At 37.1% G+C, this 69,262-nt stretch overlaps 2 protein-coding genes across 2 annotated transcripts in view; one reads left to right on the top strand and one right to left on the bottom strand.

The window, feature by feature from the left end:
* Nucleotides 1-1,138, top strand: part of LOC101895689 (uncharacterized) — a 7,369-nt gene extending 6,231 nt beyond the window's left edge. The window contains exons 2-3 of the mRNA XM_005191394.4: nt 64-285; nt 359-1,138. Coding sequence (XP_005191451.1) covers nt 64-285; nt 359-990 — 854 coding nt within the window. The 3' untranslated portion in view covers nt 991-1,138. The remainder of the gene's footprint in view (nt 1-63; nt 286-358) is intronic.
* Nucleotides 1,139-38,308: 37,170 nt separating this feature from the next.
* LOC101897710 (polycomb group protein Psc) lies at nt 38,309-52,811 on the bottom strand. The gene is made up of 5 exons (XM_011297541.3): nt 51,420-52,811; nt 46,676-47,361; nt 44,144-44,234; nt 42,750-42,953; nt 38,309-42,635 (listed from the first exon to the last, which is right to left on the bottom strand). The coding sequence occupies exons 2-5, from the start codon at nt 47,292-47,294 to the stop codon at nt 38,873-38,875; spliced, it is 4,677 nt and encodes a 1,558-aa protein (XP_011295843.1). The 5' UTR covers nt 47,295-47,361; nt 51,420-52,811; the 3' UTR covers nt 38,309-38,872.
* Nucleotides 52,812-69,262: the final 16,451 nt, after the last annotated feature.

Here is a 69,262-nt window from a genome sequence, read left to right as displayed (position 1 = left end):
ACATACACACACTTTTATTGTTACAAAAACATCTCTTCAATTGAAAACACTTACACGTTACAGATCACACCTGGGTATCGACAAACGTCTATGAGGATTTGCCTCCATTTGCCATCCATGCCGGCAATGATTCGGATGGTGATGACATCTATGTTGGACGTGCCTACCACAATGGCGATATGTTGCCATGCAAAGTGATTCCCAACAAGAAGCAAGCCTATGTCGCCTGGGGCGGTGAGGAGCACAACAAACATGACATTGAGATCCTGACAGGTCATCATTATGGTGAGTTCAAAAAAAAAAGATAAATGTCAAAAGACATATTAATTACCATTCAATTTTCTTTGCACCATTGCAGTCTGGATCCCCGCCAGCTTTGGTTCGGTACCACCACATGCCTTGCGTGTTGGCAGCACTAGTGATGGTGAGCCCTTGTATGTGGGACGTGGCCATCATGCCGGCAGTTTGACTCCCGGTAAAGTCCATCCCTCCCACGGCTGTTTGTACATTCCCTATGGTGGCGCCGAGGTCAAATTGGAACACTACGAAGTGTTGGTACAACCTGAGACGTGGATTTCCTCCTCGGGCTATTCCGTTGTGCCTGGTACCGTACATGGTGGTACCGATTGCGATGGCCAGGACATCTATATTGGACGTGCCTACCACAACGGTGATCTGTTGCCCGCCAAAGTCATTCCCGGCAAGAGCTGTGCCTATGTCGCCTATGGCGGTGGCGAACATGTGAAGCAAGACTATGAATTGTTGGTCGGCTACGGCTATGGTTGGGTACCCGACTCCAATGGCAGTGTTCCACCCGGTGCCGTGGTCTGTGGCCGCACTTCCGACGGTGAGCCTTTGTACATTGGACGCGGTCATTGGAGCGGCAGTTTGACACCTGGCAAAATTCATCCTTCCCATGGCTGTTTGTACATTCCGTTCGGTGGTCAAGAGGTGCGCCTCGACAACTACGAAGTTTTGGTCAGATCTTAAGACAAGTTATCAGTACGTGCTTGGTGTTTCATTTTTTTCTTTTCATTGTTAAATGCATTCATTTTTTTATAATAATTGTTATTTTTATCTATTGCTGATTATTTATGTTCTAGTAAGAAAAAAATAAAATAAAAATTAATTGTTTTAATTGTTGGCTTTTGGAGAATTATGTTTTTGTAGTTGTTATTTTAAGGTTTAAGATTGTTAGATTTTTTGTCAATTGCAAAAAAAAAATCCATTTCAAAAAAAAGGCCTCTAAAATTCCTGTGGCAGATAATCCATCTATACCAAAGTGTATAGGATCCGCAAAATAGTCGTCGTGTTAAAACCAATTTGTCAATATCTCCTCTTCAATTTTGGTGAACAAATATTCGCTCAATGTGACCCGATAACGTAACGCCCATTTCTTGCTATTTTTCAAAATTGGCCCCGTTATGCCTCTGGACCAAAATCCGTACCAAACAGTGACTCGTATTGGGTGCTGATTTTCACTTCAGGCAATGTTACATACTTCCAATTTTCAAAGATGCGATCATTCGATTCTGGTATCTCTACAAAGGTTAAACAGTTACAAATTGAAGTCTTCGATTGTGTTCAAAATTGATATATCATCAAAATATGACAAAAAATAAAAAAAAAATATTTAATTTTTATTGGCATATTTTTACGCGATTTTCTTAGATTTTATCCTTTTCTGGCAAGAGACCATTTCTAATTTGTGAGAATTGTCAATATCCGTCCAGCCGTTCTTGAGTTATATATAGTAGCATCCCCCTCAAGGAGTATAGTAGCATCCCCCTCCTATATCAAGGAGACTGTACAGATTTTGCTATATATGCGATATCTTGGATATGAGCATCAATGTAACGGTCAGAAGTGACATTTTCGTGCATTTGTGATTTCGCGAGGGTAAAAAATATTCGTGGTTTGGTGGAAATTTTCATATTTTTTACTTAAAAGTTGTAGTCTATTTTACCCGCTAAATATTGTCCGATTACCGAACAAAATGGTAGGCTTCTGACCGGCCCCATGCTGAATTCCGCGTCGATTGGTAGGGGTAGGGGTCTGCGGTAATTTGGCCCATTCCCGGCGAAGCGCTACGGATGAATAGTTACCTGATTATTAATATACCTATCTACGAAATAATTAAATAGGCGCATAGCCATTTCGGAAAATATGTCAAAGAATATGCCTATAATATCTTTCCCAAAGAGATTTACATTTTGATTTCCCTAATATCCTTAATTTTCGAAATGAGTTGTACCTAATAATTAGTCCTAATTACTACTTTACCTTCACTATTAAGACAATTTAGTTTTATTTTTTTTTTTTCTCCAATTATCTAATTCTCCCAATCATGACTAAATTTTCCATAAATTCTAATGTTTTTTTTTCTTGTATTTCTGCCTGACCATTTACGAACATCTCTAGAACATTCAATTGTCGGTTCGTTCTATTTTCCCAGTTTGCTTTCAGCAATTTCGCTTTGTTTTCTGTTTCGTTATGAATTTTACTTCGCCTCAACTGACTTTCTCCTTCACCATTTTTGTATTTCTTTGCTTTTGCCTCTCACTGGCAATTACATTTTATTACGCTCTTTTTCTCATGTATATTTTTGTTTTCTCTTTGCAGCTCTTTAAAATGGCAGAGAGCAAGGCTATAACTCCACCCCTTGCTCTCAGCCGCTCTCAAAAACAACGGCGAATTCAGCAAGTCATTTGTGCTGAATAACCAACATCAGCGAATCAGAATTGAGTAGAGCCGAAGTGTGTTCGGGTTTTTCGTGATAAACATCCAACCAAACGCGTGTTTTGTTGTTAGAGTTATGTTTTTTTTTCGTTCTCCAAGAACAGAAGAGTAGCTGGGATGTGTGTGTGATGCCTGTCTGTGCGTGTGTGAGCAAGAGAGAATATCGACATTGATTTGTGGTCAACAAATGAATGGATGATGATTGCCTTGGATTTGACGGCGTGGAGAAAGAGGTAAGCCAATAAATCATTTAATTGCGTCTCGAAATGAATGCATATTTTTTGTTTGGCTATGCGGAATTCTATTTCTTTGTTTGATAGTTTTTGCTTTATAAGTTGATATGAAATGCAAATGATACGATTAATAGATTAACAGTTTAATAGAGTTGTATAAAATAATTTATATTTTCAGTTAAACATTAGCATTTTACAACACATTTAAAAGCTTTATTACCTCTCTATTTTACGATGTGTTGAAACATCAGTTTTTATAGCTACGCAGATAGGTACATAAATACTATATTTATTCGAAGATGGTTGTAATGTTTGTGGCTTCTTCATTTGACTTTCGCCGACGGCAATTTGACTTGTCGCATTTTTTGTTCATTTAATACCCTGAAAACCTACTTTTGAGCCACATGGCCTTAAAAAATGAAGGCTTCTTTTTAAATGCAATTTTTTGAAGTTCATTAAAATTTCTTTTGTAAAATGGACTTTATTCTTATTCTGAAGCTAATCAAACTGGAAAATTTTGTTTTACTTTGTGATACCATCAAGGTGAGATAAAAAAGATGCAAAAAATTCAAACGCCATAGTTTTTAATTTTTTCTTTTAATTTTATTGAATGCAAACAAAAAAATGCCGGAAATAGCATCAAATTTTAGAATAAGTTTAGGTTTGTTCGAATTGGTCACCCTTTGGCACGATTTATGTCCTTCAAACGGCCAATGAAACCGTCACACGCAGCCCGAATGTTGCTCTACGGTACTTTGGCCCATTCCCGGCGAAGCGCTTGCTTGAGTTGATTGACACTTTGGTATTTTTTAGTACCAACCTTGCTTTCCAAAATACTCCAGACACAATAGTCCAACGGATTGGAATCAGGAAACTTTGGTGGCCATTGTGCGCTGGAAATGAAGCGAGGAACCTCATTTTGTAAACATTCTTGGGTGGCGCGTGCTGATTGCGATGGTGCTGAGTCCTGTTGGAATGTCCAAGGTCTGCGTCCAAAATTTTTGCGTGCCCAAGGCTTTAATACACCCTCCAGAATATTTTCGCGATAAAATTCGGCATTTACTCTGTCGATTAATACAAGCGGAGAGCGACCATCGGATGTTATGGCTGCCCAAACCATCACCATGGCCGGCGCTTGAGTTCTAGTGGCTAACAGAAGGTGCACCTTTTCAGCTGACCTCTTTGGCAAGTAAACACGATCATTTTGTTTGTTTAAAAACTGCTGGACAACGAATGTTTTCTCGTCGGAGAAACCCAAATTCGGCAGTTCACGAATTTCGGCCAAGCGAAGCAACTCTTTAGCTCTTTTGAATCTATTTTCTTGCTGCTGCGGTGTAAGTTCTTTCACTTTCTGGAATTTCAAAGGCTTTACCCCGAGCTCATTGTTCAATATTTGCCGAATGGAATATTGCGATATGTTCAGCTCAAGAGCCATTTTTCGGTCACTGCGACGCGGATTTCGATCAAGTCACTTCCTCGAACCATTTCTGCTGATGTTGCTGTTTTCTTCCGTGCACTTCCTTGACGTCGGGCTACGCTACCAGTATCACGGTAACCAGCGATGGTACGAGACAGAAAGGATTTATTCACATTTAAATGCTGGAGTGCTCTAACGATAGCCACTTGCGGTATTCCAGCCAAATATAAAGAAATCACACTATCACGCTTGAATTCCATGACGAATAACTTTTTTTCTGAAAAACTCCCACCAAAATGCTGTTGTACGCTTGTAAACAATATAATGAGCTGTCACTGGAATAATTTTAACAGCTGGCGGACGAGTGGCTTAGAAATGACAGCAGTCTGAAGTTGGTTGCAGATTTTTCATCCCACCCTGTTAATGGACCCATTATGGGGTATAAGTGGTCTTTACAAAATGGTGCCAAATGTGCCGAAATATTGCAGTTCCCAAGACATTAATGAAATTGACATTTTCTCCACTAAATATGTATTTAACCTTTATAGCTTTTTACGTAGACAGGCTTTGGCCAGAGCTTGTGATTTTGTCCTCTATGGATTATTACAAAAAAAAAAAAACCGGACAAAAACCCCATAATTGCAATGGCGATTATGTTCGGCGACCCCTATTCTTCATGGCGCCTTCCTTACCATTTCTAGAAATAACATTTAGAGAAATTAGAAAATTTCTAAAAAAATATAATTAGAAATGTTGGAAAAAATCTAAAGGGAGAGTCCCCGGAAAAAAATGGTAGCTGGCTATTTACAGAGCGTTGGCAGTGTTCCGAAATGTGTCTGTTTGTGTATGCGACTTGTTAGAGCCACAACTCTACAAGTTTTGCGTTGTAGATAAATATTTCATTTTTCCGACGGCAATTGTATTTTCTTCAATACTCATGTTAAACCGCCGTCGTCGTATTCACATACATTAATGAGTGTGTACGATGTTGTGGGCGTTAATTAAATATATTTCCCCAGCCATGATAACTTGTTTGGAGTTGGTCATTTTGAATGTATACCGAAATTGTACCTATATCTAAGAAAAAGTCCGAAGTAGAAAAAAAGACACCCAATTTAAATAAAAGAGGGCGATCAAGATTCTCTATTGAGGGAAAATAAAGAAATTAAAATGGGTTTAAAATATTTACAACACAGTTGTGTGGAAATATTGGAATAATCAAATGAATCAAGAAAATATGTAGGCAATTGAATTGGATATTTCGTTTTAATTCGGCATGAATGATCCTGCATATTTTTACTCCATCACCAAGTGATGAACACCCAACCACCCTTTTTTCAAGAAATGTATTTCTTAAATCATCAAGGGTGTTTTGTCTGAAAGAAACACGAATAAAAAAGACATCAAATGGTCTATGAAGGCGATGTCTGCCTGCATTATTTTGAGAATGAGGTAATTTGTTGAATGCCATTAATGCTCTAAATAGTTTGAACGAAAATCAAAATGAGAAAAATAATAAAACTAGTTTATATAGGTGCCTTGGCATATTTAGTGGTGAATCATAAAGATTTCATAGCGTCGGTATCATGCTTTAGTGTCTCACATGCCACTTGCCTCTTGCCAAAAAAGAAAGCACCACATTTCAAAGTTGGCATCTCAAATCTGAATTTTTAACAATAATGCATTAACTATCCCCGAAAAAATCGGAAAAAATTCCACAAGTTTTGACACAATCTGAAATAAATTCTACTATATGTCCTAAAAGACGTCAAAAGTCTGAATCTAAAGCGCCGGGAAGATATACATACATTAAAAACATATTTAAGGATTAAACCCGTACCTTATGTGACTTTATGCAAAAATCTCCTACAAAGCATCATTTTAGAAGCATGACTTCAAAGACAATATTATCCCTCATCAAATTCTACTAGGAGTCACCAGTGTTTCCACTGGGTATTAAAAAAATATATGCATCAATGTTCAAACATTTTTGATCAACTTTTTCTAGGCATTTTTGGAGTTGACGCCTCAAAGTAATAAGTAACAGAATGTGTCAAAAGAAGAAATATTCCACTCAAAATTTCACTATAAATGTCGGAATAAATTATATGTCTAGATACAATAGTTTTTTAAGAAAATTTCGATCGAAATTTGTGTACCACATGGGAAAATTATGTGTTTGTCTTCTTTGCTGTTATTTTAACACATTTCCAATCCAAGTCCCAAAATCTCCCTTTATACTTAATTTTTTCGGAAAAGTGTCAAAGGCAAAACTACTCTAGATCAAATTTCATTGTGAGTCTTGGAGCAAAAGAAATTTGTATATTCAATATATGCCATGAAAAATCCCATTAATTTTTGTAAAAAAACTTTGTTTATTTCTGAAAAATTTAGCACTTTTTTCAAATTCGCTGCAAATTTTCTTATAATTTCAATACCCAAGCGTATTTGATAGTACTCGTTTTTAGATCAAACCCCTTAAGGGGTTTTGGGATCTTGGGCCGAAAGTTGTTAAGGCCGTTTAATCACGCACAAAGGGACCCTTACAGTGTAAGATGAAAAACCTGCAACCAACTTCAGTCTGCTACCATATCTAAGCCACTCGTCCGACAGCTGTTAAAATTACTCCAGTGACTGCTCATTATATTGCTTACAAGCGTACAAAAGCATTTTGGTGAGAATTTTCCAGAACAAAAGTTATTCGTGATGGAAGCGTGATAGTGTGATTTCTTTATATTTGACTGGAAAACCTCAAGTGGCCATCGTAAGAGCACTCCAGCATTTGCAAGTGAATAAATCTTTTGTGTCTCGTACCATCGCTCGTTACCGTGATACTGGTAGCGTAGCCCGACTTCATGGAAGTGAACGGAAGAAAACAGCAACATCAGCAGAAATGGTTCGAAATGTAAAGAAGCGACTTGATCGAAACCCACGTCGCAGTGGCCGAAAAATGGCTCATGACCTGAACATATCGCAACATTCCATTCGGCAAATATTGAAAAATGAGCTCGGGGTAAAGCCATTGAAATTAAAAAAAGGACAAGAACTTACACCGTAACAGAAAGAAAATATACTCAAAAGAGCTAAAGAGTTGCATCCCTTGGCCGAAAGTGGTGAATTGCCGAATTTGGTTTTCTCAGATGAGGAAACATTCGTTGTCGAGCTGTTTGTAAACAAACAAAATGATCGTGTTTACTTGCCAAAGAGGTCAGCTGAAAATGTGCACCTTCTGTTGGCCACCAGAACTCAAGCGCCGGCCGTGGTGATGGTGTGGGCCGCCATAAAAGGCGATGATCGCTCTCCGCTCGTATTAATCGACCGTGGCATCAGAATAAATGTCGAATATTATCGCGAAAATATCCTGGAGGGTGTATTAAAGCCTTGGACACGCAATTTTGGCCGCAGACCTTGGATATTCCAACAGAACTCAGAACCATCGCACTCAGCACGCGCCGCCCAAGAATGGTTACAAAATGAGGTTCCCCGCTACATTTCCAGCGCACAATGGTCACTAAAATCTCCGGATACTAATCCGTTGGACTATTGTGTCTGGAGTATTTTGGAAAGCAGTGTTGGCACTAAAAAGATACCAAAGTGTCGATCACATCAAGCAAGCGCTTCGACGGGAATGGGCCAAAATACCGCAGAGCAACATTCGGGCAGCGTGTGACGATTTCATTGGCCGTTTGAAGGCCTTAATTCGTGTCAATGGAGACCAATTCGAACAAATCTAAACGTATTCTAAAATTTGATACTATTTCCGATATTTTTTGCTTTCATTCAATAAAATTAAAAAAATGTAAAAATTATGGCGTTTGACTTTGTTGCACTTTTTATACCCTCAACATCCAGAGCTATAATTTTTCTAACTTTGTCATTCTGTTTGTAATTCCTCGAAATGCTCATGTCAGACCCAACAAAGTTTACATATTCTTGATCAACGTAAAATTTAAAGTCGATTTAGCGATGTCCGTTTGTCTGTCCGTCCGTCTGTTCTTAAATGAGCCATGTAGGTCCACGTTTTCATATAGCCCCCATATAACGGTATCTCCCGATATTCGGTATTTTGGTGAATTTAGCGACAATATGCATCGGAATTGTTTGAAATTCGGTATTTAAAGTTCGTAATGGATAGTACAGTCTATGACAGAAGAATGTCCGTGCAGGTCCACTCCTTCGTATAGCCCCCATATAGCGGTATCTCCCGATATTCGGTATTTTGATGATTTTACGTACAATACTCACCGAAATTGTTTGAGATGTCGTATTTGAAGTTCGTAACGGATGCTACAGCATGTGACAGTAAATTATTTATGCAGGTCTAGGTCTTCGTATATCTCCGATATAACGGTACCTCCCTATATATGGGTTTTCGATGATTTTAGCTACAGTATTCACCGTTTTTTCAAGTTGCGAATTTGAATATTGTAGTGGCTTATGACAAAAATGCCTATGTAGGTCTATGTCGTATTGACCCCAATATAACGGTTATATTCGGTATTTTTGAAATTTTAACTGAATTTTTAAAGATTTTTTTTTTTTCGAAAATTTTCAAATTCGTTGTAAATGGTGGAGGGTATTCAAAGTTCGGCCCGGTCGAACTTACTGCTTTTTAATTTTTTTTATCTCAACCTGTATATGTTAAAAAACCCAGCTAGGTGTAAATATCCTAAAGAAATTTGGCCGGAGAACCTAAAGCCTTTCGGGGTTTTGATTTACAAACTGAATACTATCTACTCTAATGGCTTGGCTTTGCCCAGAGAAATTTTATAAAAAATTTACATTCGTTACAAGGAGGTTCGATGAAAATTTTTATTTTACCTTCGGGACCAGTCAATTGGTCGCCTAGATTGTGCGATTTAACGCATTTAGACTGTTTTTTGTGGGGTTATGCAGGAGCTCATGTCTATACAGACGAGCCAACTTCAATTGACGCATTGGCGGTGTCTGACGAATAAATACTTCAAGAGTTTCTGAAGCATTTATTCGTCAGATACCGGTCGAAATTTTGGGAAAGAGTGTTCCGAAATTGGGCTAAGCAGATGGACCAGTTGAGGCACGGTCACGGTCAAAATTTGTATAAAATAATCATCAAACATTAAATTCTATGGACCATACTCAACCAATTCAATTAAAAATGTCATTAATATTTTCTGAATTTTATGTTTTTTTTTTTTTAAGTTTTCCTATAGCTCCCTGTAATCCTTTATGGATATACTTTATTTGTTTGAATACCTAAGACATTGCATTCGCCTAATGAATTGAATTCATTTTTCTTACGGCCACATTCCGCTTCGACCATTTAAAATGCAAATTTGCCATTGTTTAATTCATTATTTCCCTGTGAATCCATGATATCGAAAACGAAAAAAAAGACAAAAGAGAGTGACGTGTTAAAAAAACACACATCAAATTCGACTCAATAACGCAAAGTACCACCCATTTATTCGTTTGTTTGTGTGAATCAATTCGTGTGTGTATGGTTTTTGGGCTAAATAAGCTCAGACAATGGAAACGAATGAAATGAGAAAAATACAGGCCGATATAAATAATCCTTTGTATGTGTGTGACCTCAAGGTTGTCGATTTGTCTCCACATTCGTTTTATATCCCCTAGCACACACATAAATACATACGTCGTACATATTTGCCTGCGACGAGAGTACATGCCAATGCCGATGATGATGATAACAAATTTTATGCTCTCTGCTCAAAATCCATTTGTCTACGACAATAAAGCTGTCGTTGCCATATTTGTATGACACACTCCTCATCAGTCCTTCATTTCGAATAAATATCGCCCAGCAGCTAACTACCAACAATGAATGCAAATCATTGATTTGCATAAGAAATTTGCAATTTGTTGTATTCATTTTTTTTGTATATCATTATTCATTCATTCGACGTCTTGGCGTTGGATTCTACTCAAACTAACAGCTCTCGAAGTGCCAATCGGGCAATTTACAAAACCACCCTGCCTGTACCCAGGCGATTCGATAATCAAAAATAACAAAAAACACCAAAGCAACACAAAACGAAACGAAAACAACAGCCAGCATTTATTTATGGATCTCAAATTACTTGCTCCCATGCCATTTGTGCACCAACACACCGACAGACATTGCCCTGTTTTATATACTTACGATTGGTTCTTTGTCTAGAAATGCTTGTGTTCTTCGAGTACATACATACATTTATTTCACTCTATTCATCCGCATTCATACCCGATTTGTGTGACTGTATTTGTCTGGCATTTATTAAACATTTCCATCGCCTACGTATTTTCGTCGTAACCGTGTTCGAGTTTTAACCTCCACTGTTGGGTTACAGTGAATGATGTGTGTGAGAGAATTCCTTTTTGGATTTCATTGCTTTGGCGTTTTTTTCTTTTGAATTCCCTCCGTTGCCCGGCAGTTTACAGCAAAATCATCCCCCTCTTCAAAAAATGCTTGCAACGAGTATTCATTGTATTCAATTCGTTTTCAGTGATGTTATTTAAGTGGTTTTTAAAACATTCAGTGATTTTGTGATCCATAAAGTGAGTGTGGCCGTTATATGTGAGCCATACCAAAAAGGGTACCTTTATAGAGAACTTTATATTACAACGAGTCTAAAATGCCAAATTTGCAAAAAATTAGTGGGTAAATGAGACTAGGATTTTCCAAATACCAAATATGGTGTACCGTTATATGTGCGCTATATGAAAATATGGACCTATGCAATGTATCGCCACAGGATATAGAACCCATTATGACCTACAAATACCAAATTTTAGACTGACCTCTTTAGCAAGATCATTTCATTTGTTTACAAACTGCTGGACAACGCATGTTTTCTCATCGGAGGAAACCAAATTCGGCAGTTCACCACTTTCGGCCAAGCGAAGCAACTCTTAAGCCCTTTTGAGTCTATATTCTTTCTGTTGCGGTGTAAGTTCTTGCACTTTTTGGAATTTCAATGGCTTTACCCCGAGCTCATTTTTCAATATTAGCGGAATGGAATATTACGATGTGTTCAACTCACGATCCATTTTTCGTCCACTGTGACGCGGGTTTCGATGAAGTCGCTTATTTACTTTTCGAACCATTTCTGCTGATGTTGGTGGTTTCTTCCGTCCACTTCCTTGACGTCGGGCTACGCTACCAGTATCACGGTAACGAGCGATGGTACGAGACACAGAATATTTATTGATATTTAAATGCTGGAGTGCTCTTACGATAGCCACTTGTGGTTTTCCAGCCAAATATAACGAAATCACACTATCACGCTTGAATTCCATCACGAATATTTTATTCTGCAAAATTCTCGCCAAAATGCTTTGGTGCGTATGTAAACAATATAATGAGCTGTCACTGGAATAATTTGAACAGCTGTCGGACGAGTGGCTTAGATCGTATCGTATATCCCCCATATAACAGTAGCTCCCGCTATTCGTTATTTTGATGATTGTAGCCAAGTTTGTCGATGTAATTATCTGGAAATTCACGCAAGGAGTTCCTTCTGAGTTCTTTACCCTCTTGTCTATATAGATCCACGATATCGAATTGTCCCCATACAACGATACTCCCTGATATTCGCTATTTTGATGGTTTCAGCGACATTTTTAACGGAATTATTTCAAATTTTCGTATTTAAATATCTTCATGGGTACTACAACTTAGGACAGAGAATTGTCTATGCACAGGGCCACGTCTTCGTATAGCCACATATATACTGAAACTTGAAACAATTCTGGTAAATATTGTCGCTGGAGTCATCAAAATACCGAATATCGGGAGGTATCGTTATGAGGGGTCTATACGAAGACGTTGACCTGTATAGACAGTTCTCTTCCAAGGACTAAATAACTCAAAAGGAACTGCATGTGTGGATTTTCAGACAATTCCATTAAAAATTTTGGCTACAAATACTGAATATCGCAGATACCGTTATATGGGGGACTTACGATATTGTGACCGATATTGCCCATGTTCGAACTTGACCTGCCTGCAGACAAAAATTGATCTGTGCAAAGTTTTGGTTTCCTTTCTTAATTCGTTTCGACTCTAACGTGATTACAACAGTCGTATAGACGGGCGGACAGGCCTAAATCGTCTTAGAATTTTACGCTGATCAGGAATATAAATACTTTGCTATATATAACATTAGTATTTCGATGAGTTACAAACGAATTCAATATACACTCCAAACTTTGTATGTTGGAGGTTATAAAAAGCTTTTGCTATTTATTTACATTTAGAACCCCGTCTCACAAAGTCATATCTTACAAATCGCACCCAATTTGTTTACACCAAGCCTCCAACTTAAAGACCACAGAACTTTAACTACCTGCTGTTTTAATTCACAAGATTAAAAATATATCCCTTGAAGGGGTTGAAATAATAATTTTAATTTCCAGTGCCAAAAAAAAATTAAATTGTATACTGAACAGGAATATATTTACTTTATAGGGTCTTAAGTGATAAAAATGATTTAAAAGTAACACTTTAGTACTATTTTGTTGAATTTAAATAGAAATCCCTTCATAATTAGATAAAAAAGTGTAGTACTGAGTGTGATTGCACTCCAAACTACGATTCCATTCATACGTGTAAACTTTTCATACAAAATCGTCAAATTCTGTTTAAAAATCGCTGCGTTAGCATGCTTTTGGGCGACATACTTTCGTAACCGAACTCTTCTCTGCATTGGAAATTCAAGCAACAACAATATGCACTCAAGCACGAACACAAAAGTAAAATTATATATCTTCTCAACAAATTTGTTGTGGTTGTTGTATATATACCCAACGGGGAGGGAATGGGTGAGAGGATAAGAGTTTTTACATTCGAATATGGGACACTGCATTTGGAATTTAAGTTTGTTTGTGAATATTCGGGTATGGATTTGAAGGTTGGATAAGAGTGGGTTTTAATAGGAGAAGGTATGCATGCATGAGTCCACATAGCAACCATGTGGCTAAATTCTTTTAGGCGCTATTTTTAAACCTGCATTTAATGAATGTGACTTATAACCTGGGTAGGGTCGAAAATTCTGTCTTCAAACAAAAGAAATGACGTATGATTGAATTTTAAACGAATTAAACTTGAAAATTGTTCCAATTGTTGTTATTAACTTTGTTATTACTTAAAACAAGTGAAAAATCTGTAAGATCGACCGGGCCGAACTTTGAATAACCTCCACCATTTGGAACGAATTTGGCAATTTACAAAAAGATAAAATCCATTAAAAATTCTGTTAAAATCTTAAAGAGAACGAATGTAGCCGTCATATCAGGGTCTACGCGGTGACTTGGCGACAATATTAAAATGCGAAACTCGAAAAAAAAAATAGTTAAATAATGTCGCTAAAATCGCCAAAATACCAAAAATAGGGAGGTACCATTATATGGGGGCTATAGGAAGACGTGGGCTTCTACAGACAATTTTCTGTCATAGGCTGTAGTATCCATTACGAACTTCAAATGCCAAATTTGAAACAATTCCGGTGAATAATGTCGCTAAAATCATGAAAATACCGAATATCTAGGGGTTTCGTTACATGGGGCTAGACGAAGGCATGGACCTGCACCAACAATTTTCTGTCATAGGCTGTAGTATCCATTACGAACAACAAATACCAAATTTGAAACGATTCCGGTGAGTAATGTCGGTAAAATCGTCAAAATAGCGAAAATAGGGAGGCGCCGTTAAATGGGGGCTATACGAAGACGTGGACCTTTACAGACAATTTTCTATCATAGGCTGTAGTATCCGTTACGAACTTCAAATACCAAATTTGAATCAATTCAAAATCATCAAAATACCGAATATAGGGATGTACGGTTATATGAGAGCTATACGAAGACGTGGACCTGCACACACAATTTGGTGTCTTAGGCTGTAGTATCCGTTACGAACTACAATTACCAAATTTGAAACAATTCCGGTGAATAATGTCGTTAAAATCATCAAAATACCGAATATAGGGAGGTACGGTTATATGAGGGCTATACGAAGACGTGAGCCTGCACTGACAATTTTGCGTCTTAGGCTGTAGTATCCGTTACGATTCTACAAGTACCAAATTTGAAACAATTCCAGGGAATAATGTCGCTAAAATCGTCAAAATACCGAATATCGGATGGTACCTTTATATGGGGGCTATACGAAGGCGTGTACCTGCACACACAATTTTCTGTCTTAGGCTGTAGTATCCATTACGAACTTCAAGTGCCAAATTTGAAACAATTCCGGTGAGTAATGTCGGTAAAATCGTCAAAATAGCGAAAATAGGGAGGTGACGTTAAATGTGAGCTATACGAAGACGTGGACCTTTACAAACAATTTTCTATCATAGGCTGTAGTATCCATTACGAACTTCAAATACCAAATTTGAAACAATTCCGGTGAATAATGTCGCTAAAATTGTCAAAATACCGAATATCGGAAGTTACCTTTATATGGGGGCTATACGAAGGCGTGTACCTGCACGTATAATTTCCTGTCATAGGCTGTAGTATCCATTACGAACTTTAAATACCAAATTTGAGTCAATTCCGGTAAATAATGTCGCTAAAATAATCAAAATACCGAATATCGGCAGGTACAGTTACACAGGGGCTATACGAAGACGTGGACCTGCACAGACAATTTCTGTTATAGGCTGTAGTATCCATTAAGAACTTCAAATACCGAATTTGAAACAATTCCGGGAAATAATGTCGGTAAAATAATCAAAATACCGAATATAGGGAGGTACAGTTTCATGGGGGCTATGCGAAGACGTGGACCTGCGTAGACAGTTTTCTGTCTTAGGCTGTAGTATTCATTACGAACTTTAAATACTAAATTTGAAACAATTCCAGTAAATAATGTGGCTTAAATCACCAAAATACCGAATATCGGGAGGTGCCGTTACATGGGGGCTATACGAAGACGTAGACCTTTACAGACAATTTTCTGTCATAGGCTGTAGTATCCATTACGAATTTCAGGTACAAAATTTAAAACAATTTCCGTGAATAATGTCGCTAAAATCTTCAAAATAACGAAAATAGGAAGGTCCCATTATATGGGGGCTATACCAAAACGTTGACCTACATGGCCCATTTTCAATACCAAAAGTCCTGCAGACATAACATACATTTGAGTACCATTTGAGTACTTACTTCATTTCGTTCGAAAGCTAGGGTGATTTCCACAGATGGATAGACGGACAGACATCGCTAAATCGACATAGAATTTTATGTTGATCAATAATGGGGTGTAAAATGTATATTTCGAGGTATTACAAACGGAATGACAAACTTAATATATCCATGGTGGAGGTTGTATACCCTATACCTATTTTTAACTCTAGTGTCTATTTCCATATGGAAACACCCATATCTGTATCTGTTTCCATTATGCCGGTAAGCATAACAAATTCTTCTATATGGGCACATTCATACTCACTCAGCCAACACCGCTGCACATGTTCTGTGAGCCACAAAGTTAGAAAGAGATAGAGAAAGAATCTCGAGAATTATTTTCAGTAAAACAGCCATAAAGAGTACGGAGGGTAAATAATTGTTGTGGATGACTGAATGGCAGGCTGACTGACTGACAGACTGGCATGAAAACAACAACAGCCAATGTTGTTTTACGAACAACGATGTGAAGGAGAATACCAGAAAAAATGGATAATAACAGATGAACATTAAAACACAACAAACAAAAAGCGTGAAAAACTAACAAAGGAGAAGGGGGGGGGCTCTTACAACACATGTGCTTCAAAATTGGGAAGTAAAAGGGGGGAAGGCGAGGCTTTGGTTCTGTAGAATCAACGACAGATAGGTAGTGGTCTTCCTGAGAAAGGTCCATTAAAGACATCTGACGTAGCTGCCATCAGTCACAGGACAATAACTGTCCCATTGTATTCAGTTTGCAATTTTTCTTGCGTCTGAATCTGCAACATGGCACTCCGGGGTTCCAACATTCGCATTGTCAAACACAACAAACATCCATCGTTGAATGCCCATCATTTATGTCGACATACATATTTTATGCTCTAACAAGATACTTGAGCAGAGCAAGCAGATCATCTACATGCCCGTCGACGACTTACCCCTCACAATCGTTGTTGTGTTCACATAACCCCAACTATGTGAGTGTATGTCGTTTATACATAACATCTCTGCAGTCGACTGTGCTCTTATGTACTACCTATGTATGTGTGTGCTATGCTATGTACAGCTAGCTATCAGTAGCAGCAACACCAGACCTCAACATCAGGTATGAAATGTGCTACCGAAACCCAAGCATCCATCCATCCAACCATCCATCCACTTTGGGTATCAACGACAGCAGCAACATCCCATCCAAAAGCAGTCAACCATCTCTGCTGTCCTCAATGAAGCTCTTGTGAGCTGTGAGCTCTTCTATACGCTTTGGCATGAATATTTTGCTTTAAAAGCGTTTTTACGAAAAGCAACAAGGCAAGCAATTTAAATGATTTTGAAAGTGGAATGAATGGATGATGTAGGGAGGGGAGGAGAGCAAGAAAGGCAGGCCAAGGGATGAGCGAACGAGCGGTGAAAGGGTGGGGACTACCGCATTGAATATTCACTCTTCTTGAGTGGTTTCAAAGACCGTTTTGATTTCAGAGCCATTGTCTTGGAATTTGAATGAAAAGTTGCTGATCTAAATTGCAGTTGTTGTTGTTGTCGTCGTCTTCTGCTTTTGGTTTTATTTGGTGTAATGTCATTTGTCAGCACTATTCAAGTCTTTATAACGTTTTTTTTTTTAAACAAAAGATTTTGATATTCATCATTATTTTTTTAAAAATTTAGTGCCTATCATAAAGTTGATAATTCTCAAAATTCAATTTCGTTGCACCTAACTTATGTTTTGTGTGATTTAATATTTCGCATATACCTAATTAAAAACCGAAATTAATATTTGGTCAAAATTTCCAAGAGATGTTAACTATTTGTTCTGCCGAACATAAATGCTCTTGAAGAAAAAGATTTAAAAACAGGGAAAAACAGATTTCAAAACAAGTAAGCAAAGACTATAGTCGTGCGGGACCGACTATGTGATACCCTACAACACTATAATATATTATAACCTCCTTAGGTCCAAACACATTTTAGTCGTTTATTTGAAATAATGCCATAATGTCCTGCACAAATGTTACCTTTGGTTTTTTTACAGGGATTTTTTTCCTTATAATTACATCCTATGTCCTGCTGATAAGTATTCAAAACAATTTCACACAAAAGTTGGGATCCATTTCACCCACCAAATTTAATTCAAGCGCCTTCCATTTTTTTTAATTTTCTTAAATGAAAGCAAAAAATGTCGGATATAAGATCAAATTTTAGAATAAGTTTAGATTTGTTCGAATTGGTCACCTTTGGCACGAATTATGGCCTTCAAACGACCAATGAAACCGTCACACGCTGACCGAATGTTGCTCTGCGATATTTTGGTCCATTCCCGGCGAAGCGCTTGCTTGAGGTGATCGACACTTTGGTATTTTTTACTTTTTTTTTTTTTTTACTCCAGACCAGACAAAATAGTCTAATGGATTGGTATCCGGAGATGTTGGTGGCCATTGTGAGCTGGAAATGAAGCGAGGAAGCTCATTTTGTAATCATTCTTGGTTGGCGCGTGCTAAGTGCGATGCTGCTGAGTCCTGTTGGAATGTCCAAGGTCTGCAGTCAAAATGTTTGCGTGCCCGAGGCTTTAATACACCCTACAGAATATTTTCGCTATAATATTCGGCATTTATTCTGATGTCACAGTCGATTAATACGAGCGGAGAGCGACCATCGGCTGTTATGGCAGCCCACACTACACACCATCACCATGGCCGGCGCTTGAATTCTTGAGTTCTGTCCAACCGAAGGTCCACATTTTCAGCTGACCTCTTTGGGATGTAAACACGATCATTTTGTTTGTTTACAAACTGCTGAACTACTAATGTCTTCCCATCGGAGAAAACCAAATTCGGCAGTTCACCACTTTCGGCCAAGCGAAGCAACTCTTTAGCTCTTTTGAGTCTATTCTCCTTCTGTTGCGGTGTAAGTTGTTACACTTTTTGGAATTTCAATGGCTTTACACACCGAGCTCATTTTTCAATATTTGCCGAATGGAATATTGCAATATGTTCAGCTCACGAGCCATTTTTCGGCCACTGCGATGCGGGTTTCGATCAAGTCGTTTCTTTACTTTTCGAACCATTTCTGCTGATGTTGTTGTTTTCTTCCGTCCACTTCCTTGACGTCGCTACTGGCTACGCTACCAGTATCACGATAACGAGCGATGGTACGAGACACAAAAGATTTATTTACATTTAAATGCTGTAGTGCTCTAAGGATAGCCACTTGTGGTTTTCTAGCCATATATAAAGAAATCCCACTATCACGCTTGAATTCCATGACGAATAACTTTATTTCTGGAAAATTCTCACCCAAATGCTTTTTTACGCTTGTAAATAATGTAATGAGCTGTCACTGGAATAATATTAACAGCTTTCGGACGAGTGGCTTAGGAATGACAGCAGCCTGTATTTTGCTATATACGCGATATCTTGGAAATGAGCATCAATGTAACGGTCAGAAGTGACATTTTCGTGCATTTGTGATGCCGCCAGGGTAAAAAATATTCGCGGTATGGTGGAAATTTTCATATTTTTTACATAAAAGTTGTGGTCTATTTTGTCTGCTAAATATTGTCCGATTACCGGACAGCCTATATAGCCTCATGCTAAATTCCGCATCGATTGGTCTATAATTGCAAGCTGTAGAGCAACTGAAAAATCAGGACATTTTTCTGTTTTTGGTACATTTCAACCCCTAAATATTGTGCGATCATCTCCAAAAACAATAGGCTTCTATTCTGACCCTAACCCCACATACATTTTCAATTTCGTGAGAATCGGGCCATAATTGCGACCTGTAGAGTGATTACAAATTAACATGGGCAGGCGGAAGGGAGGACATATATAGCTAAATCGACTTAGCTCGGCGAGATAGGAAAATCCGTATGTACTTTCCTATGAGGGAAACACGTTATTAATCTTGGGAGGGACCAGGAAAAATATACCTTAAAACGGACCATTTGTGGTTAGATGTGTATGGCCCATACCACCTTCATACTTGGTCTATTCTAATATAGTATAGTTGGAGACAATCGAGGAATCATATCAAGTTACCAAACAATAAACAACCTCCCTAAAAAACAATACCAATATCTGTACATCCTATGGTCCAATAAGTAGGTACAACAGCTTCGTTAAACTACAGAAATACAGTCCTGAGGCAATGCCCACTTCCTTTCAGAATTGTTCAAAATTTCATGCAATAACTTCTTTTCATTAATTTCATATTTTTCGTCATATTTTAAATTGGCTTAGAACAAGTTAAAAGTTATCAGACAGTTTTGACGACAGATGTATACGTTCAGCCTATGTTCCATTATTAAATATATCTTGAATTTTGTTATGATTATTCAAATTGGGTAGTAGGATCCGAAGGAATGGGCCAATATTGTCCACATCGTATCGGACCAAAATAAATAACATATAAATATTGCGACATGCAGGTTTGGACTATATCGACTACTTCCTCCACTTTATATGAGATATGGGATCATTTTTAGAAAATGTTAAAATGTGAGACCGAAGTGTTCAATTTTCACCCCTCATCGAATAGAAATAAAAATATTGGTATTGGCAAAATTGCATGAAAATCGAACATTTATATCTAATTTTATGGGAAATCTATCCATAATCATCTTAGATTTCAGGTTGAAAGAAAAATATGGCTGTATTGGATAAAGAATCGCTGGATTCTTTCGCAAATTATGACAGATAAAAATATTTAAAATTTTGACCATTTGTGGGTGAAGTACCAGAAGGGGTTCGCAGATAACACAACAGATTTTGTGTTAGCAAATATGTTTGTGTGGGTGTTTTGAACAAAGCGAAATAAGCCTCCATTTCTTCTTCCATTTCTTCTTCCATATTTATAACAGATCTTGTGTTAATGGAAATATCGAGATGTGCCAAGTCTGTATGGAAGCGGATGTTAATTTCGCGTTGTATGATGAAGCTCATATCCAAAATTTTGATACTTTCTGAGGGAGGTACTTCATGGAGTGGACCGATATATCCCATCTTCGGACCAGGCCTTATTTTAATAAAAAATATTGTGATGTGTGTAATTTGAATACAATCGGATTCTTACATCACATTTTATAAGAATTATAATATTAAAAATTTTCACCGTTTGTGGGGGCGGTACTTGGACGGTACACCCTCTCTAGCCATATGATTGAGGTATAAAAATAGAAAATTACTTCGCAAAGTATCCTAAATAGAGGGAGCAAGTTCCCCTACTCCCACATTTTTTTGCATTTTTTTCGTACTAAGATTCCTTGGAATCCTTTGACTTGAGTTGTTTAGTGTCTTCAGCATTAATACAGACAAAAACACGAGGATTTTTGGTAGCTAATTTGAACCCCCAATCGAGTATTCAAAAGGGTCGTTTTGGTCCATTTTACAAAGTATGGTTAAAAACTCCGTTTAAACGGAATCGAAACAAGTCAAAATATTCTACAAAATTATTTGTCGTAAAATTCTAAAATAGGTCCTAGACGACGTCAAGGGTCTAAATCTTACCTAAGCGCCAGAAATTCATATATATTAATGAAACATTTTAGGGTTAAAGCCATACTTTATATGACAGAAAGAAAATAGACTTAAAAGTGATAAAGAGTTGCTTCGCTTGGCCAAAGGTGATGAACTGTCGAATTTGGTTTTCTCCGATGAGGAAACATTCGTGGTCAAGCAGTTTGTAAAAAACAAAATTATCGCATTTACTTGGCAAAAAGGTCAGCTGAAAATGTGCACCTTCGGTTGGCCACCAGAACTCAAGCGCCGGCCATGGTGATGTTACAAAATGAGGTTCCTCCCTTCATTTCCAGCGCACAATGGCCACCAAAATCTCCGCATACCAATCCGTTGAACTATTGTGTTTGGAGTATTTTTAAAAGCAAGGTTGGCACTAAAAAATACCAAAGTGTCGATCACCTCAAGCAAGCGCTTCGCTGGGAATGAACCAAAATACCGCAGAGCAACATTCGGTCAGCGTGTGATGGTTTCATTGGCCGTTTCAAGGCCACAATTGACCAATTCAAACAAATCTAAACTTATAAAATTTAATGCTATTTCCGACATTTTTTGCTTTCATTGAATAAAATTTAAAAAAAATGTCAAAATTATGGCGTTTGACTTTGTTGCAGTTTTTTTATCTCACCCTGTATTTATTAGTCTGTGGTCTTATGTCCATTCCATTGCTGACGACGGCTGATATGACTCAATAGTACCAGTTTAAGTTTGATGCCCCATCTGGTGCCAAAACATTTTGCGACATCTATCGTTTTTTTCTGATCTGTTCAATTTTCTTATTAGAAAGATTCCTCCATTTTCCGTAAAAATCAATAACGTCATTATTTAGATCATTTGGGAGTTGATATTGTGACATTTTGTACATTCAAAGGACTTTTTCCTTTTCAAATACCTCAACTTCTCAGCCAGTATGATTGCGAACTTCGACGACTTCTTATAGTGTGGCTTCCATACATTTCAAACTCTATTTTGGTGAGAAAAATTAAAGCTATACCTAGTTACGAAAACAACAACAACAACAATCAAAAACCCTAACCTTAGGGACCCTCGCCCATAAAAAGGGTGAAGGTCGAAATTAAGAAAATTAATATCAAACAAATCTTTAACGTTCTTGACTTTTACTTGTGTTAGCTTCCGCGGAGGTTTCTGTGAGAAAACCACCACCGTTTAACCATCGCTGTTGACCTGTTTATGAGGAGCACAGCAGTTCGACAACCACGGTGGCAGACCGCCCTAATCATACCTTTATGATTATTAATAAAAAAAGAAAGCAAATGACTTTTGTTAACAACGACATAAAGAGAAACAAAAAACCATCAGCAACAAAAACAACGGCATCAGAAAACTTTTCATGTTTCAAAATAATTCCCAACTAACGATGAACGAACATCGGGACGCACAACACAACAACCAACCAACCGCACACTCTAATTAAGGGTGTTACTTCGATGTCGTCGTCGTCGTGGCAGTCATTCGTCCAGCGCAGCTAGAAGACCGCTTGCTTCCGTTTACAGCCAAGTCGTTATTCTTTGATGTAATAAAGGAATGTAATTAAAGAAGCTTGCCAAGGGTACTTGTCGATTTGTTTGACTGCTCTCGCTACGCTTGTTCGGACAGGGTTGTATTTGGCTGGAATCAACCCTGGTTTGACGAAGATGATTACGCACGATTTCGTTTAGTTTTTCTGTTGTTAGGTCTCATAAAATATGCATTAAATTTCGTTGATTGATGATATAAAGAAGGTTCTTAGATTGGGATGTGGTATAAAGTGTTGGAAAAATACAGCAAAAGGAGATTTATTAAAAAAAGACCACACGTCAACAGGACAAGTGGTTGGGCAGGTTTTAATTAAGTACCGAAAGTAATGATCAATTAGCAGTGTGTAGTTTTCCGATATTATTAAACAACTTTACAAGTTATGCTTCTGGAAGTTCCCCAAACAATTCCATATCAAAGACCCAGTGGCTAAGTTTTTACTTCAAATTAGATAAAATCGTAATTTTATAGTGAATCCATGATATAAATCTCACGTACAAAATTATTTAAAAACATTTATTCATGATTTTTTTTTTAGTTTTTACATGTCATCAGGGTGATATACAAAAAGCCGTAACAAAGTCAAACGCCATAACTTTTACATTTTTTTTTAAATTTTATTGAACGAAAGCAAAAAATATCGGAAATAGCATCAAATTTTGGAATAACTTTAGATTTGTTCGAATTGGTCACCTTTGGCACGCATTATGGCCTTCAAACGGCCAATGAAACCGTCACACGCTGTCCGAATGTTGCTCTTGCTTTCCAAAATACTCCAGACACAATAGTCCAACGGATTGGTATCCGGAGATTTTGGTGGCCATTGTGCGCTGGAAATAAAGCGAGGAACCTCATTTTGCAAACATTCTTGGGTGGCGTGTGCTGAGTGCGATGGCTTTGAGTCCTGTTGGAATGTCCAAGGTCTGCGTCCAAAATGTTTGCTTGCCAAAGGCTTTAATACAACCTCCAGAATATTTTCGCGATAATATTTGGCATTTATTCTGATGCCACGGTCGATTAATACGAGCGGAGAGCGACCATTGGCTGTTATGGCGGCCCACACCGTCATCATGGCCGGCGCTTGAGTTCTGGTGGCCAACCGAAGGTGCAAATTTTCAGCTAACCTCTGTAGCAAGTAAACACGATCATTTTGTTTGTTTAAAAAGTGCTGGACAACAAATGTTTTCTCATCAGAGAAAACCAAATTCGGCAGTTCTCCACTTTCGGCTAAGCGAAGAAACTATTTAGCTCTTTTGAGTCTATTTTCTTCCTGTTGCGGTGTAAGTTCTTGCACTTTTGGAATTTCAATGGCTTTACCCCGAGCTCATTTTTCAATATTTGGCGAATGGAATATTGCGATATGTTTAGCTCACGAGCAATTTTTCGGTCACTGCGACGCAGATTTCGATCAAGTCGCTTCCTTACTTTTCGAACCATTTCGGCTGATGTTGCTGTTTTCTTCTCTTCCACGTCCACTTCCTTGATGTTGGGCTACGCTACCAGTATCACGGTAACGAGCAATGGTACGAGACATAAAAGAAATTTTACATTTAAATGCAGGAGTGCTCTAACGATAGCCACTTGTGGTATTCCAGCCAAATATAAAAATCGCACTATCACGCTTGAATTCCATCGCGAATAACTTCTTTTCTGGAAAATTCTCACCAAAATGTTTTTTTACGCTTCTTAACAATATAATGAGCTGTCACGGGAATAATTTCAACAGCTGTCGGACTAGTGGCTTAGAAATGGCTGCAGTCTGAAGTTGTTTGCAGTTTTTTCATCTCACTCTGTATATAGAAACTGTAGGAAAAAGTTGTTCCCAAATGTTATTAAATGTAGGGAAATATATTTTAAAATATTAAGGCCCATTTGTTTGGTGAGGTCTATATAAAAACTTAAAAAAGTTTCGACTATGAACCCGTCACTCTTTGGGGATTTTTGGGGACTATAAACCGAGTACTATCAAATCTGGATTTGTCGAAAATAAAAAGAATTTTTATAAGTCCGAATTGATGATATTTTTTATGGTACATATTAGGTATACCAATTTATTTTGTTCAGAGACTCACAATTTAATTTGATATAGGATATTTCTTCCTTTGACACTTTCTCCAAAAAATAGAGTATTAAAAAATAGAGATTAAGGAGGTATTACAGCCAGATATAGAGTTTGTTCTGAGGCCTATAGTTAAATCTGATGTAGAATATTTCCTCTTTTGACACTTCTTAAAGAACGTTTCATCAAAAAGGCCGAGGAAAAAAATTAGAATTTATTTGAGTGATTTTGGCAACATTGAGGCAAATATTTCCTTGGTATTTAATGGAAATAGGGATATCTTTTCTTTGGTGACCTCTAGTGAAATTTGGTGTGGAACATTTCCTGCTTTAGCACTTTTAGTCTAAAACAATGTTTCATGTTACTTTAAGACAGTAACTTGAAAAAATCAAGTTCTGATGTATTCTGAGACCTTTTGTAGTACTTTTTTTACAAATAATTGTCTGTAATATTTGACTGGTTCCGATCCTGTTTAAAAGGAGTTTTATAACCCTTTTTTAAGAAATGACCAAAAAAGACCACTTTGGTGAGTCACTTCGCCGTTAAAATTTTGGACCAGCATAACCTTCGTACTGCTATCAGCAGTATTGCTATATAAGAGGGCCGTGCCTCCTTTCATGTCCTCCCAATTTTGTTACAATTTGCTTGCATAGTTTTTAAATGGTTCTGATGGTGTATGTTGCAAAATTTTCGATAACTGAGAGCCTTCGTGCCTGTTTTTTCTGGCGTAAGGAATGTAAGGATTTCAAGAAATTTCAATTCGAAAAAGTTGGAAAAGGAAGCGAAAGTGTTCACTCTATGTAGGCTACTTGATATATAAACTTTCACAATGCGAGTCTTCTATTCGTTGTTCTACTTTTATCTGGGTTATATTTTGTGTTGCTCAGTAAAATTTGAATATTCCTTTGAAAAGGAAAATTTATGTTGATTTATGTTCCTGCACATTTTATATTATTTACAAATTAAAACAAAATATTTCTTAATATTTCATAACGTCGAAAATTACTCTTCGTGAAATTAATCTTCCCTGCCAATTTTCCTTGTTTCCCTGATAGTAAAAAAAAACAGAAAATTCGAACTATCTAAAGAAATAATCAATCCTTCCGATTTAATTGAAACCTGTAAATATTTTCCTCTGCATTTCAAAATTTTCCTTACATTTCATTCTCTTTCTATTTCATTTCGATATTCCTTTTTCGTTTAAATGAATTCTAAATTTCCAATGACAAGCTAAAAGTATGAGAGTATTTCCTGTCCTATCACATCTTAAACTGTAAAATTTATATACTCACACATGTATGTAGGTATAACGCTGCTTCCATTTATACATATGTATATTGAGACGGACTCATCTACATGTACATATATTCTCCCTGCCTATGCGAATAAATAAAAACCTCATAACCGCCACCTACATTGACAAGTATTTAAATATTCTGGGTTTGCTTACACATAACTACAGCATACAGTAGACCGCAACTGTATTATGGAGGTTTCATATATATGAAGGGGTATATTTTTTATGTTTCAAGTTAAAATTTACTCAGTATAGATTCCTTTGGGGAATGATAAATTGGTTCCTCCCTCATGCGAAAATAGAAAGAAAGATACAATAGACACTCGCAACATAACCATAAGCATCTAACCATATAACAGCTGATCGAATCAACAACAAACACACGCATTTGTTTAAAGAGTGAGAGTTTTACATGGATTTTCCTCTTCGATCTTTTCTTGAGGATGGGAACCGAATCGCTCGAAATAGAGCAAGAGAAAGAAATCGAGTGGAAAAAATATTTAGTTTCGTGCTTTGTGTGTGCGTAACAGCAAACGGTTTTTAATGTTGCTGTAAACTGCATTTTCGCCCTAATTCCACCTAAACCGAAAGATATAGTTTTGCTCGTTTTGTTTTTTTTGTACTCCCAGGAGTCCTCTTGCTCGAATTCGAGTGAGTTTCATTGTTTACTCGAATTCGAGCGAGTTTTTCGGTGATCAGGTAAAAAGACAATACAGATTGATACGAAAAAACTGCAACGAGCTTCAGACTGCTGTCATTTCTAAACCACTCCTCCAACTTATGTTCAAATTATTCCAGTTACAGCACATTATATTGTTTACAAGCGTACAAAAGAATTTTGGTGAAAGTGTGATTTCTTTGGCTGGAAAACCACAAGTAGCTATCGTTAGAGCACTCCAGCATTTAAATGTGAACAAATCTGTGTCGTAGCCCGACGTTAAGGAAGTGGAAAACTCCAACATCAGCAGAAATGGTTCGAAAAGTAAAGAAGCGACCTGATCGAAACCCGCGTCGCAGTGGCCGAAAAATGGCTCGTGAGCTGAACATGTCGCAATATTCCATTCAGCAAAAATATTGAAAAATGAGCTTACACCGCAACAAAAAGAAAATAGACTCAAAAGAGCTAAACAGTTGCTTCGCTTGGCCGAAGGTGGTGAACTGCCAAATTTGGTTTTCTCATATGAGAAAACATTCGTTGCCCAGCAGTTTGTAAATAAACAAAATGATCGGGTTTACTTGCCAAAGAGGTCAGCTGAAAATGTGGACTTTCGTTTGGCCACCAGAACTCAAGCGCCGGCCATGGTGATGGTGAGGGCCGCCATAACAGCAGATGATCGCTCTCCGCTCGTATTAATCGACCGTGGCATCAGAATAAATGCTGAATATTATCGCGCAAATATTCTGGTGGGTGTATTAAAGCCTTGGACACACAAACATTTTGGCCGCAGACCTTGGACATTTCAACAGGAATGGTTACAAAATAAGGTTCCTTGCTTCATTTCCAGCGCATAATGACCCCCAAAATCTCCGGATACCAATCCGTTGGACTATTGTGTCCGGAATATTTTGGAAAGCAAGGTTGGCACTAAAAAATACCAAAGTGTCGATCACCTCAAGCAAGCGCTTCGCCGTGAGTGGGCCCAAAATACCGCAGAGTAACATTCGGACAGCATGTGACTGTTTCATTGGCCGTTTGAAGGTCATAATTCGTGTTAAATGTGACCAATTCGAACAAATCTAAACTTATTCTAAAATTTGATGCTTTTCCGACATTTTTTGCGTTCATTCAATAAAATTTAGGAACAAGTAAAAAATCAGTAAGTTCTGCCGGGCCGAACTATGAATACCCTCCGAATTACAAAATTTTCGAACAAATAAATTCCTTTAAAAATTCTGTTAAAATCTTAAAAATACCGAATATCGGAAGGTGCCGAAATATGGGGGGATATACAATATTGTGAACCAATATAGACAAATCTACGTCTGGGGGTAAAGTACCCACAAAGAACTCCGACAATTCCATTGAAAAATGTGTCGAAAGTCATCAAAATACCGAATATCGAATAGAAACTATTTCGTCTAAATCTTCAATGGTCCGAGTTTGACCTTTTCATGACCCTTGGTCATATTTCTGCTAGATCAAAATATAGTTGTAAGTAATTTCTTTAAAAAAATATATTAACCAAAGTGTGTTTTAATGTTTGGCATGCTACTGTCGTTCAGTTGTCAAACCCTTAGACAACCATAAAGAGACACACACTTTTTTGTGGCATTCATTTGTCCCTTGTCAACTTGGCATACCCTGCCAAAACCCTTCCCAACGAACGAGAACAAATCAAGAAACCCGTACAAGGGAGATATGCCACAAGTTGACTGGTTCTGTTGCATGGATATTGATTGACTGGCGGACGGACGGACGGGCAGACAGACGAACATTGGTTGCCTTGGATGGCTGCTAAGCTGTTTACTGTCCCGAGATGAGTGTGCGTGTGTGTGTGTAGCATTGAGTTCCCAGTAAACAATTTTTTCCGACTGCTCTGATTTTAGATTTTTTTCCGAAATTTCTGACGTTTTTTTCAGAAATTTCTGATAGAAAATGGTCCGATTTTCTAAACGTTTTTTTTTAGAATTTCTGCACATTTTCCTGTGTTTTTAAGCGAAAAAAACTCGAAAAATGTACAAACGGAGAGAGTAGATTGTCTATTGCTCTGGCATATTCTCTCCCACATGTAAACGGATGGTGGTGGTTTGACACATTCTCTCCCATAGTAGTTGTTGTTGTGATCATTCATTTCAAGATCTCAACAACAACAAAGCGCAAAGCAAAAATGGTATTTGTTATTGTTATTGTGAACTGTTAGATTTTCCGTTGTAAAAATGTGCGTTTTGTTGTTGTTGTGAATCAGCCTCTTTCTCTTTCGTTCCCAAAAAAATATGATGGAAAAAAATTGCAAAAACAACTACATACCGGTTTTCTGTGTGCACTGCTTTTTATTTTTAGTTCCTGTTTAGCAGTTGAAACAGAAACGTGCTACTGTATGTTATGTTCCTGATAAAAATAATATTTATAATGTAAATGTATTATAGATGTAATATTTAAACTACATTTTTACGAAACCCGAAATAAATTGTTTGTTTTTTAAATAAATATGTGTTTTTTTTTTTTTTCATTTTTAAGTGGTGTGACGATTTTTTCGATATTTCTTCCGAATTCTGAACGATTTCTTTCAGAAAATCGGAACTTTCTCCCGAATTCTGAGTGTTTTTTTTTTTCAGAAAATTTGAATTTTATTCCGAATTTTCTTTCGAATTCTGACCGATTTCTTTCAGAAAATCTGAATATTCCGCCGAATTTCCAGACGAATTCTGCCCGATTTCTTTCAGAAATTCGGAGTTGTCCTCCGCAATTGCTTCTCCTCTCGGTGATTATGATGAGGCCTGTTTCCTTGGGATGGCGCAGAGAGGTCGTTCGGTCTGTCGGCCGTCAGTCAGTTCGTTCAGTTGATAATTCAATTTCCAAATTGAATTAATAACTTTGCCAAACAACTCTTATTCAACAAACAGGCACGCCACACATACACACACACACACGTACCCACTTCCACAGCATGCATCCTCCTCTCGGATGTGGATAAAGACGACAACAGCTACGACGACGACGTCGTCGATGATGATGTTGATGGCACTGATAAGAGATTGTTTATGGCCATAAGTACCCGGCTTCGAAACATAACTTGGCGGCATATTTGGGGTGATACTCGTTCTCCACTTCTCCTACCTACCTTCATTCGTTTGCAATATTAAGAAAAATACGACAAAACAGATGGGCCGATAAATACTGGAACTCTGCTAAAGGAGAGGCGAGTGAGCTGTTGTTGGTGGTGGTTTGGCAAAGACTCACTGTAGTTATATACGTACATAGCTATGCAGAATTATGTATTTATGCACATCGGGTCTTATGTACTCGCCTTGTGTATTTATATCTGAAATTATTATGTGAATTATTTATGTACTCGTTGTTCGTCGTCTACATCGTCGTCGTTGTCGATGTTGTGCGGCATGTTTCCTTTCAGACTTGCTTGTTTGAGTGTCAGTTGTTTTGGGGTATGAGGTCTCTCCCCACCCCATCGCTCTCCACCCTTTTCTTTTCTCTCATATATTCAATTGTTTGGGGGCAATGTTCGTTCCTGGAGCTTGTTGTTATTGTTTTGGCTGCCTTAAACACTATTGTTGTAGCTGTTGTTGTTGTCGGCGTTTGTTGCCTGGCAAGTAGTGGCTGCGCTAAACTACATTTTTTCGTTGCTTAGTTAGGTCTGGTGGCCAAATCTTTGTTTGCAACCAGTCTTAGCTTAAATTGTTTGCAATGACGATTAACATCATCGCCATGGTGTACGGCGCTGCCGGCGTCGGCGTCGTCATAGTCACATTTGGTGCTTTTATATACCCAACTTGTTGGTGTTGTTGTTGCTGTTTCTGTTTGTTGGACTCATTTCGTGGCTGAGTTTCTTTTCATATTTTTTCGTTTTGTTTTGTTTTTCGTATTCAGTTTGACGATGTAATTACAGTGTGTTGTGTTATTTTCAGTAGGTTGGATAGTTTTGCTGTTGTTGTTATTGTTGTTGTCGCTGCTAGTGTTCCGTTCAGTTACGAGTTATTGTGTTTTGTAGATAATGCAGCTTGTTTTTGGTCGTTAAATTTCTTGTTTTGTTTTGTTGTTGTTCGAACTCGCAGTTCGTTCGTTAGCATGTATTTGTTCTGTTTGCATGCTCTCAAATATCATTAAGGCCAGTCAGGCAGCGGCAGAGTTGCCAAAGCGTTTATTAAGAGATCAGGAATGGTGAAACAATATTCTCTGTTATACTACGCTACAGGGGCAAATATTCACAACAAAAGCAATGAAGTCTTCTGATGAAATTGTGAGGATATTGGCTTTACGGGTCGCAGTTCGTCTACCCAGAGAAGATTCTAGCGTAAGTTCGGCATGTCGCAGTAGTAGATATTTTTTTATATTTTCAGTAAGAATTTTTAAAATATAAAAATTGACGTATATTAACATCGAATATAATGTCAGCTATCTTTATGTAACATTTTGCTAAGAAAATACGATTTATTCTATTAAAATTTACATGTTTTCTATTAAGGTCAGATGTGATATAATCAACTTTACAACAGATATTGAGCGTTTTGTTTTTCAAAATCTTGGGACAGGCAGCAAAAGAAATGGTCCGATCTCTCTCACATTTATAGCAGATCTTGTGTTGATGGAAATATTGAGATTTACCAAGTCTGGAATGGAATCGGATGTTTATTTTGCTTTTTATGAGCTTCATGGATATTCGAAATTTTGACCCTATGTGGGGGAGGTACCGGAAGGTGTGAACCGATATATCCCATCTTTACAACTGATCTTATGTACGATAAAGAGAACCTGATGCTTATTCCGCGTCTTATGACCTTCATGGATATTCAAAATGTTGACTCTTTGTAGGGGAGGGACCAAAAGGCATTGTCCGATCTGGAATCGAATTCGATGTTAATTTCGCGTTTTTTGAGCTTAATGGATATTCAAAATGTCGACCTTTTCTGGAAGAGGTACCAGAATGAGTTGACCGATATATTCCACCTTAACACAAGATCTTAAGTTTATAAAAATATTGGGATGTGTGAAACTTATAATATAATATAAACTTATAATATAGAAAATATATTTTTAGAAAATTTCGACCTTTTTGGGTGAGGTACCAGAAGGAATGGACTGATATATTCAATCTTAACATCAGACCTTGGTTTAATCAATGTGAAGACAATCGGACTCTTACATCACATTTTATAAGATTTGTAATTATTCAAAATGTTGACACTCTGTGGGTGAGGTACTTGATGGAGTGGACCGGTATTGTCCATTTTCGAACCTGACCTAGCACTGGCGCAAATATTAGGATTATTGCAAAGTTGGAGCAAAATCGGATTATCCTTTCTCTTTCTGTGCAGAAAAAATATTTTTTTTTAAATTTTGACCTTTTGTGGTAACACCAGACTTTGGGTTAATAGTAATATTGGGATGTGTGAAATTTGAAGACGGATTCTTACACCACATTTTATAAGAGTTGTAAATATTCAAAATTTTGACCCTTTGTGGGGGAGGTACTCGATGGAGTGGACCGATATTGTCCATTTTCGCACCTAACCTAGAACTGGCGCAAATATTAGGATCATTGCAATATTGGAGAAAAATCGGAATATCCTTTCTCTTTCTGTGCAGAAAATTATTTTCTTTAAAAATGAAATTTTGTGGTGGAGGTACCAGAAGGCGTGAACTGATTTTGCCCATCTCCGAACTCGATCTAAGGGTGCAAGTACATAAAAAGCTTGAAGTCATGGCTAGGCATATTAATGTCAAATTATAATAAAAAACGACGGCAGGATTTTAGGGCGGCTCTGTAATTTCTTTGTGAAAAGTCACAAAATATGCCTAGCAATGACTTCAAGCTTCTTATGTAATTAGCCCTTAAGTTTGACAAAAATATTACGATGTACCAAGTTTGGATCAAATCGGATACTCCCTTCGAGAGTTATCGTGCGCAACAGCCGGTCGGACGGAAAGACGGACGGACATCGCTAGATCGACTCCAAATGTCCTGAAACGGATTTGGTCAAAAGAGACCATCTGTTCCATATACGGGAACGACCAAACCATTTTTTAATATCATTAAAATTTTTTGACTATCTTATTTGCTGAAGTTATCTACTCCTGGAAGAAAATACAATAACTGGTGTTGAATTCTGTAGTAGCTTAGATACCTGAATTAATTAGTTATATGTTGAGCTATATAAACTCCATTATCTGAAATTTAACAATTTTTTTGCCCTCTAGAGGTTTCCTTATTTCAGACTCTGAAATGTTTTATACGAAATTTTCGGATAGTTTTTTTCCGGCCTCTTATATAGCTATATTTAATGATCAAAGTCCATACATAATAGTAAGTTAACAATTTACTGGATTTGGTTAAATTATAATGGGGCTTTGCGATATCGTGGGCAGATAGTGTCAATTTTCACACTTTACTTTCCTCCATATTTTTCCTCTGGGGTTTCATCTCCCTTCTTATCCCTACCATACCTACAATATCCCGCGATTACAACAGAAACATCGTTGAATGGCAACCCTGCCCACTGGTCATATACTGCCACAGTTCATTCGTGAACATTGCCATTTACTCAACTACACAACGTACGTTTCGTACCACGTACAGCAGAGATACTTTCGGTAAATTCGAATACACAGCCCAACCGACCGACCGACATCAATGCACTGCTGCACATACCTATTTGTTATGTACATATGTATGCATGCATGTATGTACATTGGATTGTTTGTATGTATTCGAGTTGGGTATATAATGCTTTATCGAACTGCTCTGTGGAGTAGCACGAACTAGCGAACCAACAACAACAAATACGTCAACTCTAGTTGTGAATGCAACATACCCCATCCGCATATCATTCAGGAGAGATGTGGGGAGGGCAAGAGGAGTAAAAAGTGGAGATTGAGTGGAGTGTGCAAAGCAAGCAGCAAATTGTTGAAGCTAAAGCAAGGCTGGCTGGCTGGTTGCTTTAGTCGAATTTCATTTTGCCTTGTTTATCTCCGGCTGTGTTATTCCATGTTGAACATTTTCTGTTTTTTATGGATTTCCTTTTGGTCAACATGTTCGTACAACATGACGAAGGCCAAATGAAAAAAGAGGAGAGATGGGTATGAAAGAATTGTTGAACATCGAACATCGTCGTTGTTGTTTTTGTTTTGCTATGGGAAAACGCAGAAGGAATCGACACCGACTCAACTTTGGCGATATGCGCCCCGAATGGGTGTCGAATTAAATATGAACGACCGTAATCAAAAAAAACTGAAGCAGAGTGGTACAATGTGCGTGTGTGCACCCCACTCTGTGTGTGTGTGTGTGAGTGTCACAAATTGAACGTTGCAAGAAAAACCCACCACCACCACCACGGCCATCAAACCCAGCAATCGTCGAGGAGGAAAAACAAATAAATGAATGCCAGCGAACCAGACCCAAGGAAATAATTCAACTATAGCAACAACAACAACAACACAACATTTGTAGTCCAGCAACAAAATTTAATGCTTTTAGATACGATTGTTGAGATAAACGCTCTTCTTTCGATTTTCATGTGTTTGAGAGTGTGCGTGTGTGTGTGTGGGTCTATGTTGGGTATTTTTTCTTTTTTGTGGGTCGAATTATTTTCCTCTCATCTGCGATGATGGTTTTGTGCCAAAAGGTTATTTCGTGCTATTGCCGCTGCTATAGTCGCTGTGGTTGTTTTTGTTGTTGTTGTAGTTTTGCTGTTATTTCCGGTTAAGGAATTTCTTTTGGAAGTTTTTGTATCTTTGTTGTTGTTTCTGCTCCGTGTGCGTAAGCGCGGGGTTTTCATCATCAACGTAATTGTTGTTGTTTATCGTCTGTTCTGGCGTTTCTAATGTTTGCCGGTTCTGTTTTGTTTCTAAATTTCGTTGCACAGTGTTGCGAAATGTGCGCTATTCCATATTCAAACAGGGCAGGGGAGGGGTCAAAGTAATTTTGGTTAGAACGTCGAACGTCGTCATATTTGTTTGGTACCTATTAGACTTAGACATAGGACAAGTGCAAAAATGGACAATATCGTCACACTCCTAGTCGTACCTCCATTAAAAAACTCAAAATTTGAAATAATCATTTTTTTTTAATATTTTCCAAAATTAAATTTTCTTCAAAAATAGGTAGGGATTTTTCAAATTTCCGAACAAAAATCGTCAATTTCTTAGAATTATTTTGAATGTTTGGCAATACCTACATAAATGTAAGAATATTTTTAAGGACCTCCTAATCGAGATTATGTATTAAAAAAAATTAAGGGACCACCAGACCTTAAGCCTTGGATTCTTAAAAATATGTTTTAAAAAATCTCTGACTGAAAATAGAGAATTTGAAGGAGTATCCCTAAGGCCCCCTCGACCGAAAATATATATTTTATATATAAATATAAATTGTGTAGTTTTAGTTTAGGACCTCTTGACCTAAAATCGTGGGTGTTAGGGTATATTATGATTGTAACATAGAAACTCGAAATATACATTTAAAATCCCACAACTTATATATACCCTTGATACGTCTACGGAACTCACTCCAGTTTCCGAACAAAATGAAGTAGATTCATAAAATTTTACTCAGCTGTGTTTTAGGTCTTGTACGAATTTTGGTACTGAAAATGGACTATAGAGGTCCCTGTTTTGATATATACCCCATATAACTATACTTAGAGATTGAGAATTTTTTCGATGTATTAGCCACACTTTTAGTCCAAATTCGCTGTAAATTGGCATTGATATTCCCAGTATCTTCCCTTGCGGAGAACTGTATATGTAGGTCCAAGTTTCGGTATAGACACCATATAAGTGTCCAGGTATTCTATATTTTGATGACATGAATTTAAACAATTTATTAAAGGTATAAAAAATAAGTGATAAAGTTTGATTTTTTAAGGGCTGTAGGACATTTTTCCTAAAAAAACACACGTGGTAAAACATGCTGAAAATTCCGAAATTTCCAAAAATCGTTGATTTTCAAGATGTCCCAGTTTTCGGATGCGATGTGGATTTTTTAGATTTTATTAATGATCTTCAGCCATAAATTGATGGTTTTATTGAAAACATTTTTAATGACTCTTTTGTAAGAATCGAGGATTTTTCATCATTTTTGTACCCTCAGCCATATGGCTACAGAGGGCATATATCATTTGATACGGCAAAAACGTGCCACATCGAAATAATGGTTTTAGACCCTACGTCTCTTTGGACCAAATTCGTTTCAGGACATTTGGAGTCGATTAAGCGATGTCTGTCCGTCCGTCTGTCTGTTTGGCTGGTGCACACGATAACTCTCGAAGGAAGAATCCAATTTTATTCAAAGTTGGCACATCGTAAAATTATTGTCAAATTTAGACCTAGTTCGGAGATGGGCAATATCGGTCCATTTCTCCTGATACCTCTCCCACAAAATGTCAACATTTTCAAAGAAAATAATTTACTGCACGATTTTGCTCCAACTTTACATATCCTAATATTTGCATCAGTGCTAAGACAGGTGCGAAAATGGACAATATCGGTCCACTCCATCAAGGGTCAAAATTTAGAATAATCAAAACTCTTATAAAATGTGATATAAGAGTCCGATTGTCTACAAATTACACACTTCACAATATTTTTATTAAGTCAAGGTCGGGTGTAAAGATGGAATATATCGGTCCACTTCTTCAGGTACCTCCCCCACAAAGAGTTAACATTTTGAATAACCAAAACGAGCATAAAATCCAAAATAAGCTTCCGGTCCTCTTCAAATTAAACACGTCACAATAATTTTATTAGCCCAAGGTCTGGTGTGAAGATGGGATATATCGGTCCACTCCTTTTGGTACCTCACCCACAAATGGTCAAAATTTTGAATATTCATGAAGATTATAAAACACGAAAATAACATTCGATTCCATCCACGCTTTGAACATCTCAATATTTCCATCAACACAAGATATGCTATAAAGATAGTAGAGATAGCACAATTCCTTCTGGTACCTCCCCCACAAAGGGTCAAAGTTTGGAATAATCAAAACGATTATAAAATCCGAAATAAGCAACCGGTTCTCTTACAAGATATGCTATTAAGATGGAATGTATCGGTTCAGTCCTACTGTTACTCCCCCCCCCCCCCCCCACAAAGGGTCAACATTTTAAATAAAAATGAGGCTCGTAAAACGCGAAATTGACATCCGATTCCAATCAGAAATTTGTTTTTATCAACTCAAGATCTGTTATAAAGATGGTAGATATCGGACCATTTCTTCTGGTACCTCCCCCACAAAGGGTCAACATTTTGAAAAACCAAAACGAAAAAAGGATGTGCTTCGCTTCAAATTTCTGCCATTATGTTGACTAATTTCAGTATCTGCTTTGAAAATGCAATGTATCGGTGCACTCTTTCTGGTACTTCCCCCACAAAGGGTTCAAAATTTTGAAAAACAAAACGCTTACAAAAATCGGAATAGGCATCCAACTCTCTTCAAATTTCACACTTCCAAACATGTTTTGCTTCCGCAAGATCTGTTGTGATTGATATCTGCCAAACCGTTCTGATACCTCATTTTTATCAGTCGGAGGTCAGATACAAATTGGTCAATATTGCCCAACTGCTGCGGAAGCTTCCCCATAAAGGGTCATCAGTTAGAATAATCATAAGACAAGGCTGGGGCTATACATCTGTCGGCAACAACGACTGAGACTATTTAACTTGTTTTCTAAAGGATTTTACATGAAGTCGTATATTTTGTGAGAACATTTAAAAAAGCTTGAGCCTATATTATTTAACAACTTTTTGGCCCAGAAATAATGGATTTTTGTTGAAAAATTTTCGAGAGATTCGTTAATTTTTAAAAAGAAATTTGCAAGTGCTGATGGCCAAAGATTGAGATTATTGCGAATCGAAAGCCGTTTTTTAATTAATACCAGGACATTCTGTATTTTACAGATGTTCTGTAAAAAAATCTTACCTTTTTTTTAATTTTCAAGAACATCATTGCGAAAAGTTGTAGATTTTTAAAGATCTAGCAAAAAACTTGAATTTGTTAAAATTAACAACCTTATTTTTCAAGAGTTTTGAAGAAATCGTGAATAACGTAAGGATTTGATAAGGACCTCAAAAAATATTGTGTCCCTGTTGTCATTCCAAAACTTCCAGAAAATGGTGGATTCTTCATGGCAACTTTGTTCACGAAGTATTTTTTAAGAAATAAACGGCGTAAATACCATTTCACAAATCAGATATGTTTATTTATTTTTTGTTTTCGTTCCACTGTGCGGATTATTATGTGCGCCGCATTGAAAGGCGATATTTATGTCTTCTTATTTCATTTTTGTTATGGGCAAACAACATTTGTCGCATGTGTGCAAGAGACCGACAGAACAACCGACCCCAGCAGGCTAGGCCATAACAATCAACCAGTCACTCCGTCAGTCAGCTAGTGAAGCAGGCAGAACAGAGCACACGCACATAAATCATCAGAAATTTAATCATCGGCAGTAGCGTAGAATTATTGTCATCGACAATGAAATCGTCGTACTGTGGCAGTGTGGGTCTGTGTTGGTGTGTGTGTGTGTGCGACCCTCATTGTGATGAAGATCTTTTGAAGGATTTTTGTCAAGACAATTGCCTTTGGCATCAGAGAAGTTCTCAGGGTGAAATAGTCGAAGCAGTCGGAGAGACGACAAATGCATGGATGATAGAGAGTAGCTGGCAACGAATGAGGAATAAAATAAAACGAAAAATGTTTTCATAAAAATATTTGGAGTTGTTTTTTATTGTTTCATTTTTTTTTTTTCACATTAAAACTATAAAGTCTTTAGTTGGAGATTATTTACACAATTTTTTTATACAGTTTATACAAAAATGTTTTCTTCTTCTAAGAATACTTAATTACACAAGAGATACTTAAATCCTACATTTACTTATGTACAGGCTATAATACTTGGAGTTTGAATACAATGCTCATCAAAATTTAAAAAAAAAATGAAAATGAAATTAGCGTCTTAAATGCTATGTCGGGGGGAAGATAAGCCTTACCCCTCCGCTTCAATAACAAAACAAGCGATTCAATAAAAAAGAAACAATTATTTTATGGAGACTTAAAATTGGTGTCTTAAAATCAAGAGATTAGAATAAATAACACTTAAAAATACCTACATTCACTTAACTAGGAGCGGGGGTGGTTTAAGGAAACATACACAAATTGTTCTTTCTTTTTTTAAAGATTTGATAATTTTTTCAAGGAATTTGATTCCTTCCATTACTACTTCCTCTTTACTGCTCGGCGGAGGTGATAATTGTCTCCTCTTTACTTGGTTTTGGTCGCCAGTTGCTCCTTTGAATTGGCCCCGCCAGACGATGATGTTGAGGGGCTGTGTTGTGGGGCGGTCAATGATTTGGGACTAGAGGCCGATTTCGGCAGTTGCTTGGCATCGCATGGCTTGCTGCCATCGACGGCGGCTACAGGTTTTGGCATTTCCATGCTGCTCTTCAGCTTCTGCATGTACTCGGTGAAGGCATCGTTGCCGGCTCTCTGCATGCGCGACAACTGGTCCATGATGTAGGCCTGCTGATAGTTGAACATGGCGGGATTGAATTGACCCAGTTGGGCAGCAGCGGCTGCATTTGCTGCATACGGATAGAACATGTTTGATTGATTGGCCACGGCTGCTTGAACCTGGGCCCTGAGCAGATTCTCTTTGAGGAATTTACTCAATTCATTTTGATTGGCCGCAGCTGCTGCTGCACCCAAGTGTGGCGGCAACATGCTCTGCATGGGATGTGGCATAACAGGTGGCAGTGTTGGCATAACATTGTTGTTCTGTGCAGGATTCAGTTTAGCTGTAGCGGCTGCAGCCTGGGCTTGGGCCTGGTTGGCTTTCTGTGTCCGATTGCCTTGTGGAGATTTGGTGGGAGCCTTAATTTGGGGTTTATTTGTTGGCGATTGTTGGGGAGGTTTCAAATTGCCAGCCAATGTCGGCTGGTGTGGTGGTGCTGGTGGTACCGACAAATGCTGTTGCTGCTGCTGTTGTTGTGGTTGCTGTTGACTAACAGGAGATTTCTTGCTCTGATTGACCTTCTTGTTGGAATGTATTTTGACATTGACGCCATTCGGCGAGGAGTAGGTGCCAATGACATTGCCATTTTGTTTGTTGCTGGGCAGACTAACCTCTGGTGTGGAGGGAGCCACAATTTGACGGGGCAGTATGTGTCTGAACTTCTTACCGGTGCCATCGCCATTTGGAGATTTGGGAGACTTTTGATCACTGGGACTGGTCATGGGCCGCTTTTCAGGACTAGGTGTACCTTTCTTGTCAATGCCGGTCACAGGTGATTTGAGGCTTGAAGGTGGGGTGGTGGGTTTATTGTTTGCAACTGGTTTGTTCAAACCATTGTTCTTGCCGCCCACACTCATGTTGGTGGGTGCCACGGGCCTATTATTGGCTGCAGGTGGATTCGCCGTAACCGACTTCTGCATATTCGACACTGGAACAGGTGGCGCAAGTAGCTTGGGCTGGTTTGTCGCATTTAAAGGCGGGGTGGCTACACGCTTCACAGGTGGATTGGGAAACAATGAGTTGGCTGCCACGGGGGGAGATGATCGCTTGTTCTCACTGTTGTCGCTGCTGGTCTGCTCGGGCAACTTCAAGATTTCAATGTAGTTATTGACAGGACTCTTGTGCTTTTGGGCCGAACCATTTGAGGAGGGATCCCCATCTTCCCGCGTTATGGTAATTGAGAGTGAGGAGGGAATATTTATGTTGCAGGATGTGAGCAGGGACTTTACTTTCAATTGCTTCTCTGGCGGATCTTCACTGGGACTGGGGCTACGGGCGAAGGGATAAACACGCTTGGGTGCCTGATTTTCTGCCCTGTGAGAAGTAACGCTGGAATTGTTGGAATTATTTGTTGATGAAGACGAGATGCTGTTGCTGTTGTTGTTGCTGCTGCTGTTGTTCGAGCCACCATCCTTCTTGACAGGTGGACTGGGGAAAAGGCTAGACATTTGGCTGTTATTGCCCAAAACACTTTGCAGGTACGAGTTGTTGGGATTTGTGGGCTTTGGGGTGTATTTGTAGGTGGGCATGGTCGGAATATTGTAGTTGGGAGCATATTGTGGTGAGCTGGGGGAGTATATGGGTGAGTTTGGAGTGTACATGGGGGTTCGGCACCCAGGTGGAACTTCATTGCCTTTCGATTTGGAGGCATTGAATAGAGCCAAATTCAAGTAACTGTTATTTTTGTTGGAGTTGTTCTTCGATGAACCACCACCACTGCGGCTTGTGGCATTGACCTTGGCTGGTGGTGCAGCCATTTGAGGCGGGCCCATAAGTGTGCCACTGTTGGCATCCGCCTTTGGACCATAGACTTTGGATGAGACTGGCTCATTGGGTATGCTTTTGATTTCCGTACCGGCATCCTTAAGAATTTTGTTGACATCTGTGGGGATGTTAGCAAAGGGATTGGGACGAGCAGCCTTGGGTAGGATGGGCTGGTAGCGCTTGGCAATGGGTGTACGGCTACCGGGCGCTGCCAACTGGACATTGTTGTGCATTGGGTGCGGTGTAAGGGATCCTGGCGGAGCAGCAGATATTTTATTTTGCGCCGGTTTGCTGGGTTTCTTAATCAGAGATGGTGGTTTCATTACCGCCAAGGGTGCTGGTGGTGGCATCATTGGTTTCTTGCTCTCACTACCGGTGGCAGCAGTTGTCGCTGACGCATCTCCGGACTTTTGATTATTGCTGGCTGGAATGGGTGGCAATTTGATTTTAAAGTCTTCGGTGGCCAAGGGAGGAGATAGTTTTGGCTTTTTAATAACAGCTTTAATGGGTTCCTTGCTCTTGCGTTTCGAGGAAGAAGATGATGGAGATGGTGCTGCGGACTCTTTGACAGCAGGTTTTGGTATCAGGGAAAGCGTTACATCTTTCGAAATATTCTTCACTTGATCCTTTGGTTTGTCGGCCTTTACATTTTTGGTGGGGGTAAGGGCAAAGGATTTTAAAAATTCAGATTTCTGTGCTTCGTCAGGTTTTTCAGTGGGACTTGCAGGAGCAGTTGTGGCGGGAGAGCTAAGCTTTGCCAAGGGGCTAATACGTTCGGCTTTTATTGTGAGAGGTGGCACGGTTAGGGGGCTTGGAGTTTTACTCTTGCGTTCGCTGTGCGGTGAAGACTTGGGAGAAGATTTGGGACTGCCATCCTTTTCCTTCTTGGATTTGGTTACCTTCCATTCCTTTTCTGGGCGAACTGGTTTTACAATTTCCTTGCGTTCCGGATCGGACATGTTGATGATGGTGACCGAGTTTTGCTTTGACAAATCAATTTTCAATTTGATGTTCTCCACCTTGCGTTCGTCCTTGGGCGTGGCTGAGGTTGAAGGAGAAGTTTTGTGCAATTCCTTTTGCTTTTCTTTTAAGGCTTTGGCAGCAGTTTTGGATTCGCTGGACTTTTCCTTGGCGGCTTTGTTGACAATGGTTATTTTAAGTTTATCAGTCAAATTGGATTCCTGGGAACTTATAGAAGGACTCTGGGGAGGTTGGACAATTTCGAATTGTTTTGGCTCCTCATCTTCCTTGGCAGCGATGGGCGGTGTTTCTGTGGTCGATGAGACCTCTGCCTCATTTTCCTGTTTGATTTCTTCGGGTTCCAGGATTTTCGTCTCAGGCACGGCTGCTTTAATGGAAGGTGTGGGTTCATGAACGATACACATTGCCTGGGAAAGCAATTTACTGGTGGCTTCCTCTTCGGCCAGCGGCACTTCTTTCTTTGTCTGAGGTACGAGATTTTTCTTGACACGTATTGCCGGTCGCAGGGATTGTTTCACACGGAAATAGAAACGCATGGGGGCATCACGTTTCCAGGTGTAGATGTAGGCCACATCCATTAGGGTGTAGTGATCCAGCAGGATAATGGTCTTCACCTTGTACATGATGTCAATGGTGAAGCGATTCGAGTTGATTTCAAATTTACCATAGACCAGTTTCTTGAGGTGGGCCACTGTGCACATGGCGGGGCATTTTAAGTAGCGGGGTTTTAATAATTCAATGTATTCAGGACCGGAATGGGTAAGCTCTCTGCAAGAAATGGAAGAGAGGGAGAATAGATTGTATGATTAGTAAAATTGTTTGTAGGGGATGTTTATCTGCCGGAATATAAAGGGTTAGAGGACCAGGATCATTGATACTTACTCTGTGTCTGCATATTCCAAGGAGATTGACATATAGTCCGAGGGACTAAAAATCAAATGTTCTGTATCATCGCCCCTTTGTTCGGGCGAGGCTAAGGCGGCTTCTTCAGGACGATCCTTATAAAAGGCTCTTTTACGCATTAATTCCTTTTCATACAGACCCGGCACAAGTTTATAGACAATGGCCTGCAATGTTGTGTCTGGCCTGAAAATAACACGAGTGAAAAGTGAGGACAAAAGAGAAAAGTTATTAAATAATCCTGACAAAAACGTTTTTGTGTTTCGATAATTTTTGCCAATTGTCATTGCAGATTTTCCAAAGATTATTGCCAACGATATTTTCACGGGAAAAACAAGAAGGGACGCAGTTGAGGACTTAAAGAAAATAGCCAAAAAAAAGGAGAAGAAGGACTATGTTAAACAGGTAACAGCATGACATTGTCGCCAAAGAATTGTGCGAGGCCAATATCATTTATAACTGACGGAACAAAGCTGGAATTATAGTCCGTCCCATCCGTCCGTCCGTCCGTTCTTCACATAGCACGGTTTTTTTTGTTGGCTTGTGTCTGTGTGCACACCACTGAGCCAGCTTGGTGTGTTAGTTTTAATGTTTAGATAGAGCAACAAAATGGACAGACATATACTCTGAAGTATGCTTGTCTGGCTGGCTGGCTGACTGACTGACTGGATGGATGGATAAAATGTGTGCTGTGCTGCAATGAAATGTTGACGCAGATGTTTTCATTATAAGCCTCATTACTTCTTGGAGAAAATTCAGGGTGTTTGCATTCCTCAACAACACAACAACAATGCTCCTCGCTGGAAATGTCGAATGAAAAGAAAACTATCACTCTGTGACGTCGTCGTCGTCACCGTGAGAAGGACAGACAAAATAAATTTCATGGCCTAGTGTCTGTCTGTTGTCAGTCATGGTTGTTGTTGCAATGTTTGAAATGTTCCTGTCTGGTTTTATACAATTTTAATGAATATTTTGTTGTTGTTGTTGTTGCTGTGTCTGTCTTTAAGAATAGTACTTAAGTAACAGCATTCTTGGAAATGTATTTCTTAAATTATATAATTTCAACTGCATAAACAAGGGAGGGAGGCCGGCAATAAAGGCAGCAATGGAAAATGCCGTCGGCAATTTAATTTTGGCGCTCTAAAATGACGACATGGCATGGAGAGAGTTGGGTAATTTCAGTTTTAATACAGGGTGTTACAAAAATAAATGGACACAGAAATTTAATGTAAAACAATTGATTTCGGAGCTCATATATGGCTGGCCATAACTTGAAAACCAGAACAATTGCAAAATTTTGAGTCAAATTCAATTTTTTTTTTAAATTTGTCCATTCATTTTGTGTCACCCTGTCCAACTTGTTTGTTCATACTTACTTTATGTTTGGTTTTGCGGTATTTATCATCATTTCACAACGTGGACAATATTGTTCGGTGCGTAAATGTTTTATTAAACAGCTGTGACAAACTGTAAAGTAAATAAAAAGAAGAAAAATAAAAGAAAAAAAATTATTAATAATTTTCAAAGTGGAAATTTTAATGCAATCGGTAAAATGCAATCTTTAAATTAGTTCTGGCCTGGAAATTTGGTTCTAATTTCATTTGGAACTTGATTTCCGATTTAGGTTTAAAATCCATTAGGAATAAATTGGAATAAATATATGCAAGGGATTGAACCTTTGTCAGTCTGATCTCTAGGAGACACATATAGATATTTCAATATCGAATTATTGCCAGATTTCCGGAAAAACTTGATCGAATTTATACAAAAAGATTAACTTACTCGAATTCGAGCAAAAGCTCTCCGAAAAATAAAATAGAGCAAATTCAATTTTTCAATGTAGCTTCTCTTTAAATTAGGTCTGGCCATGCAATTTGGTTGTTATTTGTTTTGAATTTTTTAATCTAATTTCGGATTTAGATTTAAAATCCATCAGGAATAAATTGGAATAAATATATTCAAGCGATTGGAACTTAGGCAATATCGAATTGTTGCAAGAGCTTCGAAATACTAGCTCGAGTCTGTGAAAAGAGTGATACTCACTCGAATTCGAGCGAGCGCTCTCCGAAAAGCAAAATTGAGCAAAATCAATGCTTCAATGTAGCTAATCTTTAAATTAGGCTCGGCCAGACAATTTAGTTCTTATTTGTTTTGGATTCTTTGATCTGATTTCGGATTTAGGTTTAAATTCCATCAGGAATAAATTGGAATAAATATATGCAAGCGTTTGTGACGCAGGCAGCCTGATCTCTAAAGAGACACATTTGGGAATTTCAATATCGAATTGTTGCCAGAGCTTCGAAAAACTCGCTCGAATTTGTACAAAGAGTGGAACTCACTCGAATTCGTGCGAGCGCTCTCCGAAAAACAAAAATCGAGCAACCACAATTTGTCGATGTAGCTAATCTTTAAACAAGAACTGGCCGGGCAATTTGGTTCTTATTTGTTTTGGATTTTCGGATTTAGGTTTAAGTTCCATCAGGAATAAATTGGAATAAATATTTGCAAGCGTTTGGAACTTAGCCTGTTTTCTAAGGAGGCAAATTAAGGAATTTCTCTGAAATACTCGCTCGAATTTGTACAAAGAGTGGAACTCATTCGAATTCGAGCAATTGCTCTCGAGCAACCACAATTTTTTGATGTAGCTCGAATATGAGAGAGCATATTTGCTTCGTTTTCAGTGGAAATTTGTTTAAAATCAAAGAGGAGTAACTCGAAATGAGTAAAAAATTGACTCTGAAAATAATTCACAATCTTCGAGCAATCCTGCTCGCGAACAAAATGAGCAAATCTGTACTCTAATTGTTGCTGGATGGTCCATAATTAGAGACGAGAATAGAAAGAGTAATTTCTTTCAGTTGAGTCACTGAGAGTTTGCAAATTTCTACAGGACAAAAATTCCCCAGTTTGATTAGCAGATTTTTATTCAGTTCCTTCGGAGTGAAGGTAACACTTTTTAAAAATCGTTTTCTTTTCAAATAATAATAGTTTTATATTTAATTACAGCGTAAAATGACTAGCTTACTCTGCCGTCTTTGGGAGTGGGGATGAAATTCTCTCAGTCGAATTACCGGAGTAACTTTTGAAAGAAAAGTTAGCGAATATACCTCATAATAGCTGTCATTTTCAAGCGTTCATTAGCTTAAGAAGCGATAAAACTCAATAAAAAATCGAATTTAGTAAAACTTAAAATTAGGCATGGATCTCGCCTTAGCTCGAAGTCCTTATACAGACTAAGAAAAATGGAGCTGTCTTGAAAAAAATTACATTTTAACTATTTTTAATTTTCAATTTTAAATTTTGTCTTTCTGAGGCGAAGATCATATTTTTACGATTTATTTGTTGATTTCTCCTTCGAGACGAGCTTAATGATCTGGAATTTCAATTGGAAAGGAAAGCCAGAGAGACTCTATCAAGCACTCATCACTATGCGACGTGTTTCGCTGTCGTGCTTTCCACTCCTTTTGGAAAAAAGGGTGATATGTTGGAATCTTTTTACACTCCTTGAGTAAGGACCAAAGATAAGGAAAATATTTTTCTCGAATGAGACTAATTGAAAGCTCTTCATTATGTATTCAAAATTCAATTTCAATCATTTGTTGACAGCAACATTACATGGCCTTTGAAGGGTAGTTTTCTTTTTCGAAGTTAAAACTTCTGTTCAAAATTCATTAAAAAATAACTCTCTATCCTGAAATCAGATAAGAATCTTGAATAATCACAATTGACAGACTACATAATATCAGCAACTCCTTTAAGGGTTGTTGTATTTACTGCTGGCCTTGGACATTTATTTAAAGATTGCAAAGACGTAGAAAATCAGGCCAAGGTAGTAATAGTCCTACCTTGGCCTTGAATAACAAAACATAAAAACACAAACAAATGCCCGACAGCAGGATTATACTTACATGAATGCAAACATTCCACAATGGTGGTGGCATCTATCAGATAGCCAAAACATAAACTGCAAATGATATGCGGATTCATGGAGCTCAAAAGTATGGGCCGGTGTTTCATGGCAGCTAACTGGAGATCATTGGCTTCATTTTGTTGCATTGAATCGGCGCTACAATTCTCGCTGTTCTCCATTTCGGTTTTTATGACCGTATCACAATTTTCATTCTTAACACTCAGGGCCGATGAGGATGATGAAGATGAGCTGTTCTCTGAAGTGGTACTGGCGGCACTGCTGCTATCGCATTGTTGCAAAGTTGTGACATTCGCCGCCGCTGCTGCTGCCTCGGCAGAAATGCAGCTGTTTGTGGACGACGTTGCCATTTTTAATTTATTTGCTTCGTTGTTGTTGTTTGTGGCTGTCGTCGATGATGCCGTGGCAACAGCCGTCGCACTACCACCACTGCCATTCGTCGTTGCCTGGGCCATTTGCCGATAGGATGTATTAGAATTTGCCATGTTGACTGTAGTCGTCGTGTCGTTGCCGGTCTTCGCCGCTGCTGAGGTGGATGATGAAGCTGTCGCTGCCGTTAGTGCTGCTGTATTGGCCACAGGTAGCGGTACTGGGGACATAATTCTGTGTCACAATTTCTGTTTGGCTTGGTTTGCGTTTTTCGCAATGAAATCTGATATTTTGAAACTGTAAATTGTTTAAGGTTTGAATATAAAAAGAAAAAAAATACATATATTAGATTTGGGAGGGATAACACAAAATCATAAAAGATAAGTGGCGATAATTCGAGTAAAGGGAAATGAGACAAAAAGGAGTTGATATTCAGGCAAAAGACAGCAGAAGATTTGTTAGAATTGTTATAGAATTTAAGGAAAGTTCGGAAGGTTCTTCGAACGGGAAAAAGAGAAAATAATAAAAGACAAGGTTTTTGGGGAGGAAAGTTAAACACAATTTGACATCAAAATAAGTGTGGCCCTTTCTTCGTTTATTTTAAGCGATTTTTTTAGTATATTTAATAGGGTTATTTACAAATACAATGCATCAAACTCAAATGCTCTGTCCCAGAACCTGCAAGAAGACATATCTACTAGTTTTGCAATTTATTTCGATATCATAAAGGGAAAATCGGTTATTGTAGTAAAAAAATACATTCTAGCAGTCCTGTAATAGACCAATAATTGAAATTTTAAAAATTATTGAGAGATTTTGTAGCTATAGCGACCTGATTACAATTAAATTTTGGGAGTTTCCCAAGCGTTTCTCTTTAAAAATTAATGTATTGGAAGAAGCCCATTCAAAAGTCTGCCAGCACTAAATCGATGGTACTGTCAATATTTTTTTCCTATGGTAATCCATTCGCTGCGGAGTACCGTACGGAATCGTCGCTCAGATTGGGCGTCGTAAGCTTTTTTTATACAGGAAATACATACATACAGACTGGAAGTGTTACCATATGGAACCGTCGCAGCGACTGGATTATTACCAATGGAGATATTTTACGATCGAATAAAGTCGTACAAACAAAATCAGTGTTGCGAATCTGTTCTTATCAATTAAAAAGTTTAATCTGGATTGATTTGGTAAAAACAAATATCAAAAGAAAAATGTACATCCGCAAAGCTCGCTAAAATTCGAGTAAAGAGTGGATCTCGCTCGTATTCGAGTTGGGCGCTGCTTGGAACAGAAAAAAGCAAATCGATTAAACTCTGTTTTTCGGATTCGTTCGAATTCTTTGGACGATTTAGAGTGGGAGCAAAATTCGCTCAAAAACGAGCAAATACTACTCTAGCCGAGCACTCCTTTATTTTTCGTCATGTATTTGTATTTTTTCTGTAGACGATCACAACGCCTGCCTCTTCACCCCGCTCCCACAAAACAAAAGAGCAATCCCCATAGAAAACTCCTACTCTTCGAGCATTACCGCTCGCGAGCAAGTTTCACTCCCGAGTTAAAACGAGCAAATCTGTGCTCTGTTCAAAACTCTTCGGGAGAAAAACGAATACGCCCCAACAGCCATTACAGTCCTTAGGTATAGCCATAGACTAATTTATATACATATATACGACAGAATGCCAGAACGCCTGCCTCTTCACCCCGCTCCCACAAAACAAAAGAGCAATCCCCATAGAAAACTCCTACTCTTCGAGCATTACCGCTCGCGAGCAAGTTTCACTCCCGAGTTAAAACGAGCAAATCTGTGCTCTGTTCAAAACTCTTCGGGAGAAAAACGAATACGCCCCAACAGCCATTACAGTCCTTAGGTATAGCCATAGACTAATTTATATACATATATACGACAGAATGCCTATTATCGAAAATTTTCGTATCAGCAGATATCGTCTATATCGTCCCAACATACCAAAAATACAATACAGCTTGAGAATAATATTATGAAAATAGTTTATCATAAGAATTTTTCAACAATGCTTGAGAAACACTTTTTTGCACAAACTTTTCTCAAATCTGTCCTTTGTTGACAAATTTGTTTTGATTTTTTTTGTGAAAATTGTCAACAAAAAATTATTTTCTTTGGTTAAAATCAAAATCACGCGAATTTAGGACCCATTTCCGGACGAAACTCTAAGGTAATGATGAATAATAAATCTGGGAATCTGTAGTATAAATTATTTCAATCTCATTTCAGAATGGAGGCGTCAAAAAGTTGCAGGAATTCAACAGAAGTGAAGAATAAGTGGAGGAGATACAGAAGCTCAAATAAGGGGAAAGAAAGCATCTAGGTATCAAGGCAACAGGATGCAGTGACAGCTGGGATGGCAATCAATGAATGAAATGTGTAAAATAATTAAAAAATGAATAAATAAATATTTTTTACCATTGAAAAAATAGGCTTTATAAAATATTACTTTCGTAAGCTTATTCTGCAATTACAAGAATAAGCTTATGAATAAGGGTTCCTTTTCGATTATTCTATAATTGTTAAACAAACATTTCTCAATACATTCTCAAGATTTTCTCAAGCTTTAGGCTTATGTTTGTAAGCTTATTAAAATATTATTCTCAAGTCAATTTGGTATGTTGGGGTGTGTCAGGGGTATGTTTGATGATATTCATACAAATCTAAAATTTTAAATATTTTTATATTATTTGGTAGTTAGAAATTGTTCCGTAATAAAATGTAGGTGTACAACGCATGATGGCATCGAAAAAATAGGTCATTATTCCAATACAATTCTTGAAAAACGATATTTTCCAATTCGAGTAGGTCAACTGGCTTCATCCGCAGTTGGCTGTGCTAAAACGTGCTGGGAGACATCTGGATAGAAGGGCGAAACCAATATATACTCATAAGTATGGCCCTTTTCTCCTTCTGGACCAGGGCCAGACAAATACGGCCCCACGTGCCTTCAATGAGCGTAATTCTCTCCACACTTTCAGTCAGACTCCTTGAAAAGCAATGTAATCGGAGAGTAACAAAATCGGGAGACTCTCTGTCCGGACCCGTTCCAGAATAGAATTGAAGAGAATAGCTTTGTTCCTTCACGTGAATAAAATTTGCTACTTTTAGCAACTTTCAGTGTTTTTTTTTTTCTCGGAAAATAAGGACACGGACATAGAGGGTTTCTCCTTTACAACTTTTTACTTTCGGGAAAAAAGATGTAGTTTCTGATTGGCTGATATGCTGATTTTGAAAAATTGCCATTGAATTTTGATATTTTTTCTTTACATTCTGGGTAGAGCACTTCTCTTCGAGTGCATTTCACATTTCGATCTTTTACCAGTTTTCCCATTAAAAAATAGAGGGACAAAACTAATATTCTGTGCCTGGAAACCACTTTATCGGAAATTTTTGAAGTTGGCCACCATCGGTAACTTGTCAGCTCTAATATTAGTTGCGATAAAATGATCCTCATCTGGTTTTTCAAGCAAAATTGCCTGAAAATCAAGATTTCGTCACATTTTGCCAAGGAACCCCTAATACAGTCGATTTTGATCATCTTTATTGGGCTCTTTGGCCACAATCGGTAGTTTGTCAGCTCTATTTTTAGTTGCGATAAAATTATATGGTTTTTTTTAGGAAAACTGATTTGAAATCAAGATTTCGTCACATTTTGCGATTTTCACAAATTTTACAGTGCATTGGCATCACTTGCAGGCAAAGAGCGCGCCTTTACTGTTTGCTGCTATTGTTGTTGTTATTGTTGTACTCAACTCTGTTGGAAATGTTTGCGGCGTTTGTTTCATTTTTATCAACCCAGCATAGTGTGAGCAAGGCCGAGAAGAAAGAGAACATAAAACAGAGAAGACGACGACAACAACGATAGGGCTGGCAGCGCAATACCATGGAAAAAGAAGCAGAAGAGGAGGAAACAGCAACAACAGCAAAAAAGAGAATTTATGTTTACTTTCAGTTGTTTGAAACGAGCGTTTTGGGTATTTGAAATTTTGTTTTTGGTTTGGTTTTTCTGTAACAGATAAACATACAACAGCTACAGCTGGAGTTTTAATTTGTTTTCTACGTTACTAAAATAACAAAAAAAAAAGAGAAAAAGCAAAGGCATTAGGGCCGGAGTGAGAATGTATGGGTGTGTGTGTGTAAATAAATTGGGTTTTATTGTAAAGTGGTGGAAATATGTTAAAGGAAAAAAGAAATAGAAAAAAGTGTTGGAGTTTTGAAATGTTTAGTTCAAGGAAAAAAAGAAAATCTTAAAAATAAGGAGACAAATTTTCTCAAAAAATATAGACTATAAATTATTATAAAATCTTAAACACATATTAAAACTTACCATTAATTAATAAAAATTGTAATCCACATTTGTGTTAAATTGAAAATAATCCAAATAGTAATCCATTGTGATGATGGGGGGTAAGTAAGTAATCCAAAAAATTGTTTGTAAAAATAATTTAATCCAAATAATCCAAGAGTTGGGGGTAAGGCAATTATCCACTGGCCAACTGATTTTTATCAAACTTTCACAATTATTTTTGTTTTTTTTTTCTCTTTCTGCTTCTTTTCTTATTTTTCAGATGTAATTTATTTCTTCTTTTCTTTCTTTTGTGTAATGAACAAACATAACGTTTTCGTTTATTTCTTTTGCTTTCAATTTTATTCTTCTTTCTTTCTTATTTAGTTTCGTGTGTATGCTATTTGTTTTTATTCTTCACACACCACCACCACCAATCGTCATCTCACTCACACATTTACAGCGACTGACTTGCATACAACGCATTTATTTAGTTATCATGCATTCCGTTTTCAATGGTGATTATTTTTGTCTCTCCACTTCACTTTTTTTTTTGTAGCTTCTTTATATTTTTCGAACAGGCCTGGCTGGCTGGCTTTATGTGAAATGAAATATTTCCACCACTTCTCACACACGAAGCATAAATTGCTTTAAATTAATTTTGTTTATTTTTTTTGAAATTTTTACTTCAGCATTTATTCAAATAATTTTTAAAAAATTAAATTTTTTTTTTTCTTTTAAACACTTTTGAATTTTTCCTTTATTATTTATTTTTAATTAATTTTTTTTCTTGTGTAATTTTTCACAAAAACTACAGAGTTTTCCCGTTCAACGTCTTTACAGCTCAACGTTCCGCGTTGAAATGTTTTCGAAATCGTTGAACGACGCGTTGCCTGACATGCATATGCTGCTCACTTTTCTTTTGTATATAAGCGCCGGCTTATATACCTTTGCTTGGCAAATACAAAAACACATAACACAATGTGTGTGCGTGTGTTTGCTGTCGTTTAGGTAGAGCGCTTCGTTTTGTTGGAGTTATTGACTTTTTTGCTGTTATGTTATGGCTATCTCTTTTACTCTTGCGTTGAACTCATTAACCTTTCTCTTTCACTCTTTTGTGGGCCCATTAAAACTCTCATTTGCCATATACAAAAGTTTCACTCATTCTTGTTCTCACTCAATTATTGTTTTTCTCTATCTCTCTTTTTGTTGGTGGTGTTTTCTTGGGCACGAGATAGAGCGTTGTGTGTGTTTCCCAAACGAAGGCGCCAGAACAGAAAAACTTATGCTGTTTATCCTTGCTATAGGTTGGGGGTATATATCACCGTGTGTGTGCGTCTGTCTGTCGTTTGAAACTCTGCCGAATGATGCGCTTGGGTTTTCCTCACACGAACCGTCTGTAAGCGTTGTTGATTTGATACTAAAAGGTCGTTTCACTTTGTAGCTGATATTTGGTCATAAAACTCAGTACTCTGTCGCACTCAATATGCTTGCTGGCGTCGTTATGTATTAACGTATGTGTGTATGATTCTCCTACTGCCTGCCTGCCAGAGCCTTTATGTTTATGCTGCTTTTATGCTCTCTTTCTCCATTTCAATTTATATACTTTTTAGGCTGTTGTTCGTTTGCTTGCCTTGCTTTTGGTGCCAGAGGCAGCTGCCGTGTAGCTTCAATTTAATCTTATGTAGTAGTTTTGTATGTACCGAACATAGATGTAGCTGGTTAGGTAGTTAGGCATATAACAAAAACTGCAATTTTTAAAAGAGTGCATATAAGACACGCTATTCTTGTTGTTGTTTTTATTTCCATAGAGATTAGTCATGAGCACGAAGCATCGGGTAGAGAGGGATGTGATGACACAACGATTTCATTTCAATGTAACCACATTTTGTGTAAAAAGCATATAAGAAAGATTCCATGGAAGGAAAAATGAATAGGTATGTATTTATGCATATGGATATAAATAAATTACATACATATGTATGTATGTACAAAAATGTATAGGTATTCATTTAAAATCCAAACTACGTTTGTACCTATATAGGTAGATACATACATATATACCTACATAGGTATGTAACTGAATTTTGTTAATACACATAAGAAGGGCTTTACGTAATGTATGAAGGTTTCGTATATATACTCATGTGAACATGTATTATATATGCGTGTCCAAACATGCACATACACACATGCAAATCGCAAATTATGTATGGTCTTAGGCAATGAAAATTTAGATGTTACGTTCCTATTTTCGAATTTACAAATTATATGTATATTTACGTGTGTACGTACATGTTTTATTCCGCTCATTTACTCAAAGAGGGTCTCAACTTCAAAATGCGGTTTTAATTAGCAATTTCTGTTTCTCTACAAATCTTATTTTCGGTTTTCATGGATTTTGGCATAAATCAATAAAACGGTACCCATATTGAGTTTATGCAGCATTTAAATACTTCAAACCATGCTTGAATTTGCAAAGAATTTTAGCATTTTAGAATTTTATGTTACTTTTCATGTAATAATTCTTTTAATTTAGGAACCGTAATGTTAACTAAAGTGAATTTTTCAACACAATTCCAAATATTCGTGAATTATTGTTTCAACCTTCGAGACCATTTCATTAGACCCAATTGGCAAAATGCAAAAAGTAAACAAATAGTAACCATTTCGGAAAAACTCGGTGAATAGTGTCTCCTTGTGGCTTTTTCTCTTCGGTTTTCAACATAAATTTCTAAAACCGATAGATTTTGTCTGTCAAGCTTAGGCAAACACTGGCTTTCGATCCAAAAACGCGCTATAGGGTTCTTTAAAATTCAAAAAAATGTGTATCATCCTTGTGATTTTAAGGATTTCTATTGATTTGAAAAAAAATATGTGAATAAGAATTGAAATATTACAAAATATATTGAATCTCTCTTGACCCGCCCAAATAATTGGTAAATTCATCATCAGGGCTGAGCTGAGTGAAATCAGAAGTCAAACTTAGAATTACCAAATCAAGGTTCAAAAGTTGTCGCATATGCTGACGATAAGTCAAGATATCTTCCAATCAATGTTAAACTATCCGGAAAGACGAATGTATAGTCTTTCAGTAAAATATCCAAGCCGGAGCTGATCCTTTTCACAAGGTGAGAGATAAAAAATCAGATGCTAGAGGGTTCACTCTAAAGCCGTTTCGAGGCTGTCCCTTTTAAATACAAATAAATATTATAATTTTGGCCCTCAATCCTTTTAAATGATAAAGCCATTCACTCTGACATTCTCATAAACATTCTCTTTTTTCCACACACATGAATTTTCGTGTGGTTTACTCCATCAAGTAAGTAAAGTGTCAAAATTTTTAATAATTATAACTATTAACGTTCAAAGAAAGCGAAATAAGCATCCAATTCTCTTAAAATTTCACACACACAAACAAATTTGCTAAAACAATATAAGTTGTGAGTATGATATGGGTAACAATTTTCAATTTATTTATCTGTCATAACTTGCGAAACAAGTCATCGATACTTTACAACTTGTTATATCTAAATTTATCTCCCAACAAAAACCTTAGATGAAATGATCATGATATGATGGAATTTCATAAAATTTGAAAAAAATGTTCGATGTTCTTATAATTTGCCCGTATTCATTTCTTTATCTGTATTAGATGACGTATGAAAATTTAATACTTCGGTAGACTATATCTGGTAACTTACGCATATCTAAACATTTTCTAAAAATTATCACATATCTCCTATAAAGTTAAGGAAGTAGTTAATGTGGTCCAAACCTGGCACGTCGCAATATTTATATATGTTTATTTAGGTCCGATACGAAATGGAGGTTCAACAATTTAAATAATCATAACAGAAGACAAAATGTGTTTAAATAATCGAACATTGGCTGAAGGTATACATCTGTGTTTTAATAGTTAGTTGAGTTGATTGAAATTGACTTTTACTACAAAAAATATAAATCCATCCATTCCATTTTTAGATCATAGATTTTTGGACGACTGTTGAGATTTGATAGAGATATTTTATTTTGATTTTTTAATTATTAACACCTAAAAATAGCGCATATCAAAACAAGTAAAAAGGATGTAAGTTCGGCCGAATTTTTAATACCCTCCACCATTTGGAACAAATTTGGCACATTTCAAAAAATAAAATCAATTAATTTTTTTTTAAATCTTAAAAATACCGAATATAGCCTTTTTATTACGGTCTATACGACGACTTTTGTCATAAGCCATTACAATATTCAAATGCGAAACTTGAAAAAAAATTCGGTGAATAATGTAGTTATAATTATCAATATACCGAATATAGGAGAGGTTATATGTTGGCTACACCAATGTTGGCTGAATAATGTCGCTAAAATCATCAAAATACGGAATATAGGGAGGATATGGGGGCTACACGAAGACGAAGACCTGTACAGACAATTTTCTGTCTTAGGCTGTAATATCTATTACGAACTTCAAATGACAAATTTGAAACATTTCCGGTGAATAATGTCGCTTAAATCATCAAAATACCGAAAGTCCTGCAGACATAATATACAATTGAGTAAAATTTTATCAATCTACTTCATTTCGTTCGGAAGCTAAAAATGATTTCAGGGTTACCAATGGACAAAAAAAATATTTTTTAAGAAATTGTTCTGAAAATGTCAAAAAAATGTACCTTTTCAACGGGCTATCCTCTGGCGATGTCGTTGTTATCTATGCCACTTCAGTGTAATTTTTTCCGATTGATACGGAATTCAGGCCCATGTGTGAGCGACTCGATGGAAAAAATCCCCCAATGAAAATATTTTAAAGGTTTTGTGGCCTACGAATTTGCTATGATTGGATATTTCGGAGTCGTAACAGACAGAAGGACGAAATACAATCAGTACGCCGTAATAGAATTTTTCAAGCGAAAAACTCAGAAATTTTCATAGACTCCTGTTAATTCCTAATAATCTTTTGACAAACTGCTATGAAATATCTCTCAATTTTATATCTGGTTATGGACGATTATATGGTTTTCCCTTATATCACTATCCTTTATATTACCTGAATATTACTCGTATAATCTTTGGAAGGCTCAAGCTCAATGAATCCGATTTCTGTAATAGTCATACAAAATCAACACTGTTTTGACAGAGTTCCGTCCCTGCAAATGGGTTTTCCAACATTTATTTTTTACTATTTACCCGGTGAGTTAATTTTTGTCAACTCAAACCCAATTTTTGGTTTTGTCGTTAGTCTGCAAACGGTGCAAATTGACAAATTACTCAATAGACAACAAGTGAGATATTGAAGTAAAATGTTTTGAAAACACCTTAAATCGAATATTTTGGAGGAGTTCCGGGCACCCGGCTAGTTCGGTGAGCCCTAAACACACTGGTAACCGTTGTTAAATATTTCCATCATCACTGTCTCCCAGTGTGAAAATTCTTTTCTTTATGTGATCTTATTATTATGATTTATCACCCATATCAATATATTTATAAGTACCACAAGGTTTCAAGCTCTAATAGAAATTGATATACCTGGAGAAAATGTTGACCATATTATTTATGATTGTACCACGCAGGAATCCATGCCTAAGTTAATTTTAAGGCCAGTAGGACTTTGGTTCGGACCTCGTCTTGTGTTAGAATGGTTTGCTTTAGTTTGTTGGAACTTGTCAAATCTTATGGTTGTCAGACTTTAAAAATAAGTTTGCAAAATCTCACAAGGACTTTGATATAATTTCTCCATTCTCTTGTAACTTTCCGAAAACTTTCTAAGTCTTGGTAATACAACAGCAGCAACAATTACAACATTTGACATACGACCGACCGACCAGCATCATTTTGGACTGCAATGGAATTAAAGAAACTACAGCGTCAACGATAACAACAAACACTAAGAAGACCAACAAAAGATTCCCAGACACCAGTGCAGAGCTACGTCAACAATATTTTTCCATTTTTTCCATCATCGGCATCAGCAGTTCGTTGTCTTTATCTTCATCATCGCCACTTTAATGTTTCCATCATCATTTGCTGGAAGCGTTTGCGAAAAAAGTGTCGTTTCAGTGTCTGCTTTATCTGCTGATGGTTGCTTTGGCTTTAAGCGTTGTTGTTCTCTTCCGTTGTTGTTGTTGCTGCTGCTGTTGCGTGTGCAAAACTTTTCAGATTTTTATTGCAAAACCTTCATTCAATGTTGAACTTCCCCCTTATTTTTCCTCTACTCTCTGTGCGTTTGATTTTTTTTTCTGTTTACGCTTCACTGAATTCCTTTCAATTCGTTTTTATCTTCGGCTAACTTCAAGATTTTTAGGATAAACAAGGGTGTGTATGTATGTGTGTGTAGTAGTACCTTCAAGAGCTGCAAAAAGTTATTGCCAAGAAAATTATAAGGATTGAAATACATCTTCTTCGCTTACCTCATCGCCAAGTGATGAGAAATTTTGTAATCCAATTTGCATGCAATTTTCGAAATATGTACCTTTTTCAAATTATTTGCATATGGAAATGAGGGTGAATTGGAAAAAAATGAATCTATATGTCTTTCAATACCGAACAACAATAAATAACAAAACTTAGTATTTATAGGGCAATGCCAACTTCTTTTTTATTTATTTAAAAACATATCTTTATTCACTTGGAATAAGAATTAAATTACGAATATTTAAAAAGAATTGAATCGATATCCCTTTACATACCCGTTATCAACATTTGTTGTTATTTTAGCTAAATTTGACAAGCATATATTAGAGTGTTTCAATAAAATTGGAAGGATATGAGGGAATCTAAGGCCCGGTGTAGATGATGCGAATTTAGAGCATAGGCTTTACAAAATAATTTTTTCCAAGCACCAATATTTAAAGCTAATTTCTTTGCAACCTACAGATTTTAGGCATAATGAAGGTCCTTGTTCTAATGTGAGTCAAAGCTATACCAAAATGGGTTAATAACCTCAGCGATTGTATAGGATGGCTTGAAAATTCAAAATTTTCTCCAACTTAAAACAGGTAAGGAAATTAAAAATATCTGTCCTCCTTCACAAAGATTAATTTTTTCTAATAAATAAAATAAAAATATTTAAAAAGAAATAATGTATAACTTTGGCAGAAAACATAAAATCCTACATTCCTAAAGGCAATCGGACTATTCTTGTAATTATAATCTGTATACCCTACAATACTATGCGTTGGGGGTATTATAAGTTTTATTGGACCAAAAATTATGAAACACCTCGAAATATTGGTTTCCCGCATAGGAAAGTACATATGGATCTTCCTATCTCACCGAGCTAAGTCGATCTAGCTATGTATGTCCGTCCGTCCGTCTGTCCATGTTAATTTGTAATCTCTCTACAGGTCGCAATTATGGCCCGATTCTCACGAAATTGAAAATGAAGGAGGGGTTAGGGTCAGAATAGAAGCCTATTGTTTTTGGAGATGATCGCAAAACATTTAGGGTTTGAAATGGACTAAAAACAGAAAAAATCCTGATTTTACAGTAGCTTGACGACGCGGAATTATAGGGCTGGCCAGAAGCCTACCATTTTGTTCGGTAATCGGACAATATTTAGCAGGTAAAATAGACCTCAAAATGTATGTAAAAAATATGACAATTTCCACCAAACCGCGAATATTTTTTACCCTGACGAAATTACAAATGCACGAAAATGTCACTTCTGACCGTAACATTGATGCTCATATCCAAGATATCGCATGTATAGCAAAATATGTTCAATCTCCTATATCAATGAAGGGGATGTTAATTAGACCGCTTACGAGTACAACTCAAGAACGGCTGGACGGATTTTGACATTTCTCACAAATTCGAAATGCCCTCTTGCCAGAAAAGGATAAAATCTATGAAAATCGCAAAAAAAAAATAAGCCAATAAAAAAATGAAAAAATAAATGCTTGTTTCTTCTCTCGACTCGAATAAGGTTTCTGTTTCGATCCATTTCTGGTGCATCTTTTGTTTCACAAACTTTATTTTATCAGGCCCACATCGGGAGCCTTTTCAAAGGCCTTCTTGACAAAGAAACTAGTTTTTTACGAATATTTAAATAGCGGAGGTTATTGTCTTCAAATTTTTTTCTGGACAATATAAATCATAAATATTCAGCAAAGTCCTCTTCGATAATAACGTGGATTTTTGATGATAAATTTGACCTCCCGACAAAAATCAAGGATTTTTAAGAATATTTTCTTCAGATTTCTAGGCCAATAAGCCGCAATTTTAAAGGAAATATTTTGATGGGTTCCTTAAGATTTTTCAAAAGAACCTTGATGGCATCTCTGCCTAAAAACCGGACAATTCTTATACATGAATTCAGGAAAGCCCTGGGAAAAATTATTAATTATTATTATAAAAATTATTATTATTAGGATTTCTTGGGTTTATAGAATACTGGAGTTTTTGGGAAAAAATTGAATGAACTCCTATCCAAAAATTTTCGATTTTTAAGAATCGTACCCAGGACTTCCTGGGAAAATATCCTAGATTTTTATACCCTTAGCCATATGGCTACAGAGGGTATATATTATTTGATACGGCCAAAATGAGCCTCATCGAAATGACGGTTTTATGTATCTTTGGACTGGTTGGTGCGCACGAAGGGGGTATCCGCTTGGTATATCGCAATATTATTATCAAACTTATATCGAGTTTGGAGATGGGCAATATCGGTCAACTCCTTCTGGTAACTCCCCAAAAATAGGTCGAAATTTTCGAGAAAAAAATATTTTACTGCACAGAAAGAGAAAGGATAATCCGATTTTTCTCCAACTTTGCAAATCCTAATATTTGCAACAGTGTTAGGTCAAGTGCGAAAATTGACAATATTGGTCCACTCTATCAAGTAATTTTGAATAATTATAACTCTTATAAAATATGATGTAAGAATCCGATTGTCTTCAATTTACACTCATCACAATATTTTTACTAAATCAAGATCTGGTGTGAAGATGGAATATATAGGCCCTCTCCTTCTAGTACTTCCTCCACAAGAGGTCAATATTTTGAATATCCACGGAGCTCATAAAACGCGAAATTGACATCCGATTCCATTCAGACTTGGTACATCTCAATATTTCCATCAACACAAGATTTGTTATAAAGATGATAGAGATCGGACCATTTCTTCTGTTACCTCCCCCACAAAGGCTCAAAGTTTGGAATAACTAAAAAGAGCATAAAACCCGAATTAAGAATCCGGTTCTCTTCATATTTCCCACATCCCATTATTTCTACTAACAAAAGATCTGTTGTAAAGGTGGGATATATTGGTCTACGGCTTCTGGTACCTCATCCACAAAAGGTCACAATTTTCAATTCTTTTATCTGTCATAACTTGTGAAACAGGTTAGTGATTCTATACAATTTGCTATACCCAAATATTTCTCTCAACCAGAAACCTGAGATGAATATGGAATTTATGATTTCGCATAAAATTACATATAAATGTTCGATTTTCTTGTAATTTTGCCCATACCAATATTTTTATCTGTACTAGATGAAGTGAGAAAATAGAATATTTTTTCGTTAACATTCAAAACAAAATGTGAAAAAAGGAAAAAAAATACAATATTTTTTTAAGTAAACTCGGCAAATTTCGTTAATTATTGAAAAGTTCATGTTATCAATAATTATATTTAATTATGTCTATAACTAGTTTTAAAATCGAACTAAAGTATCCAAACTAATTCTTCTCTAGATTTTCTATAAATCTTCTCTACAATTTTCTTTGGTTCATAAACTTTTGGTCTCATTCTACTCTCATTGCATCAAATATTGTAAATTCGTATCCACATGAAAAGAGTAATCCGGTTAAAATTTCAACATTTTGCACAATACATTTTTCGGTTTCAAAAATTATGGCAAGCCAAAGTTTGCTTAAATTCTTAGCTCTGATTATGGCTTTAAACAAAACAAACGCCTTTCATTACCTTATCTTTTGGCAACAACAAATAAGAGTTCTAAAAGTTTCCCTCATAAATGTGGCTGTCTTCCGTTTCCGAACATCGTTGTGTGTGCAGGTTGGGTTTGCAAGCAAACAACCACCATTTGCCGGCAAGAGTATCAACCACATCATTAGCCACTAACAGAGGAAAGTGGCACGGAGGAGAGAGTGGCAATGAATTGCCTTTAACCGAAAGAACTTAAAATTCTGTCATATTTATGACGTTTTAAATTAGCAGATTTGTAATAAATTTGACCTGCGATGGTTGGGGCGTTGGTTTTTGTCGTCTAGTTAATATCTAAGTATGGATAAAAATCGCATAATTCAAAATTTAATTAATGTTCTACTTTTTTTTAAATTTTGTTATAGAAAAATCGCCAGATATTTTAAAATTGTAAAAATATTAAAAAAATGTGATGAAACCTTCCTTATAACAATAAGGAGGATGTCTCAGATATAAACAAAAGCATTTTGTTATGAAAAAGCCACACAAATACATCACGTATATGACAAAAATGGCTCTATCATCTTCTTCCAAAGTTTTTAATTGCCATACAAATATAAAATATCATTGTTTCTTCAAAATCTGGGTTAGATAGAAGCATATAGTCATTTTTAAGTAAGATGGAATATAGGGAGGGTCTAACAGCAAAATTTGATTATTTAACGATACATTCCGCTATTAAATATGTCATCAAACTATGAATATATACGATAAATCTTATGCAGAGGGCTATTGAAATAGCCTTTTAAGACCTCATGTATCTTTGGGGGATATTGGATGCCGGTTTAGCCGTGTCTGGCTGCATAGCTGTCTGACTATATAGCGCTCACTAAAAGCCTTAAAGATCCGATTTGGTCTAAAGTTCACATATCATAACATTTCTATAAAATTTAGTTTCAGTTTGAAGATCGTCCTCTCCTTCTGATACCTCTTCCGTAGAGGCTCAAAACTTTTGTAATTTCTCTTTAAAAAAATGAAGTGCATCTCCGATAGTCTTCACTCTTTTTACATCCATTTTGAACATTTTTAGCAATGCGATATCGAGCTCATCCAAAGAAAGTGGAAAAGTTCTAAAATTAGCAATGTTGATACCTCTTCCAGAAGAGTCAAGAGTTTTAAATTATTTAAAAAAATCATAAAAGGAGTTTTCAGACTTCCTCCTAAAAATATTAACTATATTGGAATACTCCGCAGCATGCATCCATTCAATATTTATACAGTCAGATTTAAGAACGATTGGAGGAAATCCTTTCCAGTTAATTTGATGTTCTTCCATTGGCCATTGTTCTGATATCGTTCTGATACGAATGATTTCAAATATTGCATTTATAAGCATTCTCATCTTTGAGAGTTCCATACTCCAGCAAGTCAGTCAACACATTAAACATCAAAAAAACCGAGATTTTCAATCGAAATCCATGGCAGCTGCCCCAGATACATCGGAGCTCTCAGCCAATTGTCGTTCATTTTAATATATTTTGACTTGCGTTATGATTATTCAAACTGTTGACCCTTCATTGGGGAAGACTATGGGGGGGCTCAAAAATTTCCATTTCGAATCTTACCTAAGTCTAATATACAGGATGAGATGAAAAAAACTGCAACCAACTTCAGACTGCTGTCATTTCTAAGCCACTTGTCCGATAGCTGTTAAAATTATTCCAGTGACATCTCATTATATTGTTTACAAGCGTACAAAAGCATTTTGTTGAGAATTTTCCAGAAAAAAAGTTATTCGTGATGGAATTCAAGCGTGATTGTGCGATTTCTTTATATTTGGCTGGAAAACCACAAGTGGCTAGAGCACTCAAGCATTTAAATGTGAATAAATCTTTTGTGTCTGGTAACATTGTCGTGATACTAGAAGTGTAGTCCGACGTCAAGGAAGTGGACGGAAGAAAACAGCAACATCAGCAGAAATTGTTTGAAATGTAAAGAAGCAACTAGATCGAAGCCCGCGTCGTATTGGCCGAAAATTGGCTAGTGAAAATGTGCTCGGGGTAAAACCATTGAAATTCCAAAAAGTGCAAGAACTTACACCGCAACAGAAAGAAAATAGACTCAAAAGAGCTAAAGAGTTGCCTCGGTTGGCCGGATGCGGTGAACTGCCAAATTTGGTTTTCTCCGACGAGGAAACATTCGTTGTCCAGCGGTTTGTAAACAAAGAAATTGTTCGTGTTTACTAGCCAAAGAGGTCAGCTAAAAATATGTACCTTCGGTTGGCCACCAGAACTCAACCGCGGTCCATGGTGATGGTGTGGGCCACCAACAGCCGTAATAATCGACCGTGGCATCAGAATAAATGCCGAATATTATGGCGTAAATATTCGGGAGGGTGTATTAATGTCTTCAGCACACAACAATTTTGGCCGCAGACCTTGGAAATTCCAACAAGACTCAGCACAACAAGACTCGCACTCAGCACGCGCCACCCAAGAGTGGTTACAAAATGAGATTCCTCTCTTCATTTCCAGCACACAATGGCCACCAAAATCTCCGGATACCAATCCGTTGGACTATTGTGTCTGGAGTATTTTGAAAAGCCAGGTCGGCACTAAAAAATACCAAAGTGTCGATCACCTCAAGCAAGCGCTTTGCGGGGAAAGGGCCAAAATACCGCCGAGCAATATTCGGGCAACATGTGACGGTTTCATTGGCAGTTTGAAGGCCATAATTTGTGCCAAAGGTGATCAATTCGAACAAATCTAAACTTATTCTAAAATTTGATGCCATTTCCGACTTTTTTTGCTTTCATTCAATAAAATTAAAAACTATGGGGTTTGTCTTTGTTGCAGTTGTTTTATCTCACCCTGTATATATTTTTAACTTTAATAATTGCTTAATGGAAATCAATCTATCACCCGTGGAGATGCTGGCTCGTGTTTTTGAAACACCGCCAGGATACAGAGAATTTTCGAAAGCTAGATGACTAAAATTATTTAAAAAAAGATTTAGAAGATTTTCCAAAAGAATTTTAGTTTTATGTAATTCTTTTGTTCCTCTTCTATTGAGCTTACGATCTCGTCACTTGGGTAAAAAAATGTTTTTTGTCATAGAAGTTATTTTTTAAAATAACTTCTGGGGAGAATATCCCAGACAAGAAACAAGGGAACTGATGAGGATTGGTGGCTCTTTCCGAAACCTAGGTATTCCCTGCCTTACCCCCTGGTAAACATTACCATCGTTCTCCACTCATAAATAAACGTTGTTTTTATAAAAACAACAATAATGGGATTTTGCCTGACGATTTTGCAGCAACAAAATTTTTCTGAATTATAAAAAATTTTTCTAATTTTAAAATGACGTCCCTTTCGTCATTTTGTATCGATTGCAATATTCAAAAAGGTTTCTGGAAGGATTGAAAGCTCAAGTATATTTCATGTGGTTAATATAGGATGTCTTTTTGGTTTAGCATAAATTGTCATTGAGCACAGAGACTTGTTATTAGCATGCATTTTATGCTACAATTTCGCAAACTTCACAAGAGATGAAAATCGGATCTTTCTTATTGTCATCTTATGACAGATGTGAAAAACAGAATACCTTGATCTCCTTCGAACATACTTTAGGAGTAAATAAAAGAAAATCTTATTATACAATGGCTTGGCAAACCAATTGTTGCATTGCGGGGCGACAATGATATCGCACATTAACGCTCAAACTATTATCCTTATGTTCGAGCAAAGACCTCAGCCACAATTGTCTAACCCAATGATCGACATGTGTTTTAACTCCTCTGAATGCCAGAATAATACCTGTGAAAACATCTGGTGGTTTCAGTTTTGTGTCTCGTGTTTGAGGAAAATGGAAAATATTCCCAAATTCCAATTAGTCAAATTTTCCTCTGCCCCGAAAATTATCCCTTTTTAATCCTTTAGCAAGCGCTGTGGAATTAAATAAAAACCAAATATTTGTTACCTGTAAAATCGCTTTGGTTTGCCAGGGATTCAGGGGTGTGAGTTTAGGTGTTTGTGTGTACGTGTGTCGAGCAAGTTGTGTGTGTGTGCCTCAGTGTTTGCTACCCAACACGTGACATAAGATACTTAATTACAAAATTTAAAATTTTAATTGCATGCCAAGAGACAACCACACACACATGTGTGTGTGTGTCTTCATATGTATTTGCATGCGGAAAAGCAGATTCAATATTACCCAACAGATAAGTACCACCTCACATTGCAAGTACACACACACACACACGAGGCAGATACTTTATGTTTCCTCTGCTCGGTGGTCTGATGGTTTGATGTATGTATGTACGCTGAATGTACGTGATACGTAGATTTGTACGTGCCATTTACAGAGAAGCAGAATCGGAATCAACCAACTACCTATTTTTATATCAAAGAGTTTCAGTTCTGTTTTGTCTCCAGTGTTTTGCTCTTTCTCCATGGCCTCGGTGAACGTGGAAAACATGGTTGCCAATTTGGGATTTTGCAATAAAATTTGTTGGGCAATTGCAGGAGATTTTAAGGAAATTATTATTTACTACTCATAGAGAGACAAATAATTAATACACCGAAATAAATAATAGTCCCTGGAAATGTAGATTAACAGCGAGGTATTGATTAAGAATTACCTTAAGTCCTGAACCTCCTTAAATCTTCTCTGGAGAATATATAGGCCTACCATTTGGTGTAGCCCCTATACAGATGAATCTCCTGATATTAGACGATTTTAACAGAGCACAGAAATGCTCGGGAGTATAGTACCCATATGACGGTGCCTCCCAAAATTCGGTATTTTTGTGATTTTAAAAACATTTTAGAAACAATTCTGGTCTAGAGTTGTTGCAAATTTGGTATTTAAAGGTCGTAATGGCAACTACAGCCTATGACAAAAAAATTGAGTGTTCAGGTTAACGTCTTCGTATATATTAGGTATTTTGATAATTGTAGAGACATTATTCAACGAAATGATTTCAAATTTTGTATTTGAAGTTCACAATGGATACTAAAATCTAAGACTGATCTATGCAGGACCACGATTTCGTTTAGCCCACATATAACGGTTACTCCCTATTATTCGGTATTTTGATGATATCAGCGACATTATTCACCGGAATTATTTTAAATTTCATATTTCAAGTTCGGAATCGGTACTACAGCCTATGAAAAACTAATTATGCTGGTCCCATCTTCGTATAGATATAATGCTTTTCTTAAAACGGTATTTTCGTACGATTTTTTTTTAATTTTTCCAAATGGTGGTGAGTATAAAATGTGGAAGTGCTCGAATTTCGCTCCCACTCTAAAATCAGCAAAACGTTTTCGCTCTTATACGAGCGATATCGAAAAATTAAGTATTCTCCGTTTTTTCTACTCCCAGGAGTGCTGCCGATCAAATTCGCTCGAGTTTCCATCGTTGCTCGAATTTTAGCGATTTTGGTATATGAAAGTTCATTCCCACATGTTAAACCGAACGGGCTACAATTTGGTATTTTGAGCTTATATTGGTAATGACACCCTATACTTGCCCGACTTGTCTGTAACTTTTATTGGAGTATTTTGTTCTAATAGAAAATCATAAAAGAGATGACGCAACCCGTTCTGCGGCCTTGCTTCCCAAAAAGTTCCCTTTCCTTAAGGCTACCTCTTAAGCACTTGTTCCTTAGCAAATAGCTTAATCAGATTCAAATGGACTAAAATCCATCAGATGAAGTATTGAAAGAGTACACCTTCAATGATAATGTACATAACCACCCAGCAGAAACTTGGCATCTATGAGACGAACAACCCTTTAAAAGGGACGTACACTACATGGGTTATTCCCAAGAAAAATAAAAAGGAAAACTGGATGTTTTCCTCATTACCAAGTAATGAGTAACGTCGGTAACGCCTGTGCGTCCGACTATAAAATCAAATGTTGTGAGTTCGAAACAGCATACGAAGGATAAGTAAGAGCGGCACATTAGAGTGGGCTTAACTACAAATCAAGAGATTATGAGTTCTATATCAGCGGCCGACGTGAGAAAGTGGTCTTAAAATTAAAACAAATACGATTTTTATCAGCCCTCGGTGTAGTAATAATGTAGTTTATAAGGTTCATTTTTAAGTACCTATGTTTACCAAAAATTTGTCAGGAAACACCAAATTTGATAATGAAAGTTTTGCTGGGCAGTTTATACATCTTTCTCTTGAAGATCTCTTCAATGAGCTTCCAAGTATTCATCATCATATTCATATTCATCATGAAAACGAAGTGACCACGACATGCAATTGTTACTAAAACTTTGAGAATAATTAAATTTGGGTCGAGTTTTAGTTTGATCTTTCTCATTTTCAATACGGAAGAATTCCTTCATTAAATCTCCATCTTATATATTGTGTAAACTATTCTGATTTTTACATAAAGGCGAACTGGCGAAAATTGGATTTTTCACCTGTAGTTAGATTCTCGACTTTTTAGATTTTATTCTTTTATACCAAGAGGGCATTCTGAATTGATAAAATTTGTCAAAATCGGTTCAGCCATTTTGAGATATAAGCTAACATCCCTTTCCATTTTATATACACATCATATATATTTCGCTATATATATCCGATATATTTAATATCGGCATCTAGTGTCCGAATTGACATTTTCATATATTTGTGATTTCGCTGGAAAAATTGAAAATTCACTTTTATTTAATGCAAATGTTATGGTCTATTTCAGCCACTAAACATTACCCGATGACCATCCAAATTGGAAGGCTTCTGCCCAGCCCTAAGCTCTAGCCCCATGCTTACTTCCGCGTCGATTGGTCTATAATTGCGACCTGGTACATCAGGAAATTTGTCCGTTTTTGGTCCATTTCAACCCCTAAATATTTTGCGAACATCTCCAAAAGCAAAAGGCTTCTATTCTGACCATAACCCCACCTCCAGGCAAAATTTCGTAAGGATTGGGCCATAATTGCAACCTGTAGCGTGATTACAAATTAACATGGACAGACGGACGGACGGAGATACAAAGCTAGATCGACTCAGCATGGCGAGATAGGAAGATCCAAATACACTTTCCTATACGGGAAACCAATATTCCGAGGTGTTACATAATTGTTGGCCCAATCAAACTTTTAATAACCCCAACACATAGTGTTGTAGGGTATAAAAATGAGTTAGAGAATCCCACTATCATTTCATTTATTTTTCATATTATAAGTTCTTTTTAAATAGAAAACAAAATCTCTAACAAATTGCTATACATTTTCGAGTTAATAACGACTATTTTCAGGAGATATGGCAACATTGCATCTTACAACAATCTCAAATGAGTCGAAAGTTTTTACATGTTTTTAATGAAGCAATACAACAAAAACGAATACATTTACGACAGACTGCATAACAATCTCACTTTATTGCGTATTAAACAAGTACACACTCTTCGTTTAGGGCTCACAAACAGACACACATACACTCTCCAACACTTGTACTGGTATAGCCCTCACCCATTCTCCATACTCGCCCAAGCCTTATGCTATTCATTCACGTCTCATATTTAGTGTGGGTGGTGACATACGTGGTTGAGACATTCGTTCGTTCGTTCATTTCGTACTACGACTTGTACGAATGTCTCTCAATTGTTGGGGCCACATGTGCTTTAGAGGCCATTGCGCAGGTTGGCAGAGGGTATTCTCAAAAGAAACAAAACTCACGACACCAAAAGATGCGGGCTCCGCACTCTCGCCAATAAATCTTAACGCGAAACGTTTGTTTTCTATGCCAACCACATGAAGAGAGAGAGCAAAAAGTCTAGGTACACACACACACTCGAGTAAACACATAACTTGCCTTTCTGGCTAAAAACATTTTTATTCGAGTATTAACTTGGTTATTAAATTTTCTTGTCGCCTCATCCCTCTCCCACCCGACAACTTGGGCTTTGCCTAGACATCTTTTTCGCTGGCTAGATGTTGTCTTGCCTTGACTGGTATGCGATGATAATAAATCC

The sequence above is a fragment of the Musca domestica genome, unplaced genomic scaffold (assembly GCF_030504385.1).
Source record: "Musca domestica strain aabys unplaced genomic scaffold, Musca_domestica.polishedcontigs.V.1.1 8, whole genome shotgun sequence".
NCBI classification, from domain to species: domain Eukaryota; kingdom Metazoa; phylum Arthropoda; class Insecta; order Diptera; family Muscidae; genus Musca; species Musca domestica.
The sequence above is the reverse complement of the archived record's forward strand: the minus strand, read 5'-3'. Positions and strand labels throughout refer to the sequence as shown.

Excerpts from the sequence above, each read along its gene's own strand:
- LOC101897710 (XM_011297541.3), bottom strand. The coding sequence starts at position 47,294 with ATGTCCCCAGTACCGCTACCTGTGGCCAATACAGCAGCACTAACGGCA. Across the intron at positions 44,235-46,675 it reads TGTGGAATGTTTGCATTCAT|TTTGTCACAGCTGTTTAATA; the intron begins GTAAGTATAATC and ends TTTACTTTACAG. Across the intron at positions 42,954-44,143 it reads ACCGCAAAACCAAACATAAA|GCCAGACACAACATTGCAGG; the intron begins GTAAGTATGAAC and ends TGTTATTTTCAG.